At 44.1% G+C, this 72089-nt stretch overlaps 1 protein-coding gene across 4 annotated transcripts; it reads left to right on the top strand.

Annotated features, from left to right (window-relative positions):
- Nucleotides 1-23824: 23824 nt before the first annotated feature.
- CDC42EP2 (CDC42 effector protein 2) lies at nucleotides 23825-66873 on the top strand. 4 transcript variants are annotated; one of them, XM_033956935.1, is made up of 2 exons: nucleotides 23825-23975; nucleotides 63933-66873. In XM_033956935.1, the coding sequence occupies exon 2, from the start codon at nucleotides 64317-64319 to the stop codon at nucleotides 65061-65063; it is 747 nt and encodes a 248-aa protein (XP_033812826.1). In that variant the 5' UTR covers nucleotides 23825-23975; nucleotides 63933-64316; the 3' UTR covers nucleotides 65064-66873. The 4 variants fall into 4 exon arrangements, with proteins under 4 accessions (XP_033812826.1, XP_033812825.1, XP_033812827.1 ...); XM_033956934.1 differs by lacking the exon at nucleotides 23825-23975 and adding an exon at nucleotides 23977-24108; XM_033956936.1 differs by lacking the exon at nucleotides 23825-23975 and adding an exon at nucleotides 25433-25521.
- Nucleotides 66874-72089: the final 5216 nt, after the last annotated feature.

Genomic DNA, 72089 nt, shown 5'->3' with positions numbered 1-72089 from the left:
GGGGAGAGGGATCTTGGGGTGACAGTGTCTGAAGATCTGAAGGTGGCAAAACAGTGCGACAAGGCGGTGGCTGTAGCCAGAAGAATGCTGGGCTGTATAGAGAGAGGTGTAACTAGCAGAACAAAGAAGGTTTTGATGCCCCTGCCCAAGTCATTGGTGAGGCTAAGGATATAAGAAGACTTAACATAAGAAGATAAGAATTGCCATACTGGGACAGATCGAAAGTCGATTAAGCCCAGTATCCTGTTTCCAGCAGTGGCCAACCCAGGCCCCAAGTGTTTCAGAGGAAGGAACAAAAATGGTAGGGGGTTTGAGCCAAAAGACGTACAAGAAGAGACTGGAAGGCCTGAATATGTAGAGGAGAGGAGGGATAGGGGTGATATGATATAGACATTTAAATACTTGAAAAGGTATTAATATAGAATCAAATCTTTTCAGAGATGAGAAGATGGTAAAACTAGAGGGTGTAAATCAGTGGTCTCAAACTCAAACCCTTTGCAGGGCCACATTTTGAATTTGTAGGTACTTGGAGGGCCACAGAAAAAATAGTTAATGTCTTATTAAAGAAGTGACAATTTTGCATGAAGTAAAACTCTTTATAGTATATAAATCGTTCCTTTACACTAGTGGTTCCCAACCCTGTCCTGGAGAATGACCAGCCACTCGGGTTTTCAGGATAGCGCTAATGAATAGGCATGAGGAAGATTTGTATGCCAATCACCTCTATTATAAGCATAAATCAAGAAAGATATAGCGGCACTAGAAAAAGTTCAAAGAAGAGTGACCAAGATGATAAAGGAGATGGAACTCCTCTCATATGAGCAAAGATTAAAAAGGTTAGGGCTCTTCAGCTTGGTAAAAGAGAAGGCTGAGGGGAGATATGATTGAAGTCTACAAAATCCTGAGGAGTAGAACGGGTACAAGTGGATCGATTTTTCACGCCATCAAAAATTACAAAGACAAGGGTACACTTGATGAAGTTATAGGGAAATACTTTTAAAACCAATAGGAGAAAATATTTTTGCACTCAGAGAATTGTTAAGATCTGGAATGTGTTGCCAGAGGTTTTGGTAAAAGTGGATAGCATAACTGGTTTTAAGAAAGGTTTGAACAAATTCCTGGAGGTAAAATCCATACTCTGTTATTAAGACATGAGGAAAGCCTCTGCTTGCCCTGGATCGGTAGCATGAAATATTGCTACTCCTTGGGTTTTGGCAAGGTACTGTTGACCTGGATTGGCCACCGTGAGAACGGGCTACTGGGCTTGATAGACCAGGATAAGGTTGGGAATTCTTGATCTACACCAGACATGTCAAATTCTGGCCCGCAGTGTCAAATTTTGGCCCGCCAGACAATTACTAATTTCTACTTAAGCTGGTCTGCTGACATGACTACACTTTCACCAGCGCCTTCCTCTGCCTTCTCTTGGTCGTCCCTCCATCTTGGCTTCCTGGTCTCCTCTTCAAAGCAGCCTGCCGAGGATCGCCGGCTGGCTGTAGCGAACCTCGCAGGCTGCCTTCAACCTCTGCAGCATGTTCCCTCTGCTGCGATCCCATACGTCAGGGGAGGAGCAGGACCGCAGCAGAGGAAACGTGCTGTGGAGGCTGACAATGCGAGGTTCGCTACAGCTGGCTAGCAATCCTATGCAGGCTGCTTTGAAGATGAAGATACGTCCCTGCAGGCAGCAACTTCAAATCCCTCAGAGCTATGCTGCTTGCAATGTTCCCATAATCGCAAAGCAGATTTTTTTTTTTTTAATGGGATTTTGTTTTAAAAACTTCTTGATTGGTGTGATGGAGTTTATTATGGTATCGCTGGAAAAGCCTGTTTAAAAATGCAAAATTAGTATCCTCCTGTAAGCAGCCAGTTAACAGCTAGTTATGGTTCGATCCAAACTGCTTAGAAGAGTTTGCTGGCAGGCTAGTTTAGCTCTGCGGGAGACAGACAGAGCCTGGGACCAACATGACTTCAATAATGTCCAAACAACAAAAGGTAGAAAAAATAATTTTATTTTCTGTTTTGTGATTACAATATGTCAGATTTGAAATGTGTATCCTGCCAGAGCTGATGCTAGACAGCAAGTGTGAACTAGGACCTAAAAGAGAGAGGAAAAGTCTTTTTTATTTATTTTGTTTACATCACAGAGCCAGCGTGGGGCTGGAGAGGTTGTAATCCTATACTTCTACTAAGACTAAGGGGTCCTTTTATTAAGGTGCGCATTTAGCATGCGCTAAATTGGTTAGCATACCTTAATAAAAGGACCCCTAAGTATATTAATAAAAAATTAGGCCCACGACTTAGCCTGTGTTTTAGATTTCGGCTTCTTATGTGATTTAGTTTGACACCCCTGATCTACACAAATCCTTTCTCTGCACAATCCAACAGACCACCGAAACCTGTAATTTCTTTCTCTATAATATATCCAAACTCCGACTCTTCCTCTCTGAGCACACTACCAAAACCCTTATTCACACCCTTATCATCTCTTATCAAGGCTAATGCAACCTGCTCACAGGTCTTCCACATAACTTTCTCTCTTCCCTTCAATCTGTTCAAAATTCTACTGCACAACTTAGTCATGTGAAAAAATTAGGAAACTCCATTAAATATTCAGTTCTTTTTAAAGAAATGTTCACATATCGATGTCATATCTTTTTTTTATTTATCTCTGGAAAAGAAAGAGATATAATTGCAGGTAAACAACAAAAATTTCCTTGAAGTATTCATGACACAAAAGATATCCACAAAAATGTGTATTCTAACTGAGGAATAAATTAGGACACCCTACACCCTAATAGCTAGTGTTACCCCCTTTTGTCTGAAATAAGTGCAGTGAGACGCTTCTTGTAGCCATCTACCAGTTTCTGACAATGGTCTGAGGAAAGTTTGGCCCACTCCTCAATGCAGAATTCTTTCATCTGTGAGATGTTTGAGGGGTTTTTTGCTTATACAATCTGTTTCAAATCACCCCACAGCATCTCAATGGGATTAAGATCAGGGCTTTGACTCGGCTACTACAGAACCCTCCATTTCTTAGTTTTCAGCCAGTCCTTCGTGGATTTACTGGTATGTTTTGGGTCATTGTCATGTTGCAGGATCCAGTTCCACTTCAGCTTTAATTTTCTTACAGATAGTCTCACATGTTCCTCAAGCACCCTCTGATACATGGTAGAATTCATTGTGGATTCTATGATGGTGAGCTGGCCAGGTCCTGCTGCAGCAAAACATCCCCAGACCATGACAAATTCACCTCCATGCTTCAGTTGGTATGAGGTTCTTTTCCTGGAATGCTGTATTTGGTGTACGCCAAACATGTCCTCTTTTCTGGTGTCCAAATAATTCAATTTTAGATTTATCTGTCCATAGAATACTATTCCAGAAGTCCTGGTATTTGTCTGCATTCTGTCTGGCAAATTTCAGTCTGGCCTTGATGTTTCTCTTAGAGAGCAAAGGTTTCCTCCTTGCATACCTCTCATGCAAGTTAAATTTGCGCAGTCTCTTTCTGATTGTAAAGGCATGCACTTTCACATCAAAAGTAGAAAGAGCCTGCTGTAGGTCCTGTGATGACATTTTAGGGTTTTTGAGGCCAACAGTGTGCCAGATTTTAAGGGTAGATGGGATGCCCATGTGGGATCCCTGAGAGGGTGGAGTTAAGAATGGGTCATTTGGAGTGGGGTCTCTAGAGCAGACGTAGGGGGTGGGTCTGTGGAGTGGGCAGACTTGATGGGCTATGGCCCTTATCTGCCTTCATTTTTCTATGTTTCTTTTAGCATCGTGTGATCTGCTCTGGGGGTCAACTTGCTTGGACAGCCAGACCTGAGCATGTTGGCAGTTGTTTGGAAAGTCTTCCACTTGTATACTATTTTCCAGACCGTGGAATGGCTAAAGTCAAATTCTTTCGAGATCTTTTTAAATCCCTTACCAGACTTATAAGCTGCTACAATCTTCTTTCTGAAGGCCTCAGACAGCTCTTTTATACTAAACTAAACTAAACTTAGGCTTATATACTGCATCTTCTCTATAACAACAGAGCTCGGCACGGTTTACAAAAATTAGAAAAGAGACCCAAGTACAATATGAATTTGGAATAGTATAGAGAGGAGCAGAATTTACAACTTTGAAAATAGCCAAGTTTTCAGATGTTTTCATAATAGTTGGAAAGAATCCAGATCATGCAATTGAACAGAAAAATTATTCCACAACTCCGTAATTTTGAAAAGTAGAGATTTCCCTAGTTTGCCAATGTAAATCACGCCTTTCGACGTTGGAAAGGACAACTTAAAGTTTTGAGAAGATCTGGTGATATCAGATCTTACAGAATTCCAGGACAGGGGAATTAAAAGGGGAAGAATGCCATGCAAGATCTTGAATGTTAAGCAGGTGCATTTAAAATAAACCCTGGAAATTATTGGAAGCCAATGAAGTTTTTGCAGAAGCGGAGAGACATGCTCAAATTTACTTTTTGCAAAGATCAGCCTGGCCGCAGTATTCTGGATCAGTTGAAGTATTTGAAGGCTTTTCTTGGTCAGGCTTAAATAGACTGAATTGGTCACATGATGCCGTCTTGGTGCGCTCCGGGCTCACTATAATTTACCTCCCTATCGGCATCTCTACCAGCAGTGTACTGCCTTCCCTGACTTCCTCAACTGCTGACGTCGATACCTTGTAGTCTTTGGACTCCTTCGGGGGAGTCCTGGCCTCTAAATTGACCCGTAAGGACCAGGACAAGCCTCGCAGAGCCGAGCCTAAGATGGCAGAGTCTACCCTCGTGTCTCCCCCTTCGCCACGCTCTGAGTGGGTGGCTGACATAATTACGGAAGTGTGAGCAGCGATTCAGGATACCCTCACTTCCCAATTGCAAAAGCTCTCAGATAAACTGGATGGGCTGGACAACTCTGAGCCACTTGAGAGCGGATTTGGCTCTTAGCAGCAACGGGTGTCAGATTTGGAGGACTCGGCTGTGAGGACCCAGGAGGCACAGACGGCAGCGAATGCTAAAATCCATCAGCTGGAGCTTAAAGTGGAGGACCTGGAGAATCACTCCAGACACAGCATTTTGCGGCTTGTGGGCATACCCGAATCAGTGTCGGATGGTCAGCTACACTCCTTGGAATCCTAGTTGGTGACTTCTCTACAACTACAGTTGACGACAGGACCTCTGCGGATTGAACGAGTGCACCGCTTGGGTATTCGTCGCCCGGATGCTACCAGGCCTCGTTTGATGATCTTTAAAATGCTGAATTACGCCCACAAAGTTGAGATCTTACGGGCCATTCGGGCAAAGGGCTCTCTGTCCTATGACAACCAGAGAGTTCTCTGCTTTCAGGATTTCTCGGTTCAATTGGCTGCCTGGAGAAAGGAGTTTGCCGCCATTTGTCGTCAACTGCATGAGCGGCATATCCAGTTCGCGCTCCTCTACCCTGCATACCTGAAGATTCAACATGAGGGTGGGCCTCAATTTTTCAATTCGGCATCTGCAGCATCAGCTTTTGTGCAACGCTTGGCAGGAGCTGACCCCGCACCTTGATTCTGGCGGTCTGCTTTTTTCCTGGTTCCTGGGACCTTCCTGGCTGGCTTCTTTTTGGTCTCGCTGCGGCTGTGGATCGTGGGGAGGCTGGAGGACTCAGCGTTGGATGCTGGTGGTGCGACCTCTTTGGCTGCCTGAAGTGTTGGCTGACCCTGATTTTGTTTGATGCAGCTATCCGGTTTCGGCTGCGTCCTGATGGTTTGCTGTTACGTTCCTGCCTGGGGTCCCCTGGGCACACTTTGTGCTCGGCTTTGTATGACTTATTACTGGAACTATGCACTGCTGGGACATGGGTGTGGGGCTGTTGGTTTCTCTTGTTTGTTTGGGGGGGTTTTCTCGCTCGAGTACCCGCTATCTGGGGAGTTGCTTTGTTCCCCTGAGAGTTGGGGGGGTGGGTCCGGGAGGTTTTTCCACCAAGACCTGAATCTGGGTTTTTTTCCCCCGGATCCTTGCATGGGACTTTGGGGTTTGGTTCTGGGGTTAATGGGATGGGGGGGCGTTGGACGGGCTGGGGTTTGGGGTTGGAGGTGTACTTGGTTGGTGTTGCATGGGTATGTATGGCTGTGTGTATGGGACCCTGGGGGGCATCTGTTCGTGGACGAGCTTTGCTCCTTTTTTTCTGGTTGTGGGTGGAGTTTTTTTTTTTTCTGGGACGGTTCCCCCGATGGCTTACCTGTGCTCTCTTTTTTTCTCTCTTTCCTGTTTCTGACCTTTGATGGTGTTTAAGTTTGTATCCTGGAATGTGCATGGTATCACATCTCCTATTAAGTGTCAAAAAATTATTCGTGCTTTAAATCAACAGAAGACTGATATAGCCTTTTTGCAGGAGACCCATCTCATTACTGCAGAACATGTTAAGTTCCGGTGCTGGTGGGCTGGAGAAGTTTTGGAGTCCCCGAGTTTTCACCGGAAAGCAGGTGTGGTTATTTTGTGCAGAAAAGGTTTGCATCATACTACACATAAGGTGTGGTCTGACCCAAAGGGGCGCTACCTCTTAGCTAAAGTAACTCTTAATAGGCAGGACTTGTTATTGTGTAACATCTATGCTCCTAATATGCGGGATAAGTCTTTTATGCAATCCCTTACCTGACTCCTTCATCAAGACCTTCCCATAGTGTTAGGGGGGAATTTTAACCAGCTTTTTGATCCTACCATAGATAAGTCTCATCCCCTCCCCCAAGACAGGTATACCTCGACTAGGGACCTTCCTTTGTTTGCCTCTTCTATGTCGCTTATTGATGTATGGAGGGTGTTACACCCTGGAGATCACGAATACACTCATACATCTAGTGCCCATGCAACGCAGTCCCGTATTGATTATTGGCTGATTTCGGACTCTATGTTTTCTCAGGTTTGCTCGGCGGAGATTGGGGGGTATGATGTCTCTGATCATGCTATGGATTGTTCTTACCTTGGTATTTCCTGGGGACACCCCTCGGGGGTTTAAATGGTGTTTCCCTCTTTCGTTGTATTTGGACCAGGAATTCCATTCCTTCTTGATGTTCAAATGGAAGGAGTATGCCTTTCACAATGCTAGTCATCGGGCTGACTCGATTCTCTACTGGGAGGCAGCTAAAGCTGTCTTACGGGGGGAGATCCTCGCTTATTCGAGTCAAAAGAAAAAGCTGCGAGACTGTCAGGTGCTCCGGTTGGAGAGGCAGGTTCAGGCTGACAGTCATCCCACAGGAGTCAATAGGGCTTTACTGTTGGTTTCTTAGCAGGCGCTGCGAGAACTCTTGCATGACCGGGCCATGAAATCTTTGGCCAATTATAAATATCAACTGTATTTGCATGCCAATAAGAGCGGCAAGTTGATGGCTAATTTAATTCAGCGAGCTAGGGGTTTTCCCCCTATTCTGCAACTTTGCAAGGCTGACGGGAGCCTTGTCCACAGGGATGAAGATTTGGCAGCGGTCTTTCAGCAGTATTTTTGGGAGTTGTATGATGCTCCCCTAGTTTCTACACTGGCGGGGGATCTCGAGTTCAGGTCTCTCACCTGGTGGTGTCGGCAGCTCAGAGCGCACGATTACAGGCCCCTTTTTCAGAGGATGAGTTACTGCTGGTCATTGGGAGTTCCCTGTTGAATAAAGCGGCGGGCCCTGATGGGTTTCGGAATGAGTTTTATTGCATTCTGCTAGCGGACGTCACTCCTGCTTTGGTTGAAATTTTTAATGGAGTGGTACGAGATGGGGTGCTTTCACCTTCTCTCCAGGTGGCTCAGATTGTTGTTTTGCTCAAGCCGGGGAAGGACCCATTACAGGCCTCTTCTTATCGCCCCATTTCCCTCTTGAATGCTGAAGCAAAGTTTTTTGCTAAATTATTGGCCAACTAGTTGACAGGGATTTTACCATTGATTATAGCGACTCCTCAGGTTGGTTTTGTCAAGGGTCGATCTTCTACTTGGAATCTACGCACTATTCTGGCGTCCCTGGGGTGGGTGGAGAGAGAGCGAGTCTCTTCTTTGTTGGTGAGTTTTGATGCCAACAAGGCCTTTGATAGTTTTGTGGGATTTTTTGTTTTGTACTCTTCAATATTATGGCAAGGGTTGCTTCTTTAGCGATGCAGTGACAACATTATATCGACATCCGCAGGCCATGGTATTGGTTAATGGGGTTTCCTTGGCGGCTTTTCCGATTAAGCGGGGTACTCGACAGGGTTGCCCCTTGTCACCTCTCCTTTTTGTGCTTACTTTAGATCCCTTGATTCGGGAGATCAATGCGAATCCAGAGGTTCGGGGAGTCAGCATTGGGGGACATGAGTTTAAGATCTTGGCATTTGTGGACAACTTGCTTGTCTATTTAACCTCCCCATGGACTTCCTTCCCGACTCTCATGTCGCTTTTCAAGGAGTATGGTGTTTTTTCTGGCTTTCGGCTCAATTATGATAAATCATTGGCATTGGCTACTGCAGACTCTGTCCGTCAGGAGTGGCCGGAGATGTTTCCATTACTTTGGGTAGATGGCTCGTTCAAGTATTTGGGTATCCTGCTTACGTGACGTGTGGGTTCGCTCTATCGAGCTAATGTTGATGCTTTGTTGACCTCTACGACTAGTAGTTTTGTGCAGTGGATGCACCTGCCCTTTCCTTCTACGGTAGGGCTCAATTGTATAATATGGTTATTTTTCCACGATGGCTGTACGTGCTCCAGCTTTTGCCGCCCTGTATTTGGCGTTTGGATTTTCAGCAGTTACATCAGAAGTTGACTCGTTTTCTTTGGCAAGGTAAGAAGTCTCAGATCTCACTTCCTTATTTGCTTGGCCCGGGGCGGACCGGCGGGCTGGAACTTCCGGATGTCAGCATGTATAACTTGGCTTGCCTGCTCCGTTTCTTGGGGAATTGGTGCTTACTGAGCGATGATTATCTTTCTCGGGACTATGAATCTGCTCTCTTTCATCCTTGACACCTGTTTTCTTTATCTCAGTTACTCGGCCGCCTCTTGCCATCCACAGTCCGTTCTAGTGTTGTTCGTTCTTGGCATTTTTGCTGGAGGGCTTTGGTCATGTTGTTGGGGGTGACCCTCAGGTTTTGGATCAGTTGTCTATTCGAGGGAATCCGCAGTTCCTCCCTGGCAGAGATAACACCATCTTTATTCATTGGTCTGGGGAGGGCTTGATGTTTCTTGAACATTGATTAGACTCAGACGGCGCTATAAAATCTTGGGCTGCTCTTCCTGTGCTACATCCCTTGGGGGTGGGCAGTTTATTTCCGTACAAATAAATTCACCATTATGTGGAGTCCTTGGCTCGCCCTGGCCTACGTTTTTGTTTGAGTCACCTCCTTCGTCTCTTTTTCGCTCAGTTTCAAGATAATGGCCTGACAGTATCTGCGTTGCATGGAGCTCTATGGAGTCTCTCTCCACCGAAATCCTACGAGGCTGTGGGGCATCGCTGGGGACGAGATCTGGGTATACCTGTCGAGTCCTTGAATTTTCCCTCCCTTATTAATCGTATCTCTATCTCTATTAGCGCCAAATTGAAGGAATGCCAATTTCGGGTGCTTTGTGGAACGGCTTTTTGGCCAATCTCTCGCGATGTCGCCAGTAGGCTTACTTTTGGATCAGTATGAATCTTTGAGGGTGTCTTCTCAGGGACATTGGATGTTGATTCGGAAGGCAGCTGTTTTGGGTAAGAAGATCATACTTAGTGTCTGCAACCGACAGCACCTGCTTACTGGGCCTGGCGGAACAGCTTTCATAATTTTATGCTCTTGGAGCAACGCCATGCCCGCTTGTCTTTCAAGTGGAAAAAGGTTTTTTTTGCAGATCTGGGGCTCCTACATTCAATCGCTCTCTCCTAGGGCCAGAAGTTTGGTCTTAAATTCATTCTAGGTTATGATACCGCTTGTTCTTAGATGCTTCCCCGGGGTGCTTGTTTTGGTGTTTGGTTGTGTGTGGCTGGCTGGTATGGAGGTTGTGCAGTGTGCTTGTCTTCAGATATTCCCTGGGGTGATGGGTATGGTGTCTGGAAGTGTATGGATGGCAGGTGTGACTGATGTGGTGTGCGTTCATAGATGGTTTGAGAATTGGGGAGGTGGTTTCTCTGGGGGGTGGGGATGGGAGGGTAGTCTCTGTTAGCTGAGTGGCATAAGAATACAGCTTGCTCAGCCTGATTTTTTGGCCCAAAAAGCTTGGTGTATATTCAAGTATATACGGTAAATGCTCACTTTCTGGTGCTTTTCTCATTCTGCAGTGCCTCAGTAAATGAGACCCTTTGGTCTCACCACTGTGTTGGAGGAGTTGTAATTCTGTTGGTACATTCATTCACATTTGATGGGAATGCCCATTCAAACAATCCTATTGGACTATGGTTCAGTATAATTAATGGAGAACTGAATGTTAGATCCTTGGGAATTCACACCCTCTTACTACAGTTATGCTTATGCAACATCTAGAATTAACTTAGCTATTGCTTCTTACTGCTAACATCTGTTTAATTCAATGATGGCAAAATGCTTCATTACCCTCTAAAAACTTATGGCTAGAAACGATATGGACTATTGCTGGAATGGAAAAGCTAACTTTATTCCTTGTTTAGAAGATGCACTGATGAAATTAATCGGTTCCATGATTTTATTGAGCATATCCACAATTTTATTGAGCACAGTATAGCATGTTTGGTTGTTTAGGACTATGTAGTAGCAAAGTGAGGGAGCACATCACACCCTTAAAGGGGGATATGAGACTACCTTCAAACAAACAAAAGAGAGAATCTATTGTGAACCACAAATAACTACAAACAGGAATCTGGAAGCTAAATTACCAAGTTTTAGATGTATTAATGTAAATGGAGGAAAAAGACAAAGATGCCATCCAAAGATATGTCACACATATTACACCTTATACACAGACTGGCCTGTGCAGTACATATTACCACCCTTTTGGAGATGATAGTACCACAGGCAGGAACAAATGGGCCTTGGTAAGGGGTTGGTCAAACAGAGACTTCCTTAGACTCCTCCCTAAGGAAGTCCCTGATTGACTGAGGCGCCCTAGGTCCCTCCCAAGGGAGGAGCCCGAGACACCTCAGCCAATCAGGGCATTAGGCTACGCCCCGTGCATCACATGATATACTGGGGCATGGCCTAAGGCCTCACTTGCGTCGGAGGAGGCCTGGAGCAGGAGGGACTAACCACCTCTCCTGCTCCCAACGAGTTTAAAAGGTACAGGGAGGGGGTGGGCCTGGCCTGGCCTGTGGCCGGCATCAGAGGAAGCCTGGAGCAGGAGGGACTGACTACCTCTCCTGCTCCTAATGAGTTTAAAAGGTGCGGGGAGAGGGTGGCCCGGGCCGGACAGCCGGCTGGCTAGCTTAGCTACAGGGAGGGGGGCAGGCAGGCAAGAGTCATTTGTGGGGCATCAGCGTGGGAGGGGGACGTTTAAAACCACAGGCCGGCCATGACTTTAAAAAAAAAATATGTAGTTTTCTTTTGTAGCCCAGCGAGCCCGTGGTTTTAACCTGGTTAAAACCACAGGCTCGCAGGGCAGCACTTGGGGCAAACAGGCAAGAGACAGATTGGGGCACAGCTGGGCAGCATTCAGGGCAAGCAGGCAGGAGACAGATCGGGGCAGAGAGCAGGGCTTCTATGGAGCTGGAGAGTCAGAAAGACATTTTCGACTGGTCTCCAGCAGTCGCTTCTTGGGTTGATCGGCCAACCCAGTCAGTTTTAAATTTTTTGGTTGATGAATCGTGTCGCTGTCCAATTTGCATGCGTTTTTCCTCAATTGCATGCACGTATTTGAATCAGATCGCAGGAGAGGTTAGTGAATAGTGCAGGAGAGACGGTCAGTTTAGAAGAGGTATGCAGGCAGATTGATAGGCTCAAGAGCGATAAATCCCCGGGACCGGATGGCATCCATCCAAGGGTCACCAAGGAACTGAAAGGTGCCATAGCTGAATTGCTTCAACTAATAGCCAATCTGTCGATCAAAATGGGGAAGATTCCGGAACACTGGAAGGTTGCGAATATTATGCCGATCTTCATAAAAGGTTCAAGGGAAGACCCGGGAAACTATAGACTGGTGAGTCTGACCTCGGTACCGGGAAAGATGGTAGAGGCGCTGATAAAGGACCACATCATTGATCATCTTGATGGACACGGTCTGATGAGGACCATCCAGCTTGGTTTCAGCAAAGGCAGATCTTGTTTCACAAACTTGCTGCACTTCGTCAAGGGAGTGAACAGGCAGATAGACGAGGGCGAACCAGTCGACATTGTATATCTGGACTTTCAGAAGGTGTTCGACAAGGTTCCGCATGAATGACTACTTTGGAAAATTGCGAGACATGGAATAGAGGGTGAAATACTCACATGGATTAAAAACTGGCTGGAGCATAGGAAACAGAGAGTGGGGGTAAATGGACAATACTCAGACTGGAAGAGCAGTGGGGTGCTGCAGGGCTCGGTGCTTGGACCCATGCTCTTCAACATCTTCATAAATGATCTGGACATAGGTACGATGAGCGAGGTGATAAAACCTGCGGACGATATGAAGTTATTCAGAGTAGTGAAGACGCAGGGGGATTGCGAAGATCTACAACATGACATAATCAGGCTCGAGGAATGGGCTGCGACATGGCAGATGAAGTTCAACGTGGACAAGTGTAAAGTGATGCATGTTGGTAACAAAAATCTCATGCACAAATATAGGATGTCCAGGGCGGTACTTTGAGAGACCTCCCAGGAAAGGGACTTGGGAGTTCTGATTGACAAGTCAATGAAGCCGTCCGCGCAATGTGCGATGGCAGCAAAAAGGGCGAACAGAATGCTAGGAATAATAAAGAAGGGGATCACAAACAGATCAGAGAAGGTTATCATACCACTGTACTGGGCCATGGTATGCCCTCACCTGGAGTACTGCGTCCAGCACTGGTCGCCGTACATGAAGAAGAACACGGTACTACTCGAAAGAGTCTAGAGAAGAGCAACTAAGATGGTTAAGGGGTTGGAGGAGCTGCCATATAGCGAAAGATTAGAGAAACTGGGCCTCTTCTCCCTCGAACAGAGGAGATTGAGAGGGGACATGATCGAAACATTAAAGGTACTGAAGGGGATAGACTTAGTAGATAAGGACAGGTTGTTCACCCTCTCCAAGGTAGGGAGCACGAGAGGGCACTCTCTAAAGTTGAAAGGGGATAGATTCTGTGCGAACGTAAGGAAGTTCTTCTTCACCCAGAGAGTGGTGGAAAACTGGAATGCTCTTCCGGAGTCTGTCATAGGGGAAAACATCCTCCAGGGATTCAAGACAAAGTTGGACAGGTTCCTGCTGAACAAGGATGTACGCTGGTAGGGCTAGTCTCAGTTAGGGCGCTGGTCTTTGACCAGAGGGCCGCTGCGTGAGCGGACTGCTGGGCAAGATGGACCACTGGTCTGACCCAGCAGCAGCAATTCTTATGTTCTTATGAATCTAGCCCAATGTTAGGTTAATCAGAAACTATTCAGAGGGATACTGGAAATTCTCCCTCTTTTCTTCTCCAATCTCTCATAGCCCACTCACCTTATTCACCATTGTTTCAAACAGTTTACTGGGACATACAATAGTTTTTATTTTTAGTATAAGACTCCAACCTTTAAAAGCCCCCTCTCTGCAACACCCCTCTCTTCTCTGTCTGGAACATCACCCCCCCTCCCTTCTCTCTTTTTCCTGTGGACTCTATAAGGCAGATAAACTGTCTTTTCTCTCTCATTAATTGTAATGCTTGATGTATCTTTATAAAATCTTGCTTTTTCGTAATATTAAGCTTATTTCTGCACAATATATATTCTTTATGCAAGCACTCTTAGTTATCTTTGTCAGTAATTTTACTGCCTACTGAATCTTCAACGAGGGTATTGAACCCGGGACCTGGCGGATTGTAAGGCCACTTCAACCTTACATTTTGGGGGCTAAATCTTACATTCAGCACAGAAACCTTTTTAACACAGCAGCCATTAACAAGCAGGTAAACTGCTTGTTAAGGGCGTGCTGCAGCCTACGGTAGCTTTCTGCACAGCTCCTCAGTGATGTGAAGGCTTTTGAAAAGACTAGTTGAACAACTTGCATATTATCTTTCTTGGTTTTATTTTTCAATGCAAATATATTATGTGTGTTTGTTATTTTGCTTTTTACTTCCTAGTGCCAATCATATTTTTCTTGCTTAATGGAATCTTTATAGTGAATGTTGCTATGAGTCAAATCCATCACTATGCTCACCTTTTTCTCCAAATTTTTAAGACACAAATTCTCTGCATTTTTTTTACAGCTACCTTAAGTAAAGTGCCTGGAAGGAGGTAGGGAGGAGTGAGGGCATTCTTCTCAACTATATGGAAAGCAGTGATGATCAGCTGCTATCTACATAGTTAAATGGTGTAAGGTAGAACAGGAAAAAGGCTGTACCAAATTAAATTGATTAGCAAAATAATTAGTAGTAGTAATAGTATACATATATCAGTCAGCTGTTGCACATTTATTCAGTGCTGCTAAATATACCGATATTTTAAATTTTGTAGCTGTCATTTAAAATAGCTCACTGACTTCAGGAATTAGTGGATATAATTATAGATGTGATATACAGTGCAAAAGACTGGATGACCCCCCCAACTCATTACTGAACTGCTGCTATCTGCTTCTTCGTGTTGTTAAAAAGCCATGGTAGGCTTATCTCCTGTCCCTCCAAGGCCAGGTTTTCAGACTTTCTACCCTATCCCAGGCACAGAGCAATGAGATCAAGCTCAAAGGCCTGTGGCACCCGGAGTCAACTTTTGCACTCCTACCCAAGATCCAGTATCTATCCATCTACCCTACCCCCCCCCCCCCCTCAATCTATCTTCAAATGTTGTCTTTATTCCCAGAGGTCGCCAGCAGTGGCAGTGATTCATACTTCTTGCCTGTGGTTGGCCCCAGAGTCTTCCCTTCTATGCGTGCAGCCCCACTAGAAATTAAGTCGCACCATAGGGGGTGGGATGCGGAAGAGGGAAAGCGCTAGGCTGGCCATGAGTAGCATATGTGAATTACTGCCACTGTTGGTGACATCTAGGAGTTAAAAAAAAAAAAAAATGTTAAGGTATACTGGGGGGAGTGAGGTGTGGGGACTGTGGAAGGGAGTAGGGAACAAAAAGGGAGAGATGCGGGATCATAAGGAGCCCTAGAGAGAACAGTGCTTTTGTACTCTTATCACCAGTGCCCTGAGCCAGTGCCTCACCTGGTACATCTGAATGAGATTCTTTAACAAAATATGACCAGAACTAAATCACACAGCTAAATGATGACTCTTGCTGAAATCTGCAAAGTCCAGTCAGGTGCCCTTTCAAAGATCTACTGTATCTTTTGACATGGTGTTTTCATTATTTGAATTTGGCCACACATGGAAAATGGGGATGCTTTTAAATCTTCTGCTTATATATGTTAAAAGCACTTCTACCTTCTTCTGTATTGATTTAAATATATATCTTCTTTTCTAACCTTAGTAACTGTCTAGATAGATGCAGTATTTCAGGGATTTACTATTCATAGAGTGAAAATTAAGCACCACAAGGTGTGAAGTGTAGGGATGGAACACAACGAACACACACACAGGATGCATTCTGTCACAAGGTGCTAACAGTGAAGCAATTTTGTTTTTACACCACAAGGTGTGAAGCAATTTTGATTTTTTTTTTTTTAATCTACTGCTGAGACATCCTGGTTTCTATTCCCCATGAAGCCCTCGGTGAAAGTTTTAGAGATAATCCTAAATTATCTTGTCCCATTTCTCAGCACCAAAATTTCTTTATTACAGATGATCCTTGCATTGAAACCTTGTAATGTTGTAAACTTGGAGACTTGGAGAGAGGCAAACTAAATCCAATAATAGCAATTTTCAGTATACTGTGGACTAAATTCTGTATATGGTGTTGGAAAATCTGGTGTAGAATAAAAACAAACTTCGTATTTTTCTGTATATGTATTGTGCCTAAAATTAGACACAGTTTAAAGAATACTAGTCTTTAAGCCCGTTACATTAATGGGTGCTAGAATAAGAGTTTTTATCTCATGCAAAATTGTCATTTCTTTAATAAGACATTAATTATTTTTTCTGCAGCCCTCCAAGTACCCTATTTTTTTCTGCAGCCCTCACAGTTAAAGTTTAACATCTTTCCTTTCTCAAAACTGACACATTTCAATCACTGTATGGAAAATAAAATCATTTTCCCTACCTTTGTTGTCTGGTGACTTTAATTTTCTGTGCTTTTAACTATGTTTCCAGGGCCTCCTGCATGCTTCTCCTTTGGCCCTCCTTCCCTCCCCCAACCAACATTTATCTCTCCCTCCCTCTATGAGTCCAACTTTTCACTCTCTGCCTTCTCCCCCTTCCCCAGTGTAACATTTCTCCTTCCCTCCTTTCTGCCCTCTCCATCCATCTCATCCTCTTCACGTCCAACACTTTCTGCCTCCTGCACACTTTCTCTCTTTGTCATTGCCTCTTCTCTCAGTGGCATCCCTCTTTTCCAACCCCTAACCCAGTTTTGTAGGTACTTGGAAGGCCTCAGAAAAAATAGTTAGTCTTATTAAAGAAATGACAGTTTTGCATGAGGTTAAACTCTTTATAGTTTATAAATCTTTCTTTTTGGCTAAGTCTTAATAATAATATTGTAATTTATAGCTAAAGAGACATATGATCAAGAAACTGTTTTATTTTACTTTTGTGATTATGATAAACATACCGAGGGCCTCAAAATAGTACCTGGCGGGCCGCATGTTTGAGACCACTGCCCTAACCCAACATGCTCTCTCCCCATGCACCATCTCATCCTCACCTCCAGTGTATAGCACAAAACATGGATGCACGGAGTTTCAAGTGCGCATGCGCACTAAGGGTTTTATTATGATAGATGTGTAGTGGCTGGCCCTGCAACTAAAATTTAAGTGTGACTAATGCTAACTAAAACCAGAAATAAATTAAATTCTGTACAGATCAAGCGTATTCTACAATAGTATGTATAATTTCTAGGCATGCAAAGAAGAGGCAGAGCCATATCTTTAATGGCAACCAATGTAGCACATGTAAACACACAAGGGACTCAATAAGGGATGTGTTTCAGCAAATGTGCCAGCATCAGGAGTCCAAGGTGTTAGTCAGTACTTCTGAGATTAGTCAATGCCCATGGATATAATGCCAAATCATAAAATATAAAACTTGGAAAATACAGCGAGCTTCGCATCAAAAGTGAAAGTACTTTCACTTTTAGTATTTTCATTTAATCTCTTCATTATGGCCTTGTCTTCCATGAGTGCCCCTTTCACCCCTTGGCCATCTAACTATCCAATTCTCTTCACAGCTTCTCGCTTTTAATATCTAAAAAAAATTTCCTATGTGGTTTTTTTTTTTTTTAGTTCAAAAAGTTTTATTGATTTTATAACACAATCTTCTTTTCAAGGTCTCTCTTTGTCTTCCTCATCAGCATTTTGCATTTGACTGGCCATTCCTTATGCTATTTCTTATTATTTTCAGTTGTGAACTTCTATTTTCTGAAGGCTTTTCTTTTAGCTCTGATAGCTTCCTTTACCTCGCTTGTTAACCATGCTGGTTGTCATGTGGCCTTCATTCCTCCTTTTTTAATACAGGCTTCCAGGATGGCCTTTTTGAATAACACCCATGTCTGATATAAATTATTCACCATTTTTACCATTCTCCTCATATTATCATTTATTTATCTCTATAATAAAACCCTAAGCCGTGCATGCGCACTTCCACTTGCGTGTTCCATATGTCCGTGGCCTGAAGAAGTGCGCATGCGCGACTACAACACACTCCGCGGCCCTGTGGGGCAGTGGCAGCAACCGAGTGGTGGAGAGCAGCCCCGCTCCGCCCGTTGACCCTCCACAACTCCCGGCTCCAGCGGCGTAGGCAGTACTATAAACATGCTGCTTCGTGCCCTTCTACTGCTGATTTCCTCTGCTGCGTCTCTGATGACATCATCAGAGACAGACGTGGGAGAGGAAATCGGCAGTAGAAGGCCGCGAAGCAGCGTGTTTAAAGTGCTGCCTACACGGCTGGAGCCCGGAGGTTTGTCGGCGGTGGGAAGGTCAGGAGCAGGCCAGATCAGCAGAACAACGGCAGTAAAAGAAGGGGGAGGGGCCGAACGGAACAGGTAAGAGAAGAGCAGATGGTGGTAAGAGAAGGGAAAGAGGGGTGGGGGAAAATGCTGCTACTGCTATACAGGGACTTGGAGGGGAAGGGAAATACCGCTGCTGCTTCTGCACAGGAAAGGAGGGGGAATAGGAGGGAAGTGGGATGGAAATGCTGCATAGGGAAGTGGTATGGAAATGCTGCTGCATAGGGAAATGGGGAAAAATGACAGACAGACAGCGGGAGGGAGGGAGACAGAAAGAAAGAAAGACACAGGGGCAGGGAGAGGGACAGAAAGACAGACAGAGAAAGGGGGCTAGGGAGAGAGAGAGAGTCAGTAGGAGGGAGACAGCCAGACATATTCTAGCACCCGTTAATGTAATGAGCTTAATGACTACATAATAAAACCCTAAGCGGCGCTTGCGCACCTACAACTGCCCCACACTCGTGAAGGGAGAAGATACAGAAACAAAGAAAGACTGACAGCCAGCCAGGGAGAGAGACAGTAAGACAGGTGGCCAGGGAAGAGACAGAGACACACAGGGGGACAGAGATAGAAAGAAAGGGGGGGCAGGGAGAGAGATAAAAAATATAAAGTAAGAAAGAAAGAAATGCCTCAGCGACCCATTGTGCTAAAAGTCTACACATCTGTTCTAGCACCCGTTAATGTAACGGGCTTAAATACTAGTTCATTTATAAACTGCCTACAATGAAGCAATTTAAAATAACTTTACATACAAAATAAAATGAGATAATACACGTTCCCAGAGAAAAACTCTTCAAATTGAATATCAAAGTTACTGCAGAAACTCTACAACTTCCAAACTGATAAAAATTCACTTACCCACTCATAAAAGCTCCCGTAAAAAGGTGTGAGTTTTCCAAGTTTCTTAAATGGAAAAAGGGATACACAGCATCACAAAGGACCTAGGAAAATACTTCACAAATGTAGTCCTACAATTGAAAATGAACTATTAATACTGTCAGCAGTCATACCCCCCTCTTCTACTAAACCGCACTAGCGGTTTTAGCGCAGGGCGCCACACTGAATGATCCACACTGCTCCCGATGCTCATAAGAACTCTTAGTGTCGGGAGCACCGCAGGCCATTCAGCGCGGCTCTCTGTGCTAAAACTGCTAGTGCGGTTTAATAGAAGAGGGGGATAGTCTTTTTTTTTTTTTTTTCAAGTTCAGCACTATTGTTTTGGATTACCTTTGTGTATTAGATCAGAGATTATGTCAAATCTGATCAGGTTGTGATCAATGTTATCAGATGGTCCCAGCACCATTATCTCCTGCACCAATTCATGTGCTCCATTAAGAACTAGGTCTAGAATTGCTTTACCTCTTGTTGGTTCCTGAACTAGCTACTCCATAAAGCCCTTGATTTCATCAAGGAATTTTACCTCCCTAGCATGTCCTGATGTCGGGATAATTGAAATTGCCCATAATTATTGTGCTACCCAGTTTTTTTGCCTCCCTAATTTCTGATAACATTTCAGCATCTAACAGTTTATCCTGGACTGGCGGGATGGTAGTACACTCCTATCTCTAACCTTTTCCCCTTTATATATGGAATTTCTACCCATAGGGATTCCAAGGTGGTTTTGGTTCCTGTAGAATTTGTAGTCTATTTGATTCAAGGCCCTCCATAATATCCAGTATGCTATGCCTCCACCAATTTGATCCTCCCTATCACTGCAGTATAATTTATACCCTGGTATCACAGTGTCCCACTGGATATCTTCTTTCCACCAGGTCTCAGATATAATGGGCTTCTCTATCTTTTCATTTAGTGCAATGTTCTTTAATTCAAGGCCCGAGGGCCAATTATGGCCCTAAATTCCTTTGGGGCAGCTCTCATCATCATTCTGGCTGTTTTTCTGCTACTCTTTGCCTCTCATGACACAAAGAGGAACGTGGATAGGAGGAAACTCCACATGCTTGAAGGAGAAGGCATTTCTCAGTAGATAAAATGCCTACCTCCTTCAGTATACACACAATAAAAAGTCTGAAGACAGGCTGGTGGGGTAGACGTCATTGATACAAACTGGTCAGCAGTGTCACTGCCTCACCTGGGAAGATAGCTCCTATGACTCAGTTAGATCCAAAGTGGCTCCAGCTTAAAAATTAATGAGGACCACTGGTTTAGTGCAATATGCTCTAACTCTCCCATCATATTTCTTAGGTTTCTGGCATTTGCATACTGACTTTCAAACGGTATTTGTCATTCCTATCAGTGGCATAGTGAGAGTGAGAGACACCTGGAGGGTGCCCCTCCTCTGCCCTTGTCTTTGCCCCCCTACTCCTTCCCTGCTCCCCCCGCTGCAAGCGCGCCCCCACTTCCCTTCCCCTCCCCTGTATCTCTAGTTGTTTACCGCAGCGTGCAACAAGAACTTCAACATGCTCCTCGTGACCCCATCGTCTCTCAAGCTGATGTCACTTCCTGTGTGCGGCACCTAGAAGTGACGTCAGCAGGAGAGATAACATGATCGTGAGGAGAATGTTAAAGTTGTTGCTCACAGTGGTGAACAACTAGAGGTACAGGGGAAGGAAGTGGGCGTGCACGTGGCGAGGGGAGGAGTAGGAAGAAGGGCAGAGAAGAAGCTGGGTGCCGATGCCCCCACCAACATGGTGCTTGACCCCTCCCTTACTCTGCACCCCTCCTGCTGTCTTTCAACTCAAGGGTCTTTTTTTTAATTGGGGGGGGGGGGGTAGGGGTTCTGAGCTGTCAAGCCTTACTTTCTTGTCAATGCCTGAGTCAGTCAGTGCTCAGGTACTAACCAGAAAGTAAGGCTCAGACGCTGATGGAAAATTTTGCCCGCAAAGGTAGGACATCGAGGTTAGGGAATCACCCGGTGATGATAGAAAATAGCCCAGCGTGCTCATTTAAATATTAATGACCTTGTTGTAATACGTTTGCATGGCAGAGTCGGAGTCTGCCGGAAAGCTCAGAAAAGACCATGGTGAGCCCTTTTGATAAATGGCTGGTAAAATACTTCCATGCAGTGTTGTAGAGAGATTGAGAGGCGTGCGGGGTGGTGGTACCCCTCCCTCGCCTCCCCCTTCCCCAATCCCCACTTCCACACACTCACCCCCTTCCCTTCCCACTTACCTCTAGTTGTTCACTGCCACAAGCAACAAGAACTTCAACATGCTGCTCGTGACGCCATTCTCTCTGCCGCTGACATCACTTCTTATGCGCAGCACTCGGAAATGATGTCAATGGGAGAGATGACGGGTCGTGAGGAGCATGTTAAAGTTGTTGCATGTGGCGGTGAACAACTAGAGGTACAGGGGAAGGGGGACGTATGCCTGGCAAGGGCAGGTGTGAGAGGAGGAGGAAGAGGGGAGCTGGCGTCTCAACCAACAGGGTGCTCCCCCCCTTACTGTGCCTCTGTTTCCACGTTAAACTGGCAGTGGCATAGAGATTGTGAGAGGTGCCTGGGGTGGTAGTGCCCCTCCCTTGTGTCCCCCTGCTGCATGCGTGCCCCCTTCCCACGTACCTCTAGTTGTTCTCCGCGAACAACAAGAACTTCAACGTGCTCCTCGTGACCCCGTCGTCTGTCCTGCTGACATCACTTCCTATGTCGGCACCCGGAAATGATGTCAGCGGGAGAGACGACAGAGTCATAAGAACATAAGAAGTTGCCTCCGCTGAGGCAGACCAGAGGTCCATCTCGCCCAACGGTCTGCTCCTGCAGCGGCCCATCAGGCCCATTGCCTGAGCAGTGGTCCCTGACTATCCCTATGACCTACCTCTACTCCTATCTGTACCCCTCAATTCCTTTATCCTCTAGGAACCTATCCAAACCTTCTTTGAAGCCCTGTAACGTGCTCCGGCCTATCACAGCCTCCGGAAGCGCGTTCCATGTATCCACCACCCTCTGGGTGAAAAAGAACTTCCTGGCGTTTGTTCTAAACCTGTCCCCTTTTAATTTCTCCGAGTGCCCCCTTGTACTTGTGGTTCCCCATAATCTGAAAAATCTATCCCTGTCTACCTTTTCTATACCCTTCAGTCGTTAGGAGCATGGGTGTGGCAAGGGGCGGAGTGGGAAGAGGCAGGTATGGAGAGGAGGAGGAGGGGTGCTGCCACCAACATGGTGCCTGAGGTGAGCCGCCCCCTTAACTGTGCCACTGCTTTCACGCTAAACTACCTGGAACTGGTTTAGCGACCATTGTTAAAGGCACAGTAGGATTTGAAAATCTTCCCCGCAGTGTTTATCCTGATGCCTAAAAGGAAAACTTTTGCAAAAGGTTAACTGTAAATGATCCCATCTTCTCTAGTAAAAACTTTAAACTAGATATTTATAAATAGTTTGCTTTCAGTTTGTATTGATAGAGCTTCCTCCTACTCTACCTTCTGCTCCCTGAAGTCTACAATCCGAACTTTAGCGGCTGCCATATAGAGCTTTCGGAACATAAGTGTTGTTATATTGGGACAGAACGCAGGTCCATCAAGCCCAATAACCTGTTTCCAATAGTGGCCAATGCAGCTCACAAGTACCTGGCAAGATTCCAAAACAGTAAAGCAGATTTTGTTGCTTATCCTAGAAATAAGCAGTGGATTTTCCTAAGTCCATTATCATAATGGCTGATGGACTTTTAGGAAATTATGTAAACCCCTTTTTAATGCCTGCTAAGCTAACTTGTTTTACCACATTCTCTGGCTAAGAGTTGCAGAGTTTAGCTACACATAGAGTGAAGAAATATTTTCACTGGTTTATTTTAAATTTACTATTGAGAAGTTTCACTGTGTGCCCTCTAGTCCTAGTATTTTTGGAACGAGTAAACATACGCTTTATCTCTCATCTTTCACCCTCAGCTGTCTCTTCTATGTTGAAGAGCGATAGCCACTCTAGTCTTTTCTCAAAGGAAAGTTGTTCCATCCCCTTTAGCTAGGACCGTCCCAAACTGGCAATGTACCCCTTTATCATTTTCATCACAGACTACAAAGGTAGGAAAAATGATTTTATTTTCAATATATTGATTGAAATATGGCGGTTTTGAGAATTTACATCTGCTGTCTTTATTTTGCACTGTTCAGGAAAAAAAATGTATTTATTTCTATTTTTCAGGTGTTATACCGCAGGCAGAGTCTGGCATTTTAGGGTTTCATTTGTGTCTATTAGGACTTTTAGTTTGTGGTCCTGTATTTGTTCTGCATGTGTGACCAAGGCCAGGTGTTCTGCTATACTGTATATTTTTGAGCAGCGTCTCTAATTTTAAACAGCTCCTTCGTTGTACCCAAGGAGGGATTGTTTGCATCATAGGAGCCAACTTTTCAGAATGCTTGGGAGTGCTAAACCCGTTATAGGTCACCCTTCCATGGCAAAATAAAGGCAAATTGCTCAAAAATCGGGGGAACTTTAAGCACCCACAGAGCTACCTCCTCTGCTATGCATTTTCTTTAGCATTTTCAATCTTTTGGGAAATGTTGGCAGTGGTGGCTGCTGCAATATAAGGCTTCCCGCCGGTCAGGCTGCTGTAGCAGGTTCTGCCTTTATTTCGCCTTTACGTGCACCTGTAGCCTTTTCTACACGTCTGGTTTTCTCTCCTGCGCTGTTTTCCAAACCAGTCGAGTAAAAAAAACCGCCTCCCTCTGTTTATGCCTTAATTATTCAAAACCCCGCCCCCTCCTGCTGGCCACACCTTAAAAAAAATCCCCTCCCTCTTCACTCGTTAGGTGCCGTCGTCTAACGTTACTAGCGTATTTAAAACAAACAAAAAGGCGAGGGAAGGCGAGTGACGGTTGAGCTTCAGCGCGGCCTCGAGCGCCGCCTCCCAAGTGGCTGTCAGTGTGGCCGAGAGAGAGAGAGGTGCTGATTGGCAGAGCTGCGGGCGGGGCGTGGACAGTGGTGCTGTCGGTAGGATTTTTTTTTTTTTTTTTGTCTTCTTCTCCCTTCTCGGGGTGGGTGTGTGTGTGATCGGAGACTGACTGAGCACCCCTGTCCCGCCCGACACTTCTTCCTATTTGTCTTCCCCCGGCGCTGATCTCGGGTGAGTATTGGGAGGTGGGTGCTTAGGCAGCCGAGTTATCTGTAGGAGCACAGAGGGGGGTAGAGGTAATGGGTTGTGTTGTTCCTATTTGCTCTAGTTCTGCAGACCTCTTATAACTGTGAAGAGTGCCGGGCTCTAGCAGCATTGTGTTGTCTTCCCCAGGTGTGAGGTGTCACAGTATTTACATCATTATAAAATGCATATAGGGTGGTAATAGACAGGCGATCTCTTTGTATTGTCGCTTCTCCTACTCCCCCCTCCCCCCGTGCCCCCCTCCTTCATGGTCTCCTTTTGGGTCCTCTCCCATTATTATCACAGTACTCCTAGTTATACTGGGACAGTACAAATATATGGAAAACACAGTTCCTGCTCTGTAGAGCTTACAAGCTAGTCAAGCTATTGAGGGGCGAAATTTATTTAATACCCCAAATGGTTAAAATCACAACAAGATTATAATTATAGAGGGTTTAAAATGTAAGAGCTGTGTGAAAAAGGTGAGATTTACACTGTATTTCAATGAACAGAGAGGCAGTATGATGCAGCCTTAGGAAATCTTTTCCCAGTGATGAGTGCAGCCAGGTGGAAGGCAAGGATAAGAAAATGCTTGCCCCACAGATGGAGGATGGATGTCACAAAGAGGACTGGAAGTTAGGTAAAAGAACACGGTAGGCTGGTAAGATGGAGGGAGAGCCGATCTAGAGCTAAGGAAAGGGTCATGTTGACTCTTGAAGAATAAGAAAAGTCACACAGATGAATTTCAGATAGGTTGCAAAAGATGGGTCAGTCAGTGGGAGATCGTTGTGGTCTATACAGGGGGAGATGCACATGGGTAAAAGGTGTGAAGGAGCACCCTAATGCTTAGAGAAGTTGACTGAGAACTAAGGGAGCAGGAGCACAGTTCAAATCCCCTGCAGCTTCCTATGATCTTGGTGAAGCCACTTAACCCTCCATTGCCTCAAGCACAAAATCAAAGTGTGAGCTCTCGCAGGACAGAAAAACATCACTTTGATAGCTTTTAAGCCTGTACAGTATAAGAAAGAAAAGGGAGAAACATTTTCTGCTAAGCCATCTCTCTCCCCTTCAGTTTGTTAAGAATGCTGCTGCATGCCTTGATTTTGCCAGTGTTGTTATGCTCTTGTTATCCCTCTCCTCAAATCACTTTATTGGCTCCCTGTCCGCTTCCTCATAAAATTCAAACTCCTCATACTGACCTACAAGTGTATTCACTCTGTGGCTCCTCAATATCTCTCCTCTCTTATCTCTCTTACCCGGGAACTGCATTTGTTAGGTAAGTCTCTCTTATCTGTTCCTTTTTCCCCTACAGCTAACTCCCATCTCCATTCCTTCTGCCTTGCAGCGCCATATGCATGGAACAACCTGCCTGACTCCATACATCAGGTTTTGTCTCTGGAGGTATACAAATCCAAGCTGAAAGCCCACTTTTTTGAAAATGCATTTAAGTCATAATCCTACCAACTTGTAAGAGCACTTTGTCCTTCCCTCTTTAGCTCTTCTCCCTTACATTTTCCTATCTGAGCAGCATATATTGATCCACCCTGTCAATCTTGTGCATCTGTCATAATTAGAATGTAAGCTCCTTGAGCAGGGACTGTCTCTTACATGTTTAAAGTACACATTTTACTCTAACTATGCTTGAGAAATATGTTGTACTTTTACTATTTGTATTTTGTATTTCGCTGATTGTCCAGCTCTCTTCAGTGTAAACTGCCTAGAAGTCGTTCAATTGGGGCGTTATCCTATGTAATAAAACCCTAGCTGTGCATGCGCACTCCTAACTGCGTGCTTCCATGATCTGTAGGTCTGTGGCCGCAGGAGTGCACATGCGCGCATGTAAGGATTGGCCAGGTAACAGCTGCGAATCCCCCCCTGCCGCCGCCGAGCCTAGGCACACCACTAACACCCCGCGAATCCCCCCTCCCCAGGCACACCAGTAACACGCCCCGCCCCTCTGTCCACGCGCGTGAGTTCTCACTATGCTCTTCGTTGCTTTGGCGAAGCGGGAGAGGCCGAATGAACCGCCCTTCAGTTGCTCAGCAACAGGAAGCTGCCGATTCTGGGAGGTGAAAGCAGCGTTCCGGCATGCTACACAGCGAAGGGGAGCTGCCGTTTGTTATCGCGCACATGGTGCAGAAGCTAAGGGGCTCCGCTTTGCACAGTCAGTTGGAGCGGCAGGCCCGGGTGAGTGCGGCCTGGCCCGATTCGTTGTGCTTCAGTTGCTGGGTGACGGTGGGGGAGGACATGCTACCAGAGACGGTTTTTGTATTTGAAAGAAGAAGAGCTGGGGCTGCATTGTTATAATCCTTAAGCCAGGCAGCTCTTTTGGGAGGCAGGCTGGCATGGGGGGGTTTCAATGGAAGGGGGATGGGAGGTAGGCAGGGAGGCTGTCATCGGAGGGGGTGGGGGGTTTCATGGAAACATGCTGCGGGCAGGCAGGCAGACTGGCATCAGGGGGGGGGGTTCAATGGAAGGGGGATGCAGGCAACGGAGGGGGTGGGGGGGTTTCAATGGAAGGCATGCTGGGAGAACAAGTCATCTTTGCATCATCGCTTATTGTGTGTTGAGGAAGTCGACGCCTGGAAGGATGCAGTGGCATGCCTAGAAGGGGAAGAATGTTTGTGCTTCTTAGCTTTCTAATGGTACTACATTCTTCGATACTCAAGGCAACCATGAAGATGTAGAATTCTGCTTCTGCAAGGAGCCCAATGCTCTGGATGTGGTGACGATGCACTCGGTTCCGATGCTAGGATTTTAGCAAGCATGGTGTTGGGTTCCAAGTCTCCTGCCAGGTTGGATGTCATTGCAGATATAGTACTGAAAAGTTTTTCAAATTGAAGTTTCTGGACTTTGAGTGACCTCTTTTATGCGTATTGAGACAGAGGACACAGCTACTGTCCCAATGTTCAGAAGCCAGACATTGCACATACCAATCATGTGGGTCAGAGCCTGAGATGGTCCAATTACATTGACAGCATTTCTTAACCCTTTCAGGACCATAAGGATCGTAGGCCAATTTTTGTGGTTTTGACGACATTTTTATGGTAAAAAGGGCTTGCAGATGCCAAAAAATTGATTTTTTTTTGTGAAATATCATTATTTTTTTTTTTTAAAATCAAACTTCTGGCTTATGGACAGTGTGGCAAGTGAATCTTCTCGTCAATCTGGCAACGACGATAATGAATGAATGTCGGAACCAGTTTGTTTACATAAAGGCAGTATCATATGGAATCCGTACATATCAAATTTAGAACTGTAGACTATCCCAATCAAAATTTATAGGATTTTAAAGTTATGGGACAAATATGTCCCTTGGTCCTGAAAGGGTTAAGCTGCTTGGTATCGTCTTTGACATGGAGGGGAAAACAGCTAACCCTAAATCAAAGGGCTTAATGGCCCACAGGGAGCTTGAGTGAAAAGTATCCCAAAAACAATTGATGTTTCCTGTTAAGAAAAGATACATTTGGGAAACCTGGACATGTCCTCTTTAGGGAGGATTGTCTGGGCGGGTTTTAAAAAATTGTGTGAGTCTGTCCGGATTTGGCAGAGCCAGCTTACAAAGAATCCGGTGGCTCTCCCCTCTTACTACCTCTGCGCTGCAGTTCAGTTTTCTTTGGGCCACCGGTAGCTTAATAAGGTGAGCTTGTTGCTGCCAGCTTGACCCAGAAGCTGCCTCTCTGCAGCAACTTCCATGTAGGTGGGACCTGCAGAGAAGCAGATTCTGGGGCAGGCTGGTTGCAGAAGCTCACCTCGTTGAGTTGCCAGCGGCCCAAAGAAAATTAAATTGTAGCACCGAGGAGGTAAGAGGGGAGAGAGCCATTGGATTCTGAGTAAGCTGGCCCTGCCAAACTGCATGCAAGGTGCTGATATTTATTTTCAAAATTAGCTTCTGGGGGAGGGGCCAGGGCGGGGTGAGGTGAGGGCGGGGCCATGGCAGGTAAGGACAGATCTGAGACAGGGTAAGGGTGGGATCGTGTCTTCTTTTTATTTTTATTTTCAAAGGCTTGAGGTGGCCCAAAAACCCAAACTGAAACATTGACAAAATTAAATTTGAAATCGAGATAAATACTGGAACACAATAAAATCAAAGAATTATGACAAAAACTATGAAAAATAAGGATGGGAAGGCACAAAAAAGTCAAAAAGTTTGACACGCTGAAGAGAAAACTAAAGACACAGCTTCTCAGCTCCATGGAAAACGAAGAACTGATGATCCAGCAAGCTGACGGTCAGGAAGATACCAGCACAGGTGCATTGTGGGCACTGCCTAAAGATTTAAAGTGACAGTTCACTTGGCAATGTTCATGCGTGGTCCTGTGGATGATGTCACCCACATGTGAGAATATATGCCTGCTGTCATTGGAGAACACCTGCTATAGTTAAGTATCTTTGCTTTGTCTGCAGAAAAAAAAAAGAATTAAGAGATGCTCTGTCTGGGATTAGGGACTGGATTCTTGTGAAATTTCAGAGCAGTACGATTTGGGAGTGATCAGCAATTTGATACTGAAAGCAGGATAAGGCAGTAAGAGGTCAAATGGACCCAGTGTAGAGAGGAGAGAGCTTTGAGGTAAACTAATTGATGCTAGGATCTTGGCGAAAGAGATTGAGAAGAGGCAGAGTCCCAGAATACAAGTGAAGATAGCATAAAGGAGTAGACAGTGATTAACAGTGTAGCAAGTAGCAGATAAGTTCAGGAAGAAAACTGAAGAGATGCAGAAATCACTTCAGTTTGTAGTGGCTATTCTACTAGTTGGTAGTCTCTTCCTCCCCCCAGTCAAAGCTATTATGCAGAACTGAGGAACACCATGGATTTTTAGCAGCACAAGTACTACCAAACTTTGTTAGTCAAGGCATCAAATAAGGTTTTGCGATCCTGTGTTGTGACCTTTGAACTTCTGTCTTCAGATAACACCTGGTTACAGGTAAGCAAAAATGCCCTCTGCTGCATCATAAAATGTCTTACATACCATGCTTCCCTCACTACTTTGCAAGACAGGATTGCAAAATTTAAGAATAATTTTGTATTCCCTTCTTTTAATAATTCTAATTTGCCATATGAATGTCTTATTTCACACCCCAAAAGAAGAATTTTGCCAAGTTTATTCTATATTTGATATACCGACCATCAGCGAGTATCTGATCAGTTTACAGAGTAAAATTACAAATGTTAATTATAATACTAAAAGTAAAATATAGTTCTGACATTTTAAAAAAATCATTTACTAAGGGCCTCTTCTATTAAACTGCACTAGCAGTTTCTAGTGTGGGGAGCCACACTGAATGACTCGCGCTGCTCCTGATGCTCATAGAGTTCCTATGAGCGTCGGGAGCACTGCGGGCCATTCAGCGCGGCTCTCTGCGCTAAAAACTGCTAGCGCAGTTTAATAGAAGAGGAGGTAAGTATTTACATAACTGATGGATGGGACTTAGACTGATTTGATACATAAGGTAGGGGGTTAGGGTGGGAGAATAAAATACATCGAAGTAAAAAAAAAAATTAAAAGGAAGGTGAAAAGGGGAGGAAAGAAAACAAAAGGAGGGGGTCGTTTCTTAAAAGCGGTTCAGAGGAGGGGTGGGAAAAGTGTTCTTGTCTCATGTTAGATATGTGTTTTGGGGTCACATAATCCAGTATAGTAGAGTGACATAGGGTGGAGGTGGGTACAATTGTGTGCCATGACCATTTTTACCCATCATAATATTTCTGTGACAGGAAAAAAAGTATGTGTGCATATATGAATATGATTTCTCTACAAATACCATTCTAGTCCTCTTTCACTGTATAAAATGTTTTTCTTACTCCTTTGTTTCCAGAATGGAACTATACAGAGAAAATTTGGTATGGGGTGAGGGGTCTGACATTTTAAACCACTCTGTATTAAGTTGGAATTACCATATCTCCCTCCTTCCCAGTAATTTAAGACTGTTTTGTTTTTTTATTGTGTAGTGTCCTGGGATAGCCTATTTTTTAAACATAGTAATATGATGGCAGATAAAAGGACAAATGACCCATCTAGTCTGCCCATTCGCAGCATCCACTATCTCCTTCTATCCCTAAGAGATCCCACATTCCTGTCCCAAGCTTTCTTGAATTCAGACACAGTCTTTGTCTCCACCACCCCTACTAGGAGCCTATTCCATGCATCTATCACCCATTCTGTAAAAAAAGTATTTTCTTAGATTATTCCTGAACCTATCACCTATTAACTTCATCCTGTGCCCTCTCATTCTGGAGCTTCCTTTCAAATGAAAGACTTGCCTCATGCACATTTATGCCATGTAGGTATTTAAACGTGTCAATCATTTCTTCCCTCTCCCACCTTTCCTCCAAAGTATACATGTTGAGATCTTTAAGTCTGTTCTCATACCCCTTATGACGAAGACCACTGACCATTTTAGAAACCTTCTTCTGAACAGACTCCATCCTGTTTATATCTTTATGAAAGTTCGGTTTCCAGAATTGTACACAATATTCTAAATGAGGTCTCACCAGAGTCTTATACAAGGGCATCAATGCCTCCTTTTTCCTACTGTCCATACCTCTCCCTATGCACCCTAGCATCCTTCTAGCCATCACTTTTTCAACCTGTTCGACCACCTTTAGATCATCACATACTGTCACACCCAAGTCCTGCTCCTCTTTCATGCACAAAAGTTCTTTACCCCCTAAACTGTACTATTCCCTCGGGTTTTTGCAGCCCAAATGCATGACCTTGCATTTCTTTGCATTAAATCTTAGTTGCCAAATTTCAAACCATTATTCAAGCTTCACTAGGTTCTTCCTCTTGTTGTTCATACTATCATGGGTGTCTATTCTATTGCAGATTTTGGTATCATCTTAGCAAATCTTACCTGACAGCCCTTTAGCAATATCGCTTATAAAAATGTTAAAAAGAACAGGCCCAAGAACAGAACCTTGAGGCACACCACTAGTAACATCCCTTTCCTTGCAGAGATCTCCATTGACCACTACCCTCTGTCACCTTCCACTCAACGAGTTCCTAACCAAGTCCATCACTTTGGGGACCATCCCAAGGACACCCAGTTTATTTATTAAGTGCCTATATGGAACACAGTCAAAGGCTTTGCTACAATCTAAATACACCACATCTAGCACACTCCCTCTATCCAATTCTCTGGTCACGCAGTCAAAGAAATTGATCAGATTTGTCTGACAAGACCTGCCTCTAGTAAATCCATGTTGCCTTGGATCCTGTAATCCACTGGATTCCAGAAACTTCCCTATTCTCTTTTAAAAGCATTTCTATTAATTTACTTAACACAGAAGTCAGACTTACTGGCCTGTAGTTCCCTACTTCTTCCTTACTTCCATTTTTGTGGAGAGAGACCACATCAGCCTTTCTCCAGGCCTCGGGTACCACTCCCAATTCTAGAGAAGTATTGAAAAGTTCAGCCAGTGGAGCCGTCAAAACTTCCCTAAGTTCCTAAAGTACCTTCGGATGTACAACATCCGGCCCCATCGCTTTGTCCACCTTCAGTTTAGCTAGCTCCTCATGACCACAATCCTCTGAAAATCAATGAGGGTCTACCATACCTGTATCACTATTTGTGTTTGTCTCCTGTGGTCCTGCTCCCAGTGCTTCAGCTTTGAACACAGAACAGAAATATTTGTTAAGCAATTCAGCCTTATCTATATCAGCTTCTACATATTTGTCCCCTTCACCTTTGAGTCTCACAATGCCACTTTTGCACGTCTTCCTATCACTAGTATACCTTTTAAGCCCCTCTGTTTTACCATGTCGGCTATTTTTTCTTCTATTTGTATATTTGTATTCCTAACTACTCTACCAGAACAAATAGGAATGAGATATAAGGGCAGGAAAGTCTTCACATATGGTTTTCAGTTGCTGCCTTCTCGCTGCTTTGCAATCAGTGCTCTAGCCAGCTTTCACAGCTGGGAGCCATCAACTGGCTATTCCACATTCAGATGTCCTTAGACAAGATAAGTTTCAGGGGAAGATGAGACATGGAAATATGTCTGTAATTTTTTTGTTTTACAAATTGTTTTAACTCCTAAAGGACCTGATGTAATAAACTCAGCTAATCTGGGTGTAGCAGTTAGTTCAGGTTAGCACTGCCTTATTATTTATATTGGAAATAATTGTAATTTACAGAAATCAGTACTAAACTGAAAGTAAACTACTGTACTACTGACCCTAGCACAATTAGCATGGAAATGCATGTTAATGGATTACATTTGGAATTTCTCCTGATGGCAGCAAACAATGTTAATGATTAGCTCAGTTTTTTATTACCCCAGTAGCACTGAAATTTCACCTGTGAGCACAAAGTAAAGTCCCAGGTTCCCATTGACACCAATAAAAGTAAATCAGAAAGTAAAAGGAAAAAAAAGAGCATGGGTTCTCCAAATTAGGGTCCTCTAGAACTGGTTTTCTTTTATAAGGGACCCACAGCCCCAGGTCCTCGAGACCCCATGACACTGGGAGGCCCTGAGATCAGAGTCAGCAAATTGCCTGGCCTCCTCCTGCTGATGGACTAGCAATGCTTATGTGATATGGAGAAGCTCCCTTCCAGGCTCTTCTCTTGCCACCATTTTGGAATACGACAGCAATTTCTTGACACCATCTTGGAATACGGCAGCAGAAGTAGAAGAGCCTAGGTCTGGGATGACCTCTTCCTGGATAGGTCAGTTTGCTAATCCGTCACTGAGGGCAGGTGATTCGGGAACTCTCTGGTTCAAGGGCCTCACTGTCTTAGCACAGAGGGTTTCCAAGGCCAAAATGGAGATAATTTCCATTTTTACGCTGAAGCAAAAAAAATGGAAGTAAAGTATACTAGAAATTGTTTCCCTATGTTATAACACAGTGCTGTGATTTGCTGTTAGTTTTGCTCAAGTTTCACTTCTTTTTGATATAGCACCAATTAGATTATCTAGGTAGTTTACATACTGGTAGAGAAAAGTACACATTAGAAATGAAGTAATATGCTTACAAAGGTAATTAAAGAAAAGCATTAATAATCAACAGGAAACAAAGTCATGGTGCTGTCGGCCCGAGGCTCGAAACACCATATGCAAGCCAGGGGCATAGCCAGAGGTGGGCCCGGGCCTACTAAGCAATGATGCACATCTGACGGCCTGCATGGGGGAAGCTCTGCGGCCCTGCATCTCCCCCTCCCCTTCAGAAACTTCTTTCTTCAAAGGGGCAGCAACAGCGATTTCTACTTGCTACCTATGGCTTCTGCCACATCCCACCCAGATGGAAATAAGAAGTTATGTCAGAGAGGGACAGGAGGTGGCAGATGGTAGGCTTTAGGATCAGCTGTAGGCAGCAAGTAGACATTGCTGTCACTGCCCTTTTTGAAGAAAGAAACTTCTGAAGGGAAAGAGAGCAGAACTTTCAAGACTCAAAGTGAACAAAGCCATGGGACCAGACTACCTACATCCCAGGGTGCTCAGAGAGTTGAGTGAAGTCCTGGCGGAACCATTGTCTGTGCTCTTCAATCTCTCCCTAAGCACGGGAAGAGTCCCCTTGGACTGGAAAACAGCTAATGTTATTCCACTCCACAAAAAGGGCTGCAGGACAGAGACGGCAAATTACAGACCGGTAAGTCTCACATCCATAGTATGCAAGCTCATGGAAACACTGATCAAACAGAAACTTGATACAATACTGGATGAAGAAAATCTACGTGATCCCCATCAACATGGAACATTACCAAGGGCAGGTCCTGCCAATCAAATCTGATTAGCTTCTTCGACTGGGTAACAAGACAACTGGATGCCGGGGAGTCCCTGGACGTAGTGTATTTGGACTTCAGCAAAGCTTTTGATAGCGTTCCACACCGCAGGTTATTGAACAAGTTGAAATCGCTGGGATTAGGGGAAACACTAGCTGCATGGGTTAAGGATTGGTTGAGCGGTAGAATTCAGAGGGTGATGGTAAATGGTACCCCATCCAAAACATCAGATGTGACCAGTGGAGTGCCACAAGGCTTGGTCTTAGGTCCAATACTATTCAACATATTCATAAGTGATATGACCCAAGGGCTCAGAGGAAAAATATCATTGTTCGCCGATGACGCCAAACTGTGCAACATAGTAGGTAAAAGCACTATGCCTGACAGTATGACGCAGGACCTACTACTATTAGAACAATGGTCATCGACTTGGCAGCTCAACTTCAATGCTAAAAAATGCAAAGTGATGCACCTGGGTAAAATAAATCTGTGCAGGACTTACACGTTAAATGGTGAGACCTTAGTTAGGACCACGGAAGAACGGGATTTAGGAGTAATCATTAGTGATGACATGAAAACTGCCAATCAAGTGGAAAAGGTTTCCTCCAAGGCAAGGCAAATGATGGGTTGTATCCGTAGAGGTTTTATCAGCAGGATGCCAGAGGTCATAATGCCACTGTACAGGTCCATGGTGAGACCTCATTTGGAATATTGTGTTCAATTCTGGAGACCACATTACCGGAAAGATGTGCTGAGAGTTGAGTCAGTTCAGCGGATGGCCACCAGGATGGTCTCAGGGCTCAAGGATCTTCCGTATGAAGTAAGGCTGAATAAATTGCAGCTGTACTCACTTGAAGAACGAAGAGAGAGAGGAGACATGATTGAGACATTTAAATATATCACGGGTCGTATCGAGGTGGAAGAGGATATCTTTCGTCTTATGGGACCTTCGTCCACCAGAGGGCATCCGCTGAAAATCAGGGGAGGGAAATTTCATGGGGACTCCAGAAAGTATTTCTTCACTGAGAGGGTGGTCGATCATTGGAATGAACTCCCACGGCAGGTGATTGAGGCCAACAGCGTGGCAGATTTCAAAAATAAATGGGATATTCATGTGGGATCTCTAATGAGGTAAGGGCAGGAGGTTGGTAAGCAAACTCTTGGGGGAAGGGTCATTGGAGTGGGCAGACTTGATGGGCTTTGGCCCTTTTCTGCCGTCATGTTTCTATGTTTCTATGTAAGATGCAGGGCCGCGGAGCTTCTCCCACATGCTGGCTGTGCACCATTGCTGAGTGGGCTTGAGGCTTTGGAGAAACTCATGAAGGTAAACCAGGGATGCTAAGGAAAAATTAGACAATGGAAGGGAGGAAGGGAAGAGGGAGAATTTTTGTACATAAGGAGGGAAGGAGGGAGAGATGTTGGAGTGTAAGAGAGGCCTAGTGGTTAGGGTTGCACCCGCAGGTTCAAGTCCAGCACTGCTCCTTGTGACCCCGGGCAAGTTGCTTAGCACTCCATTGCCCCGGGGATGCTAGTCAGATTATGAGCCCACTGAGATCAGATAGGGAGAAATACCTGAGTGCCTGAATGTAAACCACTTAGGCTATAAGTGATCTCTAAATGTCAAAATTAACAAATAAATAAACCAGTCCCTTGAACCCAGAAGCTGCTGTGCTGTGTGAAAAAGATATTCAGCTATTTAAAAGTAAAGTCTCATAGTAGACCGTGTCAGACTATGCAACAGTTACTTGTTTGGTCAGCTTAAAGGAGATGATAGTTTTTCTCCATTGAATCCAGCTTGCATGAAGAAGCTAGATAGAAGATGTTGAGTTAGAAAAAGAAAATCTGAGGATCAGCAAGGCAAAGGTCTGGGCTAACTGCATATAGTGGTGCACATATCATGTGATGCAAGAAAGCAGAATAAGTTTCCTTCTTGACTTTTGGACTGGTACAGATTAACAATTGTGGCAGCAACTGTACAAGTTTAATAATGTAAGCTGACTCCAGTGGGGGTTTTTTTGACACATTTTATTTTGTTGTTTATAATTTCTATCCCTGCTGGTCAAGTATACATTAACATCTTAAAAGATGTGATGTTCTGGGAACGTTGTGGATTTCTGAGCGCCTCACAAATTGGACAAGTCCCAGATTACACAGACAAGTTAAATTGAAAACAAAATGCTGTTGATGAGACCTGGGACTCTTGGATCATCATTTTCCAGAGATTTGTGGCACTTCTATTGCAGAGGTTTTTCCAGTTGTGGTTATTTCACTGTTTGGAAATACCGTGTTTCCCCGAAAATAAGACCTACCCTGAAAATAAGCCCTAGTTGAAGCGCTGGATTCGCCAGCAGCAGCGCTTCCCCGCACACACACCCTCCGCCGTGCAACCAAACCCCTGCTGACCCTTCCATCTCCCTCCCATCTGAACCCCGCCGACCGCGAGACCGACTTACCTTCTTCTAAACAGCAGCATCATCAGCAATCTAAACAGGCTGCTTCGCAGCCTTCTCCCGCTGGGGCATTCCTCTGCCGCATCATTGATGATGTCATCAACGCGGCACACGAACGCCCTGGCAGGAGAAGGCCGAGAAGCAGCCTGTTTAGATTGCTGCCGATGCGGCTGTTTAGAAAAAGGTATGTCAGTCTCGCAGTCGGTGGGGTTTGGATGGGAGGGAGAGATGGAAGGGTCAGCGGGGGTTCGGCTGCACAGCGGGGGGGGGATGGGAGGGATAGAAAGATACTGTGCAAAGGTTCTGCTTCACAGGGGAGATGGGAGGGAGGGAAAGAAGAATAGGAAAATGCTGCAGAGGGAAGGTACAAGGGGGTGGGTGAAAGGGGAGGAAAGATGCTGCACATGTGGGGGAGAGGAAGGGAGAGAAGATCATCTCAGGAACTGGGTTGCAACCTGTACATGCTGTTGCTTGTTCAGGTCAGTAAGCTGTTTGGGAACCCATCGTGTGCAAACTTTTCCTGTATCCCAAGTCATCATGCTTTATGGCAAATGCAGATCCATAGCTGATATCCAAATTTGCAGCCAATTGAGACACCGTTATCCATCGGTTTTCTCTAATCAAGGCATGTCAATGTGCTCTTGTGTAAGCGATGTTGATGGCGATCAGAATGATCTTCATCAGCTACACCTGTTCTTCCCACTTTAAACCTTTTACCCACTCATAAATCTTTTGTTGATTCATGGCACTATGTTCATACTGAATCAATATCCAACAGTGAATTTCAACAGGTTTCACTCCCTCTGCACAAAGAAAGCGCACTACTGCATGTTGTTCTTCCATGGTGCAATCTTGCAGTGGAGCATCCATGCCTCGTGGCTGCCACACAACTAAAGGCTGAGCGCTCCACTGTGTGTGGACGAACTATCCAGCAGGCAATGTACGAGGCATTTCACTAGCTCTGCTTCGGTTATTGTGCAATTTTTACAATTACCTTTAATTTTTGATTCACCCTTGTGTGTATGTGTGTATAGTAACCTAGTAAATGACGGCAGATAAAGACCCAAATGGTCTATCCAGTCTGCCCAAACATACACTCTATAATTTACTGATTTAATTTAAATTGTTCTTTTTCTTAGATATTTCTGGGCCAGAAATCCAAAACTCTGCCCAGTACTGTGCATAGGTTCCATCTACTGGAGTCTCCATCAAAGCTCATTCCAGCCCATCTAAACCATCCCAGCCCATCCTCAACTGAATGGCATATATGGGACACAGACCGTGCAAGTCTGCCCAGCACTGGCCTTAGTTCTTTACATTACATTACATTACATTAGTGATTTCTATTCCGCTTGTGCCTTGCGGTTCTAAGCGGATTACAAGTTAGAAGACTGGACATTTCCAGTAGCATTGCAGTACATGTAATCAAGAATGCGTCAAGTTACAATTGTTATTCTGGACTTTTCCAGGAGAAATTGATAGCAGATAGTAGATAGTGATGGGTTGTTTAGACGAATAGAGATAATATTGTCCGGATTCTGTTGTTTAGACGAATAGAGATAATACTGTCCGGATTCAAGGTGTTGCTGGTGGTGGTGGTAGGGTGGTCATGAGAGCATTTTCTAATACTTTTGTGAGGTTATGATGATGGGAAGTGTTTTTTGAAGAGATGAGTTTTGATTTCTTTTCGGAATACTTTAGTGTCTATTGATTTGGTCAGTAGATTGGTGATGGTAGTATCGATCTTTGCTGCCTGTGTCGCTAAAAGGCTGTCATATAGTTTCTTTCGTCGTGTTCCTTTGAGAGGGGGGTGAGTGAATAGGCTCTGAGTTCTCCTTAATCTGTGTGAGAGGTTACGGTGTAGTCTGTTGTTTAGGTAGCTGGGTGCTGTTCCATGTATTACTTTGTATAGTAGACAGTAGAATTTGAACTGGGATCTTGCTTTTATTGGTAGCCAGTGTGAGTCTAGGTATGCTTTGGTGATGTGGTCATATTTGCCTAGTGAGTAGATGATTCTGAGGGCTATATTCTGAACTGTCTGTAATTGTTTTATCATGTAGTTTGGGCATGATAGGTATAGGCTGTTACAGTAATCTACAATACTCAGTACTAGGGATTGTACTAATATCTTGTATTGATCTTTGTTGAAGAATTTTCTTATTTTTCTTAGGTTACGTATTGTGAAGAAAGCTCTTTGGATGATTTTGTGGATTTGAGACTGCATTGTGCAGTTTCTGTCTAGTTGTATTCCCAGGATCTTGAGTGTACTTTGCATTGGGTACTTGATTGTATTTACTTCTAGTTCTGTGAGAGATGGTTTTTTTTCCTTTTCTAGTAGTAGGAATTTAGTTTTTTCCGAGTTCAGTTTTAGTTTATGACTTGACATCCATTTTTCTACCGTTTCCATTATTATTTTCAGGTGGTTTGTGGATAAGGGGTCTTGAATATTAAAGGGGAGGAGGATAGTTATATCATCTGCGTAGCTGAATGATACTGTGTTTAGGGCGTCTAGGGTTATGCCTAGGGATGCTATGAAGAGGTTAAATAATATGGGTGATAGTGGTGATCCTTGTGGTACTCCACATGGATTTGACCATGGGTCGGATATGTGCTCTTTTGATTTGACTTTGTATGTTCGTGTTTTGAGGAAGCTTTGGAACCATATATACCATTATTTTCTGTATGTATGTATATGTGTATATCCACATAGCACAACCTCAAGAGTATAGGATAACAAGTCCAAGTGTTACTCTTAAGGGAGAAAAGACCTCAGTGTCTAATAGGGAAAATCAAAGCAACCCATATAGGCAGGCTAGTTGCAAATATCACTTGCAGCCAGCAGACACATCCTCGGTCAAAAACTCCCAAAAAGTTGAGGACACAATTTCACAGTGAATTTCAACAGTCTTAATTCTAAGTCTCAAAAAGTTTTCAAAAAACACTTATCTAAAAATTGTTGTCTTCTCAATCAAATTGCAAACACAAGAACTTGATCCTGGAGCTTGGAAGCAGGAGAAAATCACTCCATAGGAGACAAACTCAGAGCATAGCAGCTACTAAATATCACCACTAGCATAATGTACATGTGTGTGTGTGTGTGTATGTATGTATGTGTATATAGAGTGCTCCCCTGCAAATTCACGGTCAGCGGTTCGCGGTCTCGGTCATTTGCGGTATTTTCTGACCGCGAATGACCAGGCAGGGGAGGCAGGAGAGGGCAGCTGGAGTACTGGCGAGTGAAGGAGATCACTCGCTGTATGCTCCGACCGCCTCTTCCTGTACTAAAGTCGGGCCTTGCCAATCAGGAGCTGTATGTCAAAGCAGCTCTTGATTGGTGAGGCCCGACTTTAGTACAGGAAGAGGCAGTCGGAGCATACAGCGAGTGAGTTCCTTCACTCGACGGCGCTCCGGCTGCCCTCTCCTGTCTCCCCTGCCTAAAAACCGTATTTGCGGTTTTTCAAAATTCATGGGGGTTCCTGGAACGGAACCCCCGCGAATTTCGGGGAAATATTGTATACATTATATATATAATATAATATAAAATTCGAGAAAAGTTTAAGGTGCTGGATCTTTTTTAATTTACAGTATCATTGCTACTCTCCTTCTGGTATATTTGATGGAGTGAGCTAAGTGTGAAAGGCAGTAGTATCAAGTCCCCCTGCTGCATGTCTGTTTGGAAAATGGATGCATACTTTAACTGTTACAGTTTTAATTTTGGCTTGTCCAGGAAATGGATATGCTGATCCTCTCTGTGAAGCAAGTGCTTGTGGCTGGCAGAGACTAACCTAATGGGTCTATCAAATGCAGTGTGTTGAGGAATTTTATGTGTTATCTTTTTTTTTTTTTTTTTTTGCTTCTATTAGATTTGAGTTTTTCTATCTTGTATCCAGATTATGTCGCTGGCCAATTATTTTCGGACCAATTTAGTCTTCCCTCTAAGGTTATTCTCCTCTCTATGCAGGTTATTCTCCTCTGCTTTTTGGCACGTGAAAATCATTTGTGTTTTGCTTTGCAGAAGTGCTCTTGGATGCTTTGAGTCCAGCCTCTTACTATATAACCCCCCTTTTGTGTTTGTCCCATGCCTTTTTGAATTTCATCAGTTTTTGTAGTTCTGGGTGGAAGCTATATCTTTTTGTTCCCACCAAGTCTCCTCTGGAGGAGCCCTCACACCCTGGAATGCACTCCCTGAAAGGCTTCGCTCAACACAAAACTATTTCAGGAAGCAAGTGAAAGCTTGGCTCTTCTCCCAAATCTTTAATGTAAGACGCAATGAACTTGCTGGTCGCACATAACACAAGGATTAACATTGACTGCACATAATGTAGCAGGACTTGCTTGTCCACATGGACCCTATCTGAGATTATAGTCATGCAACTTTCTGACTTCACATGCAACTTTCTTTAAATTAGTTCCTTTATTTTCTTGCTCCTTTTACTCTATCCCATCTATCTGTTTACCCTTTGATGTCTATTTAAATCACGGGTGTCAAAGTCCCTCCTCAAGGGCCGCAATCCAGTCGGGTTTTCAGGATTTCCCCAGTGAATATGCATGAGATCTATTTGCATGCACTGCTTTCATTGTATGCTAATAGCTCTCATGCATATTCATTGGGGAAATCCTGAAATCCCGACTGGATTGCAGCCCTCGAGGAGGGACTTTGACACCCCTGATTTAAATGCTTCATTGAGTATTGTGTTGACAATTTGAGTAGGATAGTATGGGGCTCATTTTCAAAAGAGAAAAAATGTCCCAAAACTGCCATAAAGTGCAAGATGGATGTTTATCTCGACAAACCATCCAAATCGCTTTTTTTTTAAAGCCTATAAATCTGTCTAGAATAGATCTAGAAAATATGCTCTAACACACTACTGGGTAATGAAAAAATCTTAATCAAAAAGTGTCCCAAAGATATGAACCACTCAGCAAAAAAAGAAAAGGAGAACACTGACAATCAATGTATACACTTTTAAAACTAACAAGCAGAGCTAAGAACCATAAGATGGTATGGAAATCACAAACAGGGACAAGCCCTCAAATGTGTTTCATTATGTCTATCATTGCTCCCTCTGGGGTTAGATTAAAGGTGTTTCATATGATTTCAAAACTGGTTCAACTGCTCAAAAGTCCTTTTCAAATGTAAATAGAAAGACATTTTTTAACTTTTAATTTTTTTTATTTTGTTAACTTAACTTGTATGCAAGTCAGGACAGGTCTGAAGTTGTCTCACTGCAGCAGACCAGTCCTGACTTGCATACAAGTTAAGTTAACAAAATAAAAAAATATAGTATAGTGGGTTATAAATAAATTTGAAATTTTCTGCCATAATCAAACATTTTAGAAAATGTCCAGGCCACAATTTGGACTGTTAGATCTGTTTTTAAAAATAAATATGCGCCAAAAAGCTACGCAAACTGACCAGATGATAACTGGAGGGATGTAAACGTGACACTCCCCCTCACTCCCCCAGGGGTCACTGACCCCCCTCCCACATCCCAAAGATATGAAACAGTACATACCTGTCTTTATGACAGCTGTAGATGTTCTGGCCAGTCCTAGTAGAGCAGCAAGCAGGTCTCTGGAGTAGCCTGGTGTGCAGTGCAGAGAACTCCAGAGAAGGGGACCTAGACCCATATCCCACTGTAACTACTTCGCTTGTGGTGGATAGTGTGAGCCCCACCAAAATCTACCCAAAACCTACTGTACTTTCATTTAGTTGACACCTGCAGGCATAAGGGCTATTGGGATGGTGTACAGTTGGATGCAGTAGGTTTTGGGTAGATTTTGGAGGGCTCCCCATACACCTTTAGGGAGTTATGGTGAGATGTGTACCTGGGAAATGTGATGTGAAGTTCACTGCAGTGCCCCCTAAGGTGCCCCACTGCTCTGCTGGAATATCTATGTGGCCAGTCTACTAAAAATGTTGGTCCCTCCTACTTCCCCATGGCTTGTTTCTTTTTCGAAAATGACAATATATAAATCCTAATAATATGCTGTTAAAATGAGGGTACACTTAAAAGAAGGGTGCACTTAAAATGAATAATAAAATGTTATGCGTCGTAAGTCCTTCATTAATAAAAGTGGAGAATGCAAGTTAGTCTTGAGGCCAGAGCTTTCACATTATTGTGTGGCAACATATGTGATTCCTATTTACATTGCTGCAACATTGGATTTATTTGAAACCATTTAAGTCAAGGATTTACAAATTAATTTCAAACTGGTCAGGTTTTCAGTGTCTGCATGCATGCTACCTCCACTGTATGCAAATCCTGTCTCATGTATATTTGTTGCATATTTGTTATATATGTCCTGTGTGTAGCTCTTAAGGGCTGAAATTGTGTCCACCTCTTAAGCTGCTCCACCTCTAATTTACTTTAAAGCATTGAGAGCAGCCGGGTTTACAGTCCGTACCACAGATTCCTTGCCATAGGATTGAGGTTTGATTGGTCATAACTAGTATGGACCAGTTGGATTCCGTGCAGGCCTGAGGTAATTTTTAAGCAGTTCATTGACAAAAGTTATCTTCTTTGTCCAGTATGAAGAATGACCTTTTCTTGGATATGAAGGGGTAGGTCAGGTAGGATGTACAGGTTTTGTGTTGACACTTGTATTTAGGGAATCCTCATCCTTGCTGATTTCTTGCTCTTGCAGTCCCACCTTTACCTTATGTTTCAAAGGATGTTACAACTTAACAATAAAATATAGAGAGAGCAGCGGTCTCAAACTTGGTACTGTTCTGCGGCCCATGGTCTGGACACGATGATTGAGTGTCGGCTCCCTTGCTGTGGTCTTTTTTTCCATTCAAAGCCACGGGTGGCAGCTCCTTGCGCAATCCACGCCTACATTGGAAGCCTCTCTGACATCACAACGTCAGAGAGAAGGCTTCTGACGCAGGCACGCATTGTGTGAGAAACCGTCACCCATGGCTTTGAACGGAAAAAAGACTTCAGCAAGGGAGCTGACACTCAATTATCGCGTCCAAGGAAGGAAAGGAGTGGGGTAGAAAGAGAAATGCTGCTGCTACTGCTGCATAGGGGGGGGGGAATGCTGCTTCTGCAGCTGCACCCAATTGGGGAGAGAGAGGGAAGGAAGGAGAAGGAAGACAAGGGAGAGGAGAGGAACGAGAGATGCCAAGTCCGAGGGAGGAAAAGGAAAGAAAGTGAGACTGTCTGCCCCATTGGTATCGGTGCCTTATTTGAAAGCTATGCTCGAGGACATCGACACCTCTGCCTGTAAACCAGTCTGAGCATCGCTCTACTCCATTGGAAAGTGTCAAATCATCGAGGTTGTCTCGACGTTGTTCCTCCTCCTCGACTCATTCTTCACAACATTCATTTAACATCACTGGTATCAGTGCTTCTGTCCATAATGACGGCAAACATCCATTTCCATATGAATTTTTTTATTTTTCTTTATTGAACTGTTAAAAAAAATGAAATTAAATCAATAATACAATCACATGATAAATGGGCTCTATCTTCATGCTGCTTTGTCATTTTTAATACTCTAAAGGATTCTTCTGGATGTATACCCTGAACTATTGATAAATCTACATTGGGTTTCTGCACGTTTGTACGCTTATATACATAAGGAGTAGATTTTAGTTGTTTTCTCTTTCAAGAATTATAATCCGAGGATGTTCTAGTAAGCAATATTTTTGAATGCCAGAACAAATTAGAGGGCACTAGAATAAGCAAATTACTCCTTTAGCACATGAGCACACTGATGTTTAGATAAAATGTGCTTATAACTGAGGACTCCCCTGATAGCCTACACTATGGGAATAGCTGGTATCTGCTTTTGACAACTATCCCAGCAAAAATAATCTCTTATCTGTGCAGTGGGCTCGTATTATGTGTTGTTGTTTGGGGGTTTTTTTTCCCCTTTGTGTCTCATTTCCTTTATAAAGGCTGGGGTTGACCTGCAATATAATTTTTTGTTTATTTCTGAATGAAACTCTGTGGTATATATTCCTCCCTCCCCCCCCTCCCTAGTTGGTCTTGAATTTTTTTTTTATGTATAACAGGCTATAGTTCATAGTAGTTTTTAGACCTTAACTTGTTAAGTTAAAAAATCATAGCAAATAAAACATGCCATTCCTCGTGGATTTATCTCCTATAGTGTTTAAACATCAAAAGACCATGCCAACAAAGTCAACATCCTTATCTAAAGGTTGGGCTGCCAGTACTCTTGAGACATCCCTGTTAGAGCAATCGGCACTCAACAGCAAAGGAAGGGCAGGGCGGGAGGAATTTCTAGAAAGTAAAAGAATGGACATTTTAAAAAGCAAAATGAGGAACCTTGATTATTGCTTTATTCTTCTCTGCCGTCGAATTATGTAGGTGTATGTTGGGTAAACTGGGCATACCGTTGTCTTAAGATGCCACATCTGTAGATGTGAAACTTTCCGAGTTGTAGCGTAGCGTCCATTATGGTGGATTTTGAGTAGGTTTTATTTTCTTGGCTTTCTTTTTCCGACTTTTGGCACAAACCGAATAAGTCTCCCCCTTTCCCCAGTGGGGCTTTGTGAAGTTAATGCTTCGTGCGTAGCAAAAATGGGCTGAGATATTTAGAATGGATGACTAAGATACAATGGAACGTATGTTGAAGAGTTATAAAACATGCTGCTTGCAGCTGTAATACAGATGAAGCTGACAGTGAGATCAGCACTATTCTCTTCACCTCATATACCCCCCCCCTCTTTTAAAAAACCAAAGTGCAGTTTTTAGAGCTGGCCACAGCGGTAACAGCTCCTACGCTCATTGGATTTCTATGAGCATCGGAGCTGTGAAGCTGTTACCGCTGCAGCTGCCGTTAAAAACCGCGCTATGGTTTTTTAAAGGGGGGAGGGGGTGGGCGGATAGTGAAAACAGAACAGTTTTCTATTTTTTTATATATCTGCTGATACCAAGCACTGCTTGCTACTGTGCTGTTGCTAATACAAACCAAACTCGTATCTTCACTGACATGCAGGTGCATTGTCAATGTATAGGTGAAATACAAATATTCGCATTACATAACTTAACCTTCCCCTTCTATCCAAGTCACTGAGACATCAAGACAGCATTTGGAAATAATTCCATAAGGCATTAGTCACTGACTCTCTGCACCACAATCCCTTCTCACTACACTCCAATCCCTACTAGGCTGGATTTTAGTGACGTAGATGTGTAATTTTATTGTTGTTGTAAATTCTGGTATGAAATGAACCATATAGCTTTCTTTATGGTTATATATGGTGACACCTAGGAACTGAATCATGTAATTTGCTACTGGTTGCTATGTGTCCTGTTGCCTTGGGACAGTGACACCCTAAGGTCATTGTGCATTTATCTAATCCCACGCAATCAAAATTATCTCCTCCAAAATCCTTTTCCATTTCATTTCCTCGTGTTCCAATTTCATTCCATTTCATTTACTCAATTTATATACTTTTCCATATTTCTTATTTTATCAACAAATAAAGTGCATAGTGCAAAAGTGCTCAGTAAAAAGTGTTTAAATGTTGTGAGTACCATAAAAAACTATATGAGTACTCAAAAACTTACAAAAATCCATTTCTTCACTTCAAAACTGTTTATTTAAAGGCATTCAGTTCATTTTCTGCTTAAAAGTATTCAATTCATTTCCACTTATAGCCTTCTATATTTCATCACTGTTTGTGTATTAAAAAACGTTGAATTCATTTAAACTTCTGACTTCCATTTGATGCAATTGCTAATATATAATTTTCCAGATACTTAGCTCGAGTAGCCCAAAGTCAAATCAGCGTTGTTGCTTCTTATTAATATCAGACCAGGCCTTAGTTTCGCAGGGCAAACTTAAAGCTCCCGCTGGCTTGAGCAACACTTCTATCTTCATAGCCTTGTTGGCCCCGAGCAAACATGGAATGAAATTGGAACATGAGGAAATGAAATGGAAAACGATTTTGGAGGAGATAATTTTGATTGAGTGGGATTAGATAAATGCACAAGATCTGGCATGAGTTGGTTCTGAGTTTCAAAAACGGCATGCTGATTTGTTTAGAGTTTGTGTCTGTTTACTCCATACCAAAGTAGAATTTTGTAGTTTAATGTAATAAGGTTTTAAGGATTTAAATTAATAAAAGAGTAGGAATAGGGTTTTTAAATATTTATTTGTAAGTAAAAATATAATGGAGTTTAGGTCTTATAAGAAGATAATTAAATATTGATTTAACTAATCTGTACTGTAAGGGAGGTGGGGCACTAACCGGTGATGTTATAAGGAGGAAGGAGAGTAATTTATTTCTCTCTTGGAGTAATCCCAAATTTGGGAAACATATACTCCTAAGTCTGAGGCTTGCTCCTATTAGTATTAGATTAAGTCTAATTCAATTTAATCAAAAAACATCAATAGTTCAACTAATAAATTTATGAAAATTTAAAATTTTTTTACAGGGAATTTAAAATCAGTGCTTATTTTTGATCTTTTACAAATGGTCTATAAACTTTATAAAACACATTATTATATTTTCTTATAAAGCACATATTTTACCTGAACTCTCTGACATCCTCAGACTTTCCATTCACAAAAATAGAAGAAAGAAAAGTTCCCATTTCCTGCTGTCTCATGTCCCCAGCCTATACAATATTTTTCTTCTGCAGACCCTTCAAAAGTCTGACCAAATCCTCGTTTCACTTGCATTATAAAGTACTGAGGATGCCTTCTCTCCCCAATCCCAGGTCCTAAAGTCTAAGACAGTAGCGCAAACTAGTGCTGCCCGATTCAGGGAAAAAAAATTTGATTCGATTCAGCCTATTGAATTGGTTTTTCGATTCGATTTTCCTGCCCAATTGGGTGTTTTTTTTCAAACATCCTGGTGGGTTTATTTTATAGCTTTTTCACCCCCCCTTTGGCTTCTCCTAACCACACTGGCGCTGTGGTGTAAATAAAATAAAGAAACAAATAGGACTTTTCCTCTCTCTGTTAAATCCTAGCTCACGTTTGCGGTCTAACACCAACTCTGGCAGGATACACATTTCAAATCTGACATATTGTAATCACAAAAGAAGAAAATAAAATTAGTTTTTCTACCTTTTGTTGTCTGGTTAGTTTTCAAATCTTGTTGGTCCAAGGCTCTGGTTGTCTTCTGATAACTTGCTTGCCAGGGTCCCCTTCTTTCTTCTTTCTGCATGCTAACCATCCATCTGCCATCTCTGTCCTCCCCTTCCGTTTCCCTTCCCTCCCCAGGAGGTCTGGCATCTTTCCTTTTTTTCATCTCCCTCCACAGATCCACCTTTTCTTAACTACCCTTTCATCCAGCATCTCTCCCTCCTTCCCCACCACCCCAGGGTTCACCATCTCTCCCTTTCTTTTCCCAACTACCCTCCTATCCAGTATCTCTATCCCCCCCCCTCCACACCATCCCTTGTGTCCAACTTCTCTCCCTTTCTGTTCCTTCCCTCCCTAAATCCTATGGTCCATCATCTCTCTCCCTCTCCTCTATTTTCAGACCCATTATTTCTTCTCACCCCCCAAAGTCCTGCATATGCACGTCTCTTTGAACCCCCCTTCCCTCCGTGTACTTCTACACCAGGGTCCCCCTCCCCTGAAGGCCTGTCACCCCCTTAAAGATCTGCATCCCACCCCTGAAGGCCTCCATCCCCCCCGAAGGCCTGCCTGCCTGTCCCCTTTGAAGGCCTGTCCCCCCCTTGAAGGCCTGCCTGCCTGTCTGTCCCCCTTAAAGGCATGTCCCCCCTGAAGGCCTGTCTCCCCCCTTGAAGGCCTGTCCCCTCCTTGAAGGCCTGCCTCCTCCCTGAAGGCCTGCTCGCCCCACCCCCCACCCTGAAGGACTGCTTGCCCCCCACCCCGAAGGACTGCTCACCCCTCTGGCCTCCCCGCACCATTTACCATATAGAAGCAGCCTGCAGCAAGATTGCGATGCCAGCGATCTTTGCGCTGCTTCGGTGCTGTTTCCTCTACCGTGATCCCGCCCCTCCTCTGACATCAGAGGAGGGGTGGGACCGCGGCGGACGAAACAGCACCGAAGCAGCGCAAAGATCGCTGGCATCGCGATCTTGCTGCAGGCTGCTTCTATATGGTAAATGGTGCGGGGAGGCCAGGGGGGAAGTGAGATGTCGGGGGGGGGGGGAAGCTGGACGCCAGGGGGGGGAACCGGACACCAGGGGGGGGAACCGGACGCCAATGACTCCAAGGCCGGGAGCACCCCCCTCATGGCTTGCACCCGGGGCGGACCGCCCCCCCCCCCCACCTTGGTATGCCACTGCTCCCATTCTCTATTAGGCTATATTCCCTAGACTGGTGGAGCAAACTTTTTTTTTTAACTAACAAAAGCCTTGAACTGTTTGGAATTAGGCACTTCCTCACAACAGTGTTTTCTCAAAACTGTTTTTTCCTTTTCAGGAAGAGTGAATTTTTTCTGGCAAACACGCTCAGAAGCAATTTTTCATCTTCATAACTGGACTTTAGATTCAGTGATTCTCCATTTCCTTGCTTCTATATGGGAAACTCCACAAGTAGATTTCCTTGTGTTCTTACCTCGCTGATCAGCTACTCCGTTTTCACGGCAGACTTCTGTGTCTCATCTCCTAGAGGTGGCCGTTGTTCTCCTGTACTGGATGAACAAGTTCCAGATGTGTCCAGTCTTCTTCTTTTCAGGCGCTTGACCAGTTCAAGCGGGCGATTGCCACCATGATCCCAGTAACTCCTTGGTGGCTCAGATGACCTTGCTTTTCTTTCTTTTTCAACTTAGTTGATGTCAATACCTCTGCTGATCTTTGCATCTATTCTTATGCAGATTCAAGGTTTGCTCTATGTTCCAGTCTTCAGCTTTAACTCCTGATAGATCGCTATTTCTCGGACTGCATTCAGCTGTTCTTCTTTTCTCTCAAACTATTGTATTGCTATTCACAACTTCCAGAACATCAGCCATTTTGCAGTGTTCCCAACAGCAATGGACACCTTTTTTTTCTATTAAGTGTCTTATTCCTCATTAGGATCTGAAGTCACCTCTGGGTTTTTTCTTTGATTTTGACTTCTCTCCTCCTTTTGTCGGATTCTGGTCTCAAACTCTCTTCTATTGGAGTTTGTTTTGGTACTATTACTTCTTCGGCAGTGGATGGTACATCTATTTCTGCTTATCCTTGCATTCCTAGATTTATGTAAGCTTTTTTCCATGTGCAACCAATGGTATGCGATCTCAATGTGGTTCCTGTCCACTTATGGAAGTTTCATTTGAATCTATGCCTTCCGTTTTCTTCCTTGGAATGTCCTTTTTCAAATCTCTCTTGCACTCCTGTCAAATGAGTGAATGGACTTGAGCCATGAGTTACGAATCCACGTTTTACAGTGTTTCTTACACGGCAACATTGTGCTTCGCACTTATTCAAAGTTCTTATCACTGCGTGTCACTGATTTCAAACTTCTCATATATTACTGATTTTTATTCCAATCACTCGATTGTACTACTTATATTTTCCAACTCTTATTCTCATCTAGGAGAATCTACTTTTCATATTATTGTCTAAAATCAAGCATTAGCTGCTTCTTTGCAGGAGGCTATGTCCTATAGATCAGTGTTTTTTTCAACCTTTTTTGGGCAAAGGCACACTTGTTTCATGAAAAAAATCACGAGGCACACCACCATTAGAAAATGTTAAAAAATTTAACTCTGTGCCTATATTGACTATATATAAAGTAATTCTCTTGAATAGGAATCAAATAAACACAAAGAAAGTATTTTATAATTACTTTATTATGAAATATTAAGTAAACAGAATAGTGAAAAATTATAAAATACTTTATTCAGTGCGAAACCTGGGCCTGTTTGGCTGAACACAAAGCTGATATTCTGGCTGGAATCGAAGAAAGACACACACGTAGCTCTTCGTCAACAGCTCTCAGTCTGTCTCTGTACAGTGGTGCCTCGCATAACGGACGCCTCGTACAGCGAACGCTGCGCATAACAAACTTTTTGTCTTGCTCCCTATAACGAACTTCGTTTCACACAACGAAGTCGCCCGAGGGGCCCGGGGGGGGGGCGGAACTACTCTCGCCGCTTCCTAATGTGAGCCGGGAACAGCAGCACCCTCCTGTCTGAATGCAGTGTTCCATCATCTCCCTCCACCTTACCTTAGATGCCGAGTTTTCCGGCTTTCTTTTTCGGCCAGCCACACACTTTCAAAGAGCAGCACATGCGCGCATGCTCTGTTGTTCAATCTTCTCCTCTGACGCAACCGGAAACCGGAAGTTGCAGGAGAGGAGAACATTGATCAACTTCAGCAGCTGCGCGTGCACAGCTTTTTGAAAGCGTGCGGCTGGGTGAAAAAGAAAGCTGGCAAACTCTGCATATAAGGTGAGGTGGAGGGAGGGAAATGTAGGGCTGCAGAACGAATTATTTTGTTTTACATGTATTCTTATGGGAAAATGCGTTTCACACAACGAACGTTTCACATAACAAACTTGCTCCTGGAACGGATTAAGTTCGTTGTGTGAGGCACCACTGTATTTGGTTTTTATAGCATACAAAAATAGACAAATATACCCTCCATCCTTTTTATTAAACCACAATAGCAGTTTTTAGCGCAGGGAGCTGCGCTGAATGCCCAGCGCTGCTCTTGACGCTCATAGGCTCCCTGCGCTAAAAACCACTATTGCGGTTTAGTAAAAGGTGACCATATTGTAAAATATAGACAGCAGATATAAATTCAGAACTGTGCATAGTAAGTGAAGGGAAGTTTTCATCTCTGGAAATTTACCCAGTTAACTATTAAGTTATTTGGGCAAATTCCTTTGAAAACTGTGGTAATACTGCCTCCACTTTGCTAAATTTAAAATAAAATCATTTTTCCTACCTTGTCTGGTGATTTCTGGTTGCACTTTCTTCTTCTGACTGTGCATCCAATCTTTCTTCCCTTCTATCAGCCTGTATGCTTTCTCTCCTCCACACCTCATTCCCTCCCCCAACTTTTTCTTCCTCTCTCCCTGACCTTTCTTTCTTTTTTTCTGTTTCTCTTCTTTCCTTCTGTTTCCCTGCCTGCCCCCTTTCTTTCTTTCTCCCTGCCGTTCCCCAAGCCACTGCCACTGCCGCTGCCATCGGGGAACAGGACCCACCAATGGATAACAGGCCCCAAAGCCGACGCCGACGCATGCTCTCCCTGACGTCAATTCTGCAATCGGAGAGGAAGTTCCGCCCAGCCAGGCAGCGATTGGCTGGCCCGAACTTCCTCTCCGACTGCAGAATTGACGTCGGGGAGAGGAAGACTGATCGGCTCGATAGATTAGATCGCCAAGACAAAGTTAGTCCTGGGTGATCGACTCACTTTGCCTTGGCGAGCTACTGGCGCCCCTGCCTCGGGCCCCCTGTCAGCTCCGGGCCCCTGAATGCAGGACTGGTAGTACTGCCCTGATGGCGGCTCTGCGGCACACCAGGCAACATCTCGCGGCACACTAGTGTGCCGCGGAACAGCGGTTGAAAAACACTGCTATAGATCATCTATACAATTTTTTGCCTTTTTCGACATTAACATGTTGGGGTGTCCTGTTTGCAGGAAATTAATATTCAGCAAGTTGGTTGCGTGCATCTTGTCTTGTTATATTTCAGCTAGGCTGTTCTTACTCAGTCTAGCCTCAGCTCTTCAAAGGTTCCAGTTTGGCAGTATTTTTTTCTCAATCTATTTCGATTCAGAATAGATGAAGCCACTCTTATTTTCTCCTCGGTTTATTTCTTTCACCCTTCATTATTGTCTAGAACTTTTGTCCAGATGATATTGGCCTTTTGGCCTCTCAGGTTTTCAAATTTGTTTTTTCTTCAAAGCCAACACTCCCACCATCCCATTCGGGTTAGCTTGGAGGTCACCCATACGTGACAATATGCTGCCTACTTGTCCTGGGATAAAGCACAGTTACTTACCATAACAGGTGTTATCCAGGGACAGCAGGCAGATATTCTCACAACCTACCTACCTCCCCAGGTTGGCTTCTTAGTTGACTATCTAAACTGAGGAGATGCGCACCCTGCATTGGGCGGGAAGGCACTCGTGCATGCGTGGTGCGGTCAGTTGTAAACTTTCTAAAGTTCTTCAAGCAGGAATGCTTGTGCAGCTGTCCGCATCAGGGCTCCGTGGATGACGTCACCCATATGTGAGAATATCTGCCTGATGTCCCTGGATAACACCTGTTACGGTAAGTAACTGTGCTTTATGTACTTACTCTGGTAAGCTCTTTTCAAGTAGATAGGTGAGACATTCTAGACAGATGGGTAGTGTCTCCATGGTCGTGTGTCATCAGAAGAAAGAATCCACTGCTGTACTTCACTGTGCCTTGATCTCTCTGAAAAAAGCTGAATATAAATGATAGTTAATTAAAATTTTCTATGCATAAAGTGCGCTTTGTGTAGTTTCATTTTGTGGTTATCATTACGTATTGTTAGTAAGATTATATTGTGAGTCTATGAAGAATGAATGGAAGAAATGGCATTGCAATTAGTACTATTTATTATGGGGTGGGATCTGGGGCAGAGCTTGGGCAGGTCTAGGGCAGAGCTTTTGGGTCCCCTCAAACCAAAAAGTGTTTTGCTGCCTATGCTTCTATAGTTCCATGCTTTCAACATCCTACTGCTACCATTTTCACAAATAGACCCTGTGATTTTTTTTCCTGCACTACTTCTGGAAAGGAGATATGCAGTGGCATAGTAAGGGAGGGGGGGTGTTTGGCCCCGGGTGCCATGTTGGTGGGGGCGCCACTCCCCTCCTCCTCTCTGCCCCCTCCACCTCTTTCCTTCCCCCATACCTCTAGTTGAAGTTGTTTGTGGCAGTCAACAACGTGCTCTTTGCGACCCTGTTGGGTCTCCCACTGATGTCGCTTCCGGGTTCCGTGTGTAGGAAGTGACATCAGAGGGAGAGTCGACCGGTTCATGAAGAGCACCTTGTTGACTGCTCAACAACTTCAATTAGAGGTACAAGGGAAGGGGGGTGCATACGATAGGCAGGATTAGAGAAGGGGGGAGATGAGGGCGGGGGAGGGACGCTTCTTATCCTCGTTATGGTACTGGAGTAATATAATAATAAAGCTGTGCATAAAGATCTGGGGGAGGGGGGAGTTAGAGATAGGGAAAGCGTGAATATGACTGAGAGGGCTAAGGGAAAAATGCTGACAGTCAAGGACTCCACCTTTTATACCAGATTTTATTACAATAGGATAAGGCTTCTCCTTGGCATAACAGGTGATACTGTATTTCCAACTCAATAATATTAAGGAATTAAATAGTAATTACTTGTGTTAATAAGTCAATTTCATGAAAGTACTCCACAAGTTATAGAACCAATATATATCTAAAAAACACAATATGCTGTGTAATAATAATAAATATTTATTAATATAAGTGAAGTGCTCAGTCACCAACCGATGCGTGCATAATGTACCGTTAAAAGTACAAGCGCCGGTTGTATAATAGGGACCATCATAGCACTCACAGTCCCTAAACATTCCTTATACAGTAATAATTGTCAAGAAGAAATGAAAAAAACACTTATCTTCAAATAAGCAAAAAGAAGGTAGCAAAAGCTTTGTTCAAATCCAGTGCTAGTAACAGATATCCATCTCATTAAAGACTCCCCGAATTTGAAACTCCCATAGCCTCCCTTCGACTCGAGTTTCGCAAAAAGCATCGTCAGGAAGGGGGCATCAGCTACAGGCTGGAGGCATTCTCCTATCCAAACTGGAGATCAGAGCAGACCGGGGAGTCTTTATTGAGATGGATAACTGTTACGAGCGCTGGATTTGAACAAAGCATTTGCTACCTTCTTTTTGCTTATTTGAAGATAAGTGTTTCTTCATTTCTTATTGACAATTATTACTGTATAAGCTAGGGACTTCCCTCCACTTCAAAATCACTGAGCTCTAGAACAACCTTACCTCCCCTCTTCGGAACTTGAGCTCTCTCCAAGTTTTCCGCAAACATCTGAAAACCTGGCTTTTCTCAAAAAATGTAAGTCTCCCTCCAACTTAGGAATCAAGGAAACTCTTATATCTTGGCATCCCAAGTCCTCTAAATTTTCTTCACACTTCTATCTCTAACCCTCTGTTGTAGTTCCTTCCTATTTCTCCTACTGTAAACCGCGTCGAGCTCTACGAACGTGGAGTTGATGCGGTATACAAACCTAAGGATTAGATTCCCTGTTGTACAACCGGCGCTTGTACTTTTAACGGTACTTTATGCACGGATCGGTTGATGACTGAGCACTTCACTTACGGTATATTAATAAATATTTATTATTATTACACAGCATATTGTGTTTTTTAGATATATATTGGTTCTATAGCTTGTGGAGTATTTTCATGATACTGTATTTCCACCTATCTGTTTTTCTCTAGCCTGTAAAATTCTAGGTTCCATGCCAATAAGGAGTAAAGAGACCTTTCATTCAGTGGATTGTTTCTTTGAACTTAGTAAACCAAGAGTATGGTAACGAAGTGCACATTTCTAACTGGATGGCAGATAACATCCCCTTCTCTTATGCTAAGGCAGGTGTGACCTCAGAGAGATGACAAAGCCCATAATGTTTGTGACTGTACAGCGCTGCGTACTTCTGGTAGCACTGTAGAAATAATAGTAGTAGTAGTAATGTCTGTAGATTTGTCAGTCACCATTTTAAGGCTTGCCTTCACTCATTATATTTGCAAAGCTATGAGGTAGAGTTCAATTCACCTTTTCACATCCTATTACGGTCTAGCAATGGCCTCTAGATGGGGCAGTAGGTTGGGCTGTTTGTCTGCCATGGTCTCTTTGGAATCCAACTTTCCCTAGCAACAACAGCAGATGAATCCAGAGACCAATGGGATAGCTCACATTTACCAGCAGGCGGAGATAAAGAAACTGATTAACAGGTGGTCCTATTGGCTGGCACTCCTCCTGTTTATCTAGTATTCTCTATCTCCCAGCAGGAAAAGGTCGCTATTCAACTAGCTCCTGAATTCTGGCTGTGGCTGGAACTTTATTTTCTCCTGTTGAGGTTTCTCTTCAGTGAGACTGCCATTCTGTTTCTCCTGTTGAGGTTTCTCTTCAGTAAGACTGCCATTCTGTTTCTCCTGTTGAGGTTTTCTCTTCAGTGAGACAGGGGTGTCCGGCTGAACGGTGCCGGCTTTAGGGGTTACACCTGGGCCCCCCCAGGTCCCTGCCTCACCCTCCCTCCAGTGATAGAGGGTCTGACTGGGTCTCAATTTTTTTCTTCTTTCCCTTCTCTGTAAAAAAAAAAAAAAAAAAAAAAGAGACCACAGTTGCTACATTATGCCATGCTTTTGCTGCAAACTGGCTTCAACCGGCCCTAACAACTAGCTTGTGAGTATGTCTGGCTTTTACGGTTGTTTGAACTTCAGGTTCTGTTTGGGAGTCTTAGTACTGTGGGTTCGGTCATCGTACATTTAAGGCATGGATATTTTATTGTGGCTAAGTTTTATTACTAGAAATCCTTGGAGGGAGCCAGGACTTCCCGCCCTTTGCATGCACGCGCTTGGTTTCCTTGTTGGTTACAGCGCGGCAGTAGCGGTGCGATTTCTTGCTCGCACTTGTTCTCATTGTTGGGTTTCAGTGCAGCAGTAGTCCTGTTTATTCTGAGGCTCTCTTTCATCGGTGTTTGTCACGGCCATGTGCAGCTGATTGTGCAGGTGCCGGTTTATAGCAGCATGAGATGGGACATGTTTTTTCCGGCGCTGTGGGCCGTTCTTCTGGTTATTCCCTGAGTCTGATTTTATTTCTATGCAAGCCGCGGCAGGGTAAATTTTGCGGGGCTTGAATCCAACTATGTTTCTAGGTGCGTTGATGCAGCGGCCACGTGTCAGTGAGAATCTGGCGTGCGCTTGGGTCTCCGGCAATGGCGGGAGAGCTGCAGCATTCTGGTAGTTTGTTTCCAGCTGACTTGGGTCAGGGTATGCCGGGGCTTCTCTCCTTTCCGGTTCAGACAAGTTGCATGTGTGTCACCAGCTTTGGGACAAGCTTGGGCAGCTTTATATGTCTATGTCTGTGTTCCTGCTGTACTCCCTTGAAGGAAGCTGCTTGTTTAATCGGACTCTGGGGTTAGCACTCAAGGGGTTTACCAGAGAGACTCTGCCCTGTGCTAGGTCACCCAGTCTCGGTTTTTCTCCGGACTGGGGCGACATACGGCAACTCACGGCACGGTGAGATCAGCAGTAAGATAGTGCCCTGTATTTTACACAGGTATCTCATTGTCTCTCTTGGGGTCCCTGCAGATTGAGCCTTTGTCTGTTGGTAACTGTCCTTATTTGGGCCTCTGTGCTGAGCTGCATGTGTCTAGTAGTGGCACAGGATATATATGCCTAAAGGTAGTACAAACAGTTTCCAAGTTCGGGCTGTCTCTATGGGCATAATGACACTGCGCATCTTCCTGCGGCCAGGACTCTCTTTCTTTATTTCTGAGGGGGCCTGGACTTCAGATTTCCATGCTTATCACGCTGGTTTCTCCTGTCACCATTTTCTCATGGCACATGCTAGACGGGCCCCCCGACCAGACAGGAAGGGCTGTACAGCTCCTTTTAACCAGGAGCCAGTTACCTATTCTATCAAACCCGCAGAGGATCACGCGCTATGTGGCTGTTAGCCTCATCCCTGAAGCTCTCATTAGCGACGTGAGCTTTGTCTGATACCTGTAAGGATGCTGTTGTTTTCCATGGGGCGGTAGATGCAGCATCTTGATGAGTGTAGTATGTATTCACTTTAAAGGACATACGTATTTCGCTCATGTTGCATGGGGTTAGTATTGTTTTCATGGTTCCAGTATATTCCTCTTTACATTGTGAAACTTGAATTTTCCTAGGAGAATCTTCTTGCAGATCCTACAGTTCTCATCCTGCCATTCCCTGACCTTCTGCACTTCATTCTGAGGGGATCTTGACTTCTTTCAATGACTCTTCAGGCTTTCTCATGAGGGAGAAGACGCTATAATGTCAGGTCAGGGGGCTGTGAAGATTTTTCAGATGCTTGCATCTTTGCATCCTCCTCAGGTTTCCAGTTTGTTCTTGGAGTCTCTATGTTTTGTGTTTCCCTTTTCAGTGTTACTGGTCCTCAGGACAGTTCTTGTAGTTCTTCGGGAACTAAGGGACGTTGTTCCACTTACTGCTTGGTGCCCGAAACGGGGGGCATTGGGCAGGCTGGATCCCATTCTTCTGAATTAGTTTCTCGGGGTTACACATTTCTGCAGACAACATGGTAGTATATTTACATTTTCTCTATGGACTCCGAATCGGCACTTGGTTTGCCTGCCTCCCTTGGAGCAGCGCTTTCGGTTTTGGCACATGCCAAAGCCTACCCAAGGCTTCACGAACGTTTTAGGTGATGTGGGCGGTGGTACTGTTTTGGCGCTACCAGGCGATTCATCTAATTTCTTCTTGACTGCCTGCTTGATTCGGACGACTTCCAGTCGGGCCATTTGACTGACACGAAAAGGGTGGTATCTTTTCCTCAGTTCTTTACACGTGCATCTTCGAATTTGCACAGCGCTCTTTTCTCCTGTACTATTTATAGGTATATCGGGGTAATGTTTTTATTCATATAGGAGAGACATGTGTTTCTTTCCGGAGACTCGGGCGTGAGGTCTCGATCTCAGATTGGTATTCTTCTTTGCTTACCATGACCAAGAATATGGGATTCTGTACAGTTTCTGTGATCCATATTGCTGACTCCACTGGGAACTTCGGCTTGCTTTCCCCTTCTTACGCTACAGCAGTCGCTTTTGTTCCGGTGGTTCCCGGTATCTCAGGGCTCCAATTATTTGGTATGCTCCTCCTGCATCGCTCTGTATGATTTGGTGGCTCAGCGCGATTTCTCTTTTCAAGGCATGCCTCGGTCTTTGCTGGACTAGCTCATGACCACCGACCATCCCGGGCTGTCGGGTTGGGGAGCTCGGTGGCTTCCATCCTCAGCTCCAGGAGTCTGGTCTTCAGAGGCGACTCAGTACTTGTTCATTCTTCTACTCTTGAGTAGGGTCAGGCTACCTTTCTGGAGCTTTAGATCATTCTTCCGGATTGCCGCTGAGGGTCCTTTTGGTCAGTATTATGATGGCGGTATTTCTCTACAGCTTGGGCAGTAGGTGTTGTACTCAGTTGGCAGGTGAAGTTGGTCTGCTTCAATGGGTGAACTCTCATCTTCGTCTTCTGTTGGCAGATCCTATTATGGATCAGGATAAGAGTTTGGATAGACTTTTTCTCTGCGGAATCTGAGCATGGCCCATTTCTTATATGTTACAGTGTACAGCGCTGTGTACGCTCTGGAAAGTGTGCATGTTAGTAATAGTGTAATCTTCTGCATCCTGGATATTGAGATTTGTGGCTCAGGCGTTCTAGCTCTTTTTATGGATGTGAGATCTCCTTGACCTAGACCTCATGGCCTCGTCTCTCAATTCTAAGCTTCCTAGCTTCTTCGGCGGGCCCAGGAAGTGGGAGTTAGAGGGGGTAGCTGCATGGCTCCTTTCTCGCCTCTGCCTTCTTTTTTTTTCAGTGTTTTCCGCTGGCTGATGATGGCTTGGATTTGCCATGTCGAGCTCGCTTTCCGGGCACAGTATTTGTAGAATCTCTGGATTGGCAGCGCCATCCTTACTATGTGGATTTGATGAGTCTTTCGACAGCCGGACTAAGAAGTTTCCTGGTATCTCCGGCTTTGCTCGCCTAGGGTCCGATCAACATGGATATTTGTACTACTTTAGTATTACGACCTAGTTTTTTGAAAAATCTTGGTTGACGTGTAAGGGTTATGCGAAGCAGGTTGTTTCTTCTCTTATCCAGGTGCTACGGACGTCTTCTCCTGTGGCTTCTGCTTCCTTTTGGAGGTTTTTCCTTTCTTGGGTGCTTCTTAACGTTTGAAACACTCCAGAGTTCCTTTTTGGCACAAGTGTATTGCCGAGGGCTTCTAGTGCCATTCTTGGCTTGTTACAAGGGCTAGGTATATTGCTCTTCGCTTACTTCTCAGCTTCATGTAGTTCAGTTCAGAGTGCGGTATATTCATGCGCCTCTTAGAAAGCCCGGTTTGGAGTACAATCTTCACGTACTTCTTCTCAGTTTACCGAAGGCTTCATTTCATCCTTGTCTTTTGGGACTCTAAAGGGCTGTGCCGTTGAACATGGGGTTTCTTGTGGCCATGGCTTCAGCTCTGCAGTTTTCTATGTTGCGGGCCTTGTTTAACAGGGATTCCTATTTCTGATTTCTGAAATATGGGGTATCAGTTCGGATGGTACCACTATTTCTTTCTAGGGGGGTGTCATCCTTTCTTTTATGTCATGCTCGCTTTTCCTTCCTTCTTCCTGGGAGGAGAAATTGGGAGCAGTGTTTTTATTCACTGCATTTTTTGATACGTACGTAGCGTTCTCCGCGAGCTCGGTTTCTAACGACTTTTAGTTGTTTATATCTCCTTTTTGTATTCTTCAAGGGACGCCTCAAACGTATGGCGGCGTCCGAAGCCTCCATCGCTCAATGGGTCCAGGAGGACATTCTTTATGCTTGCTTGCTGGCAGGGAAGCGGTTGGCGAAAGAACTTTATGACCATTCCGCCGGAGCGATGGCTACTTCTTGGGCTCGGCCCAGAGGTTTTTTCTTTGAAGGAGATTTGTCTCGCGGCTAATTGGTCTTCCGAGAGTGCTTTCTCTCCGCATTTCTGCTTGGATGTGGGGGCGCATGTGGTAGGGGCGTTTTGTGCTTCGGTTGTTGCGGAGGCGGCGTTTGCTTCCCACCCAGATTGAGGATTGCTTTGCTACATCCCATTGGATTCATCTGCTGCTGTTGCTAGGGAAGGAAAAATTATGTTAGAACTTACCTGTTCATTTTCTTTCCCTTAGACGCAGCAGATGAATCCAGAGCCCCACCCTTTCTGGATATTGTCTCTCGGTTTTTTTTTCTTTTGCAGCTTTCGCAGTTTGTTATTATGGCAGGTTGTTTTCTGTATTATTGCATTTTGAGATTTGTTATGGGAAAGAAGTTTTTTTACATGCTATGCCTATTGATGGTTACGGATGCTTGGGCAAGGAGCTATACTAGATAAACAGGAGGAGTGCCAGCCAATAGGACCACCTGTTAATCAGTTTCTCTATCTCCGCCTGCTGGTAGATGTGAGCTATCCCATTGGTCTCTGGATTCATCTGCTGCGCCTAAGGGAAAGAAAATTAACAGGTAAGAACATAATTTTTCCTTTTTTCCTCTGTGTGATTCATTTTTATTATAGTTTCAGGTTGTCTTCACTGTTTTGATTTTATATAAAACTAGTGTTTAAGCCCGTTACATTAACGGGTGCTAGAATATATGTCTGTCTGTCTGTCTGTCTTTCTTTCTGTGTCTCTCCCTGCTCCTGTCTAACTTTCTTTCTTTTTATCTCTCTCCCTCCCGCTGTCTGTCTTTCTTTCTGTCTGTCTGTCTATCTCTCTCTGCCCCCCTGTCTGTCTGTCTTTCTTTCTTTCTGTCTCTCTCCCTCCCACTGTCTATCTTTCTTTCTTTCTGTCTCTCTCCCTCCCACTGTCTATCTTTCTTTCTTTTTATCTTTCTCCCTCCCGCTGTCTGTCTTTCTTTCTGTCTGTCTGTCTCTCTCTGGCCCCCTGTCTGTCTGTCTTTCTTTCTGTCTCTCTCCCTGCCCGCTGTCTTTCTGTGTGTCTGTCTTTCGTTCTCGTGCGCTGCCTGCCTGCCTTTCTCTCTCTCTCCATGGCCCCCTTCTGTCTCCCCCCAAAGCAAACCAAGATTTCTCCCTGGCCCCCTTTCCTCTCCCCCCTTCCCTGTGCAGCAGCAGCATTGCCCCCCACTTCCCTGTGCAGCAGCAGCATTGGCCCCCACTTCCCTGTGCAGCAGCATTACCCCCCACTTCCCTGTGCAGCAGCAGCATTCCCCCTTCCCTGTACACCCACTCCTTCCCTGCTCCCCCTGTCCTGTAGTAGCCCTTTTCCCTTCCTTTTCCTTCCCCCGTCTAGCAGCACCCCTTCCCTGCTCCCCCTGTCCTTTAGTAGGCCAGCCATCAGTAGCGTTTCTCATCCCCACTCTCTCCTCCCGGGTCTCACACAGCCGTTGGCAGGAAGCAATGTCAGCAATGGGTAAATTTGGCGCTGCAGGCTCCTCTTATGCACCACAAATCAAACCGCCAGAGACTCCACCGCCGCACACGCGCCGCACATAGAACACGGCCACGGAAGCAGAAATCACGGCGGCAGGGATCATGCTGTTTCAACTACGCATGCGCGGGTAAGGATTTTATTATATTAGTTAGGTTTTTCCCAACAAAAATGTTTCTACCTGTTGGGTGGTTCTAGTTTCATCTTTTGTGGTAGACATAGATTAACCAGGGAATTTCAAGTTTTATAACACACAGCTGCTTACCTTTGACAGTTGTTTTCTGAAGTTGTCCTAGTTAAAGATGTCATAATAGCGGACAGAAGCCGCAGTTGTTCTGCAGAGGAACTGAATCACATAGTCCATGAATAGCTTGTTATCTGTTCATACAACTATAGAAAAATTAGTCTTTCTGATGTCAGCTGTGTTATAACATGATGTACATTGCAACTGACGAACCGTCACCATTGCTTTTTGATAGCTGAACATTAAAAATGTGCTGTTTTGAGGGCTCAGTTTTTGGTACGAGTCGGAGGAATGTTGTGCTAATTCTTCTACAGAATGAGTTTCAGGTTTCTCTTCAAGCATAAGAACCAAGGCCTGGAAAAATAAAATCTTTGTTTAGCTGGTCTGTTGGAGGCATCGGCCTCTTGCTCTGAATAGCTACTTTAGAGAGATGTGGGAATATTTTGGGGGAAACGAAAATTCTGTGGAGATGATGATGCAGGCTTTATTTGAAAATATACAAACTCATAATCCACATAAAATATATCTAGGACCCAAACCATTGGGAACTGTGGACCCAACATGGTCCGTGTTTCGACAATGCTGTCTTCCTCAGGGGTCCCTAAAAGTCCTGATATAAAAACACGTGAATTAAAAACTGAAAACAATACTGAGTCGTAACTCTACACGGATGAGAATTCCTCAAAAGCGGGAAGAACATTTTTAGGGCCCCCAACTGTAAGCCAAGTAAGGAATGTTGCGCTCTGCCTTTTTTTTTTCTTCTATAATGCAACATATTATCACAAGGTGAGCCCTCATCCTTGCAAGAACAATGCACAGTAGGTACAGAATTCAGTGAGGAATGATAGCACTCTGATCACCACCTTCTCAGCTGGCTTGTATTCTCTCCTGCCTCCCATTTCTGAGCTGAAAAACTCAATTTTAGCCCCTCATCTTCAAAGCCACTAAAATATTGAATGGTGTTACTAAAATATTTAATAACATGTCTTCTTGCTTATAGTGATTACCGTAAGGCACTCAGACCTCGGCGGTGCTGCTGTGTGTATTTTGTTTTAACATACAGTCTGATACCGTGTTTCCCCGAAAATAAGACAGTGTCTTTTATATTAATTTTGGGCCCATAAAACGCATTAGGGCTTATTTTCTGGGGATGTCTTTTTTTTTTTTCATGTACAACAATCATCTCTCCCTTCCTCTCCTCCACCCCAATTCTTCCTCTTTTCTTTCTCCCCCCCCCCTCCTTGTTCAGCATCTTTCTAGCCCTCCCTCTCATCCCCTTGTGCAGCAGAATCCCACTGATCCTCCCACCGTGAGACCTCTGCTCCAAGGCCTCCAAAAACAGCAGCGACAGCATCTGTTTTTGAAGGACTCAGAGCGGAGGTATGTCAGGTCTCACTGGGGTGGGGGATCGATGAATTGACGAGTCCGATTTTTTGTGCGAATCGAGCAGAACTAGTGTCAGGGATGGAGTCTGGGAGTGTCGGGGACATCTGGAGGGAGGGAGTTGATCTTAACTAGGGCTTATTTTTGGGGTATGGCTTATATTAGGAGCATCTTTAAAAATCATGCTTATTTTCAGGATAGGTCTTATTTTCGGGGAAACAGGGTAGCACCAAAATTGTCATCAGTCTCAAAATATCCAAAAGTGCTTTTAAATATACAGTACTTTCACTTTAATATTTTAAATACTCATCTTATTTACAACGCGTAAATATTTAAAATATTAAAGTGAAACTAAAGTGAAAGTATATTTAAAAGCACTTTTGAATATTTTGAGATCGTTGACAATTTTGGTGCTATCAGTCTGGTTGTTAAAACAAAATACACACAGCAGCACCGCCAAAATCTGCGAGTGGTTGCCTTAAGATATTCTGATGCGAAGATTATATCTGCTATTATCTTAAGAAAGCTATTTGAGAAGGTTATTGCCTAGAACAGGGGTAGGGAACTCCGATCCTCGAGAGCCGTATTCCAGTTGGGTTTTCAGGATTTCCCCAATGAATATGCATGAGATCTATTTGCATGCACTGCTTTCAATGCATATTCATTGGGGAAATCTTGAAAACCCGACTGGAATACGGCTCTCGAGGACCGGAGTTCCCTACCCCTGGCCTAGAATATATGTGTGGTAGTGATTACAGCATCTGATTATCATAGACGGTCCAAGATAATGCGCTCTTATTCACATACTGGTATCTATTTAAAAGAAACAAAATTTTTAAATGCGATTGGAATTGGGAAACCTGGCATTTAAACAGCACTTGTTTGTGGGATATTTCTGCTAAAGCTCCTAAAGAGTTTGCTAATTATGTCTTGTGTTCTTTTTAGACTAAGTGGCATACTGCAAGGAACAGCTGGCAGAGACGGTCAGCACCACCTTTGCGACAATTGCTAGAATGAGAAGCAGCTTCACGCCTCCAGCAGCCTTTGTTTCTGCTTTGGTTGTGGCTCGTACTGCTCCAGGGATCTTGCGCAAGTTGTTTTCAACTTTTCTTCCTCAAGCTCCCGAGTAAAGGGCAGAGCTGTCTGGACTCTGAAAGCTGCAACTGATTTCTGCAAAGCATAAATAACCACTTGAAGGACTTATAACTCTCTTTATTTTGCAGTCTTCTCCAAATATTACGTTTTCCTAGCATTTGGGTTGATTTTAATTCTGCAGTACAATCTTGTTTTTATTTTTGGTGCATGGTCGACAGAATTTGATTTGCAGATATGTCCACCAAAGTACCAATCTATCTGAAACGGGGCAGCAGAAAGGGTAAGAGAGAAAAATTGAGGGATATCCTATCATCTGATATGATCAGCCCTCCTCTGGGTGACTTCAGGCACACAATTCATATTGGCAGCAGAGGGGAAGGTGACATGTTTGGAGATGTGTCCTTCTTGAAAGGAAAGTTCCACCTGTTACCCAGGACTAAAGCGAGTCTGAACTCTCAAGGAGGCAGCCAATATGAGACACCATTTGAATTCTCAAGGACTGCGACTGTCTGCGGCCATGATCAGATACTATCGGAGAAATTTTCTCCCTTGTTGAAGAATGCCATTTCGCTACCCGTCATCGGTGGCCCACAGGCGCTTATGCTGCCCTCAACCCAGGCACCCCCAAAACCTCCCAGGCTGCATTTGGAAGGCGAGGTGCCATTGCCTCTGTCAGGACAGTCAGGGGCCATGACTGAGCATAAAAAGCTGGATAAAGCTGTTTTGTCCACCGACCACAGGATTTCTGGGCAAGAAGAACAAAGCACCAACGTGGATGGGCAGCAGACATCCAGCTCACAGAATGGCTTTGCTGCTGAGGAAAACACTAATGAACCGTTCCTCTCCCATGCTGGCTCCCTGCTGTCCCTGCATGTGGATTTGGGGCCATCTATCTTAGATGACGTCCTTTGGATAATGGATAAAGGTGAAGATGGTACCAGAAGAAAAGATATGCTGCTTACAACGGACTTAGGAACATGAGGCTTGCAGAAGGTTTAAAACCTATTTTGTAGACTGAAATAGTGAGCAATAATGCCCAACATAGAGTCTCAGGTCCTGAGTGCTTTCTATCCACCGTTATAAATGATGATAGTAAAGCAGCTATGTATATTAGTTGGAAATGTATCCATCTGTCCTAAAGTTTGAGAATAGTCCTAAAGTTTGAGAATAGATGTTCTTATTTGATCCTGGGATATTAAACAGGGTTGGGCCTGAATTGGAGGGGAAGCCTCTGGGAAACATTGAAAGTGTTACTGGTACCTCAGTAGGGAGCATGGTCTGCTTTCTGAAATAGTGATCTAACAGGGTATTATGGAGTACGCCTCGCTCTGAGCCAGCGTTTCACTGTGGTGTTAAGGGTCACTCTTCCCTCGGAGCCAGTACTGACTCAAACACCATACTGGGACCTTGGGCCAGTATTGTCGTAAAGGAGAAGGCATCCCCATGTCCCATTACAATGTTAGAGAACACACTTTCCTCTGGGTCGGTGCTGATCCTGCGTCCCAGCATAGTGTTAAGCAGGTGCTCTGAATCTATTCTGACCCAGTGTCCCAGTAAAGTGTTAGGGAATGTACTGAGCCAGTGTCCCGACGCAGTCCCCTCTGAGCCAGTACTGACTTGATGTCCCAGCATACTGCTAGGGGAAGCTATGCTGGTGAGAATGCCAAGCGTTAGATCCTGGCTGCTCTGTGAATAGTAAAGATCCCAGGGCTGTTTACACAAGCATAAATGTATTAATTATTCTGTCACAGTTGAATTTCAACCCAGGCAGCACCATCCCACATTTGCTGGAATCCCCTTTCAAAGAGAAGTCAGTTTGGTTTGGAAAAATCTTATCCTGGTCTGCTGTCCTTATCCCTTGCAGCCATGTACTTGGTGTAAAAGCCCTGAAAATGAAGCCATACTTATTAAGCCAAAAGCTATGTCTGCTGTGAAAAGGTGATTTAAAGCCAGTCAGACAGACTGACTGGTTTTTTTCTAATATCTTTATTTCTGAGACTGAACATTTTGTAAATCCACCCCTTGAGGTTACTGGATCACATAGTGCATGTTCATTTGGGGGTTGGAAGGCAAGGAAACTAGTTAAAACAACTGCTTTAACCACAAAGTACTTCTATCCCTGTTCAATGAACTTGATGATGTTTTTAGAGATTTAATGAAAAGAAAATCGAGCCAAAATAAGGACTGTTTGTAGTGGATTTTGTTTACATTGGGACTTTGGGAGAGTTTGTGCTAGCTGGGTATATAAACACGTTATTACAGCATGGATCTCTTGGCCATCTGCATGGCTGTGTTTTTGTAATTTCTCACTGGGGTTGGGATGCAGGGAGTCAGTCAATCTTGGAAGTTAAACTGCTTGGATTTATGGCTTAAATAGGAACAACCAATTAATATGAAAACTTTTGCAATCCTCTTAGTTTTTGTAAACCTCACATTTTTGACATTGGAAAGAAACTTTATTAATGTAAGTAAGCAAACACACAGCATATTATATATGTGCAGTGCTTCTCAACCCAGTCCTCGGGACACATTCAGCCAGTCAGATTTTCAGGATATCCTGATTGGGTATGCCTGAGAGAGCTCTGTACACACTGCTGCCTTGTTATGCAAATCTGTTTCATGCATAGTAATTACATGGATATCCTGAAAACTGATTAGCCTGGTGTGTCGGAAGGATTGAGTTGAGAATCACTGTGCTAGTGTACTCACATACTTGCATGTTTTTGTTTTTGCTAAAACCCCATTAATGATTGATGAGAATCTTAATAAATCCCTTTTTGCTTCTCTTTTACCAATGAAAGATCTGTACTTAAAAGGTTGTTTTGAATCGCAGGTCATGAGGAAAGGAAAGACTAATGTCTCTCTCCTCTGAGGAGGAAAGTTGCTGAGGAGAAATGGATTCCGTTCAGGAGATGTGTGTATCTGCTTTATGATTCCCCATCTCAGATCTGCCTTGGTTTACTGGTTTGCAAGTCATTTTGTTACTGTTAACTGAAATGTGATACTGGATAAGAAAACATACTTTGGATTAGAATGTGAAGTTTGTACAATAAATGATCACTAGAGGAAGATTACATAGAAGCATAATAGACCAATGAAGGCAAATAAAGACCATATGACCTATCTCGTCTACCTAACCATGCCATCTATTATCTCTTCCTTTCCTTAGAGACCCAATCTACTTATCCCAAGCTTTCTTGAATTCAGATACATTTTTTTGTATTTACCAACTCCATCTCTACCAGGAAGCCATTCCACACATTCACCACCCTTCCCATGAAAAAGTATTTTCGGAGGTTACTTCTTAGGATGAAGGTGAAAGGGGATAGACTATGTTACCTTGTTCCAGAGTTTCCTTTCAATTGAAATGGTCTCGCCTCATGTGCATTTATTCCACATCTATCATATCTCTTCTCTCCTGTCTTTCCTCCAAAGTATACATATTGAGATTTTTAAGTCTCTCCCCCCACACTTAATAACAAAGACCACTGACCATTTTAGTAGCCATCCTCTGGACCAACTCCATTCTGTTTATAACTTTGTGAATGTGCAGTCACCAGAATGTGCATCGATACCTTCTTTTTCCTACTGACCATTCCTCTCCTTAGGCACCCAAATATCCTTCTAGCTTTCACTGTCACCTCTTCAACACTTTTGGCCACCTTAAGATCATCACATACTATCACACCCAAGTCCCATTCCTCTTTTGTGCACAGATGTTCTTCACCCACTAAACTGTATCATTCTCTTGGGCCAAAGGCATGACCTTGCATTTCTTGGCATTAAATTTTAGCTCCCAAATTCCAGACCATTCTTCAAGCTTTGCTAGGCCCTTTCTCATGTTATCCAGATCATCAGGGGTGTCTACCCTATTTTAGATATTGGTATCATCCACAAAGAAGCACATTTTACCAGACAGCCCTTTAGCAATATTGCTTACAAAAATGTTAAAAAACAACAACCCAAAAACAACCCCAGGCACAAGAACTGAAGTTTGTGGCACACCACTGATAACACCCCTTTCCTCAGAGCGATCTCCATTTACCACTAACCTCTGTTGCCTTTCACTTAACCAGTTCCCAACCCAGTCCTTCACTTTGAAGCCCATACCACTGCCAAGCAATGCTCCTCCCCCTCCGACACCCCCCACCCCGTAACTTCCCCTTGTTTACAATGACTGGCTGGAGGGATGCTTACTCCAACCGGCCAACAGACCTATTTCTTCAAAATGGTGGGCAGTCCCTCCCTGGTGCATCCTGGGATGTGCCAGAGAGGGGCCCAAGGCTCCGACTGGCTCAGGTAGTTTAAAGCCTTAATCAGAGCCTAAGGCCCCTCCCTGGTGCATCCAAGGATACACTGGGGAGGGGAAGGCCCATCATTTTGAAGAGGGGGACCTGCTGGCTGAAGGGAGTAGGCATCCCTCTGGCCAGCGATCGTAACCAAGGTAAGGGGGAGGGGGGTCATCAGAGTCATGGGGTGGTGTTGCTTGGCAGGAGGGAATGGGAGTCTCTCCTGCTGCCGGGGTGTGTGTGTCAGTGGGGCATTGCTTGGCAGCAGGAGAGACTCCCATTCCCTCCTGCCAAGCAACACCACCCCATGACTCTGATGACCCCCCCTTACCTTGGTTGGCTGGCCAGAGGGATGCCTACTCCCAATATTTCCACAGTGAGTTGATAAACCAAAAGAAACAGTGGAAAATATAGGAACAATCCACATGTGTTTTATTGGGGTGCAGACTTTGCAGCACAATCCATTCTTCTGGGTTTATATTGATCCCTCAACATCCACATTTATTCCTATGATCTAATAGCAAACATTTGGACCCTGAGGAAGACATGTTCGTCGAAACACGGACATTGTTGGATCCCCTTTATCTTATACATATGTGGATTTTTTCCTATATTTTTAATATAGTCTAAATAAAAGCCTGCATCAAGAACATCTTTTCCACAGTTTCTTTTGCTATAGCTGGTTAATGGGACATTTTCATTTATAAAGAGGAGGAATCTACTTTTGTGCTGATCAAGTGTTAAATTACTATGAAAGTAAAATCTGTTGACATAATCGGTGTGACTCAGAGTAGTGTATGTATCTTTGGGGGAAGGGGGTTATACATTTTTGGTATAACCTGCACTCATTTAAAATCCCCATACACCCTACACTGAGAGACAAAAACACAAGCATCTGCCAGCATCATGGCTGCTCATTGGTCAGCTGTAACTGGAATGGGAGAGCCCAGAGGCAGGACTCTGGACATGGTCGGAGCTGTGCCCCCAGGCAATGCCAAAGGTTAAGGCCTTGCCTTAGACAGTGATACTGTTCTGATCCACAGTAGTGTTGCCCTTTGCTCCACTGCACACTGTGCACACCTCTGGCCACAGGACTCCACACTACATTCCAGCATTCTTCATACTCCAGCAGCTATTTCTCTTTTCTAAGTATATACCATTGGAAGTACAAAGGTATTGCAGACTATGCAAAATACCTTTTATATAGGTGCTGATTTCCAGAGGAGTGGGTCATACCAGTGTGCAGGGTTTACAAGCAAAAATAAGATACTAGTGGAACTAGGGTTACCAGATTTCCTCTTTAAAAAAAGAGGACGTCACTCTGTCCTGTTCTGCCCCTACCGTCGTATCTCTTTCATTGAGCTCCGGCCCACGTCTAGAGAGCCTCTGCATATTTGCAGAGGCCCTCCAGACACGGCCCTGAGCTTGGGGCCTTCCAAAACCCAGACAAACTGCCAACAAATATCTTCCTACTTGGGTCATGACACCAATAACGCTTCACGATAATGTACCAGAACACCTGGCCTTGGTCATATGTGCAGAATACAGATAAACCCTATGCAAATACAGAAACATAAACTAAAAGTCCTAATATACACAAAAGAAATCCTAAGATGCCAGATTCTGCATGCAGTACAACAACAGAGAACCAGAAATACATTTCTTCCTGAACAGTGCAAAATATAGACAGCAGATGCAAATTCTAGTCTAAACTGACAAATTTCAATCACTAAATTGAAAATAAAATCACATTTCCTACTTTTGTTGTTTGGTGATTTTTTTTTTTCATCTTTTCCCAGTCTCTGGTTGCACTTCCTTCTGTTTGTGCTCTTAACTCTGTTTCCAAAGCCTTCTTATCCATTTGCTGTTTTCTCTCCTTCACTTTCTGCCCTACATCCATCTTTGATCCAAACAGACCGGGAATTTTAAATTATAGTCAACTTGAGGGGGCAATACTTTCAAAATAGAACAAAACACAAAAAGACCCCCCCTCTCATCAATGCTGAGCAAGTTTCTCAAATAATATCATCATATAACATTTAAAGGCTTTTAAATATTTAAATGTGCTCATAAGCTCTTATTTGCTGAAGAGCTTATGAGCACATTTAAATATTTAAAAGCCTTTAAATGTTATATGATGATATTTGAGAAACTTGCCCAGTATTGATGAAAGGGGGAATCTTTTTGTGTTTTGTTCTACATCCATCTTTGGCATTAACTTTTAATATTCAGCTTTTTTCCATTTTTCTACTTCCTCTTCAGATCTATCTACTTTTCCATGTCTTCCCTTCCCATCTATCCATGTGCACTATCTCCTTCTTCTCTCTGCCCTTCCCCACCATCCATGTGTGCCATCTCCTCCCTTTTTCTTCTCCTCTATTCCCATCTATCCATAAACAGCATTTCTTCCCTCTCTTCTCGTCCCCATCCCTCCTTCCCATCCCTGTGCATCATGTCCTCCCTCTCTCCCCTTCCCCTCCATCCTTAAGTACCATCTCCTCCTTCTCTTTCCCTCTCCTACGGTTTGACATCTGTCTTTCCCTGTTCCTCATCCTCTCCTTCCCACAGTCTGACATCTCTGTCTTTCCCTCTCCCCCAGCCTTAGTCTGGAATCTCTCCCTTCTCTTTTCTTTCACTGGTCTGACATCTCTCCTTCCCTTCCCCCCTCCAGTGATCTGACATCTTTATCTGCCCCTTCCATTCCCTTCCCCTGGAGGTCTGGTATTTTTCCTTTCATTTTCTCCCCATCCCCACAGTCCAGCATCTCTCTTACCTTCCCCAAGCTATCCCCATCCACCCAGGATCCAGCGCTTGCTCACCCGGCACTGCTGTAACGGCCTTCGGCAGCATGACTGAAATAAACACGCTACCTTCAACCAGTGGCGTTCCAAGGGGGCGGGGTGGTCCGCCCCAGGTGCAAGCCCTGAGGGGGTGCTCCCGGCCTTGAAGTCATTGGCATCTGTTCCCCCCCCCCCCCCCCGAAGTCCAATTCTTCCGTCTGGCGTCTAGATTCCCCCCCACGGCCTCCCCGCACCATTTACCGTAGAGAAGCAGCCTGCAGCAAGATTGCGATGCCAGCGATCTTTGCGCTGATTAGGTGCTGTTTCCTCCGCTGTGGTCCCACATAGAACTTCACGTTCCTGTGGTATATAAACTGTTATTATTATTATTATATGGTGGATTTATGAGGAGATTCACATTTCCTGCACAGCTAAGTCCGTGTGAAGTTACCTTGTGCTGTATTTGACATCTAGCAAGGTCTCTGTTTGGAAGGAAAGATCTAAGCTTAAAAATTAAGTGGCCAGAAGTTATGGTAAAAGCAGATAGCGTAGCTGGTTTTAAGAAAGATTTGGACAAATTCCTGGAGGAAAAGTCCATAGTCTGTTATTAAGACATGGGGGAAGCGTCTGCTTGCCCTGGATCGGTAGCATAAAATGTTGCTACTCTTTGGGTTTTGACCAGATACTAGTGACCTGGATTGGCTACCATGAGAATGGGTTACTGGGCATGATGGACCATTGGTCTGACCCAGTTAGGCTATTCTTATGTTATGTTCTCATCTGTAGGGGCTTTTGTTTTCACTTTTTATTTTAATGTATTTTTTTCTGGGAACTTATCAGTGTTTTTTATAATGGGAACAAAAATGGAAGACAATTAATGTGTGTGGAATGGGGGGGGGTAACTAATTACTTCAGCTAAATAATTCAATCCACCTCAA

Source organism: Geotrypetes seraphini, chromosome 8 (assembly GCF_902459505.1).
Source record: "Geotrypetes seraphini chromosome 8, aGeoSer1.1, whole genome shotgun sequence".
NCBI lineage: Eukaryota > Metazoa > Chordata > Amphibia > Gymnophiona > Dermophiidae > Geotrypetes > Geotrypetes seraphini.
This window is presented reverse-complemented; position numbering and strand designations above follow the sequence as displayed.

Coding starts and splice junctions, on each gene's coding strand:
- CDC42EP2 (XM_033956935.1), top strand. CDS start 64,317: ATGTCCACCAAAGTACCAATCTATCTGAAACGGGGCAGCAGAAAGGGT.